General features: G+C 40.6%; 8 protein-coding genes across 11 annotated transcripts in view; 4 read left to right on the top strand and 4 right to left on the bottom strand.

Annotated features, from left to right (window-relative positions):
* Positions 1-12,163: 12,163 nt before the first annotated feature.
* snap47 (synaptosome associated protein 47) lies at positions 12,164-18,599 on the bottom strand. 3 transcript variants are annotated; one of them, XR_013933954.1, is made up of 7 exons: positions 18,300-18,599; positions 17,692-18,207; positions 16,637-17,130; positions 16,015-16,139; positions 13,278-13,461; positions 12,792-12,827; positions 12,164-12,614 (listed from the first exon to the last, which is right to left on the bottom strand). XR_013933954.1 is itself a non-coding variant. In XM_080441177.1 (6 exons), exons 1-5 carry the CDS (start codon positions 18,311-18,313, stop codon positions 13,315-13,317), a joined length of 1,296 nt encoding a protein of 431 aa, XP_080297303.1. In that variant the 5' UTR covers positions 18,314-18,599; the 3' UTR covers positions 12,164-12,614; positions 13,278-13,314. The 3 variants fall into 3 exon arrangements, 1 of the variants encoding a protein (XP_080297303.1); XR_013933955.1 differs by having other exon boundaries at positions 18,316-18,599; XM_080441177.1 differs by lacking the exon at positions 12,792-12,827.
* A 68-nt stretch (positions 18,600-18,667) lies between these two features.
* On the top strand, positions 18,668-22,500 carry jmjd4 (jumonji domain containing 4). The gene is made up of 6 exons (XM_080439654.1): positions 18,668-19,194; positions 19,290-19,455; positions 19,719-19,844; positions 20,321-20,588; positions 21,690-21,836; positions 21,955-22,500. The coding sequence occupies exons 1-6, from the start codon at positions 18,912-18,914 to the stop codon at positions 22,288-22,290; spliced, it is 1,326 nt and encodes a 441-aa protein (XP_080295780.1). The 5' UTR covers positions 18,668-18,911; the 3' UTR covers positions 22,291-22,500.
* A 69-nt stretch (positions 22,501-22,569) lies between these two features.
* iba57 (iron-sulfur cluster assembly factor IBA57) lies at positions 22,570-25,349 on the bottom strand. 2 transcript variants are annotated; one of them, XM_080439655.1, is made up of 3 exons: positions 24,726-25,346; positions 23,492-23,841; positions 22,570-23,357 (listed from the first exon to the last, which is right to left on the bottom strand). In XM_080439655.1, exons 1-3 carry the CDS (start codon positions 25,100-25,102, stop codon positions 22,969-22,971), a joined length of 1,116 nt encoding a protein of 371 aa, XP_080295781.1. In that variant the 5' UTR covers positions 25,103-25,346; the 3' UTR covers positions 22,570-22,968. The 2 variants fall into 2 exon arrangements, with proteins under 2 accessions (XP_080295781.1, XP_080295782.1); XM_080439656.1 differs by having other exon boundaries at positions 22,573-23,357; positions 25,287-25,349.
* A 760-nt stretch (positions 25,350-26,109) lies between these two features.
* On the bottom strand, positions 26,110-31,208 carry gjc2 (gap junction protein gamma 2). The gene is made up of 2 exons (XM_080439653.1): positions 31,040-31,208; positions 26,110-28,601 (listed from the first exon to the last, which is right to left on the bottom strand). Exon 2 carries the CDS (start codon positions 28,570-28,572, stop codon positions 27,343-27,345), a length of 1,230 nt encoding a protein of 409 aa, XP_080295779.1. The 5' UTR covers positions 28,573-28,601; positions 31,040-31,208; the 3' UTR covers positions 26,110-27,342.
* A 10,702-nt stretch (positions 31,209-41,910) lies between these two features.
* LOC308093324 (5-beta-cholestane-3-alpha,7-alpha-diol 12-alpha-hydroxylase-like) lies at positions 41,911-43,843 on the bottom strand. Its single transcript, XM_080439657.1, has one exon. It carries the CDS (start codon positions 43,829-43,831, stop codon positions 42,296-42,298), a length of 1,536 nt encoding a protein of 511 aa, XP_080295783.1. The 5' UTR covers positions 43,832-43,843; the 3' UTR covers positions 41,911-42,295.
* Positions 43,844-51,840: 7,997 nt separating this feature from the next.
* LOC308093246 (late histone H2B.L4-like) lies at positions 51,841-53,593 on the top strand (the record flags this gene model as incomplete). The annotated part of the gene is made up of 2 exons (XM_080439517.1): positions 51,841-51,954; positions 53,357-53,593. The coding sequence occupies 2 exons, from the start codon at positions 51,841-51,843 to the stop codon at positions 53,591-53,593; spliced, it is 351 nt and encodes a 116-aa protein (XP_080295643.1).
* A 2,494-nt stretch (positions 53,594-56,087) lies between these two features.
* On the top strand, positions 56,088-60,839 carry higd1a (HIG1 hypoxia inducible domain family, member 1A). Its single transcript, XM_080440279.1, has 4 exons — positions 56,088-56,188; positions 56,814-56,886; positions 57,018-57,152; positions 59,751-60,839. Exons 2-4 carry the CDS (start codon positions 56,814-56,816, stop codon positions 59,828-59,830), a joined length of 288 nt encoding a protein of 95 aa, XP_080296405.1. The 5' UTR covers positions 56,088-56,188; the 3' UTR covers positions 59,831-60,839.
* A 2,088-nt stretch (positions 60,840-62,927) lies between these two features.
* The window catches only part of ccdc13 (coiled-coil domain containing 13), a 9,143-nt gene continuing 8,923 nt past the window's right edge, over positions 62,928-63,147 (top strand). The window contains exon 1 of the mRNA XM_080439807.1: positions 62,928-63,032. The gene's annotated coding sequence lies outside the window, so the exon portion shown is untranslated. The remainder of the gene's footprint in view (positions 63,033-63,147) is intronic.

The following is a 63,147-nucleotide window of genomic DNA, read 5'->3' as shown; positions in this document are numbered from 1 at the left end:
AATTACAGCTCAGTCACTGTAGAGAAATATTCCCAGATGTAGCTTCAGTTTGAGGAGTGAACCAGAGGGAAGGGCTGGATCCCCCCAAACTGTGTGTGTGTGTGTGTGTGTGTGTGTGTGTGTGTGTGTGTGTGTGTGTGTGTGTGTGTGTGTGTGTGTGTGTGTGTGTGTGTGTGTGTGTGTGTGTGTGTGTGTGTGTGTGTGTGTGTGTGCGCATGTGAGAGAGAGAGAGAGAGAGAGAGAGAGAGAGAGAGAGAGAGAGAGAGAGAGAGAGAGAGAGAGAGAGAGAGAGAGTGAGAGAGTGAGAGAGAGAGAGAGAGTGTGTGTTTTTTTGCATGTCCTTTTATTGTACAGGATGGAGAGAATCCATTGGCCACTGATGTGGAGAAAAGAGGGATTATTGGTAAAGCTGGCACTGGTTAGAGTGCTGGAAAGTGTATTTCCAGAGCCCATGTTGCACAATAGCTTGTTCAGCTGATCTAATGATGAAAAAAATAGCACGGCTTCAGTTATGAGTAAATAATGTGTGGTTATGATCTGTGAGTGTAATAATAACTCCAGACATAGTGTCATAGTAGAGAAAACTCATTTACTGCATCCATGGTTCTGAGTACCTTTTCAGTGGACTGTAAAAAAGCAGCATGTGTCCCATGAACTCTCATAATCGATGCTGGTTATTACCTCCCATAAGACCTCGAGGAGAAAGTATCAGCAGCAGGTGTGCACACATAAAAACTATTCCGAAATCACACATGACTTCTCAAAATGAAGAGACGAAATAACTTAATTCAACACCTGGAAGAAATCATAATAATACTGCACATTGGGTATATGAAACTAAAAAATCACCCAAGGAGGGTAATAGAGGTCTATGGCCATGAAGAGAAATATTATCGTAAAGCACTCCAAACCAGTTCAGATGTGGAGCATTGCCTACAACAAAGGAAGTAATTTTGTCAGGGAGGATCACATCCAAATTAAGCTTAAACAAAGCTGTGACATCTCTCTTGGCCCGATTGTCAGATAGACATGATGTAATTGTGATTAGGTGGTTCGTTTCACCTCAGAATAATGTTCTCATGCAGTCTCTCAGCAACGTGTTTGCGTGCTCATAGGACCATGGGCCCTACCGGGAGGAAGCTGCTTAATAGCCCTGTAACTGATCTAACAAGTCCAAAATTTATTTTTCATTTTCTCTCTCAAAGGTCAGACATATCTCTCCGGAAAACAAATTGTGAGGACCAAACTAATAAATTCTAGTTTTTATATATCGTGAAATGTTAGAGCCCTATAAATCAAGTTAAGAAACTTGTGACAATGGGTGTGAGCAAGTGACCCACTGAAAAACTCTGGTGTTTCACTTACTGGAGATCCAGCAAACACTGTGTTGCAGGTTCAGTGCATTTGTTGCACCATCATGTGCAAAAACTGGGTTCCAGTATTATTCCAATTCCCTTCCAATTTGTGTTAAATGGCTAATCCTTTGATTTTCTTCCACTTCTACGGTAGTTAATGTCCTAATTTCAACAAATACTTGACAGCAAGGTTGAAATACTGCACTAACTGGATGTGGAGTTTCCTTAGATGTGGTCTTATACTGACAAATCATGGCTGCAGAATCAGGGTCGGCAGCATAATAATCTAACAGGAGGGTACTCGGTTTCCCCCTATTTTGCAATCAGTACAGTACAGTACAGTACAGTACAGTACAGTACAGTACAGTACAGTACAGTACAGTACAGTACAGTACAGTACAGTACAGTACAGTACAGTACAGTACAGTACAGTACAGTACAGGGGGGCATGGTCAGAATACTGCCAGACTGTATTGTACAACATCATGAGGACACAAAATGACTTTGAATAAAGAACACAATAGACTAGTTCACTGCAGTCAATCAGAATTATTTTTATTCGCACATTGGTATAACTAACATGTCATGCATTATACTGAAAATAACAGCATAGAAACATTTCCAAACTAGAAAAAGTGCTCCTCGGAGCACAAGTCTCCGCCAGGTCAGGTAGGTTATTATGGCCTCCTGGTGGCGCTATGATAGGCCAATGTGAAAAGGGTGCCACAGCAATCGGACACTGCATGCATGATTTGAGAAATATTGTTCTAAAAATGTGTTTTGGTAATTTGACCTGCTGGTGGCGCTATAACAGGCCAATGTTAAAGGAGAAATCCGGACATTTTAAGTGTTATCTTTGATGTGTCGTTACTCACTCACCGAGGTAGGAAGTGGCGTTGAGTTTTTCCAGCGATTCCCCTGTCTGTGAGTCTGGTCGACCCCCACCATTGATTGGCATAGTGGGAGGCGCGTGTCTAAGTGAAAATCGCCTAATTCTACAACTCCAAACTTCTTTTTTTTTCCACAAATCCTCCTCATGGTGTCTCCTGATACTTTCACACGCACTGTTTATCACTCACGAGCTGGCGTTCATGGTCAGCGACGTGAATGTTTTCCTCTCGCGAGATTTCCTGAGGAGCGCAGTGAGCACTGCTCGGGAAATCTCACTATGCCTTTAAAAGGGTGGCATTTGTTCCTCAACGTAGTGCAAATGTGCATTCAAAGTTTCACCGCAATCGGACGCTGCGTTCATGATTTGCGGCATTTTGTTCAAAACGGGCCACTCCTGCAAACATTACATGTCAATGTTAGCCAATCAGGATGGAATATGAAAAATCAAACAGATCCGTCTTGATCACATGACTATAAAGATCATGTGTTCCGATTTGCGTGAAATTTGGATAAGATCTGAAGGCTTAATATCAAAAAATGTGTTTTACATAAGTCTGCCTCCTGGTGGCGCTATAAAAGGCAAATGTGAAAAATTCAGGGCAAATGTTTTTCCTTGGCCTCTAGAGAGTGTGCATACAAAGTTTTACACTTATCGGTGCAGTTATAGGTAAAAACACGAATCGGCCTGTTACAGCGCCACCATGAGGCTGATTTGAACATTTTCAAATGGCATTTCTTCCTCGGCCTAATGGGAATGTGTGTGCAAAATTTCACGGAAATTGCATGCTGTGTTCATGATTTGAGGCATTTTGTTCGAAACGAAGTACTCTTGCAAACTTTGAAAGACAATTTTTGCCAATCAGGATGGAATATGAAAAATCTGAAATGAGCCGTTTCTTTGAATGACTATAGAGATACTGTGTACCGATTTGGGGGATTTTTGGCCAAAATCTGTAGGAGTACTGTTCAGAAATGTGTTTTGCACAAATCGGCCTCCTGGTGGCGCTATAAAAGGCCCATGTGAAAAATTTGGAGCAGAGGTTCTGCTCTGGCATCCAGGGAGTGTGTGTGCACAGTTTCGCTGCGATCAAGCCAACGGTGCCAGAGATTAGCTGTCCACAAAATGACAGAATGACGGACGGACACACACACACACGGACGGACGGACAGGGGGTAAAACATACTCTCTCGCCATGCCTTTCGGCCTGGCGGAGACAATTATTTTGCTACTATTTACTCATAAGTATAAAGACGCTATGGGTGATGAGCGTCTTTCTGTGCAGTACGTGTCGTGTTTTTATCCGGTCGCCAAGAGTTTAAATATTTTCAACTCTGCCCGTTTGGACAAGAGCACTTTGTGTTTTCAGCTGGAGAAAAACGCCTTGGTGGACACACGGCCTTATGCACACAGTCTATTAGCACGGGAGCTTCCCTCTCCCCGGTCCAACAAGGAACACTCCCTGACACTCACAACGCACTGGGGCGGCAGTAGCTCTGGAGGTCAAGCGGCCAATTGGAAATTGGAAGGTTGCCGGTTCGATCCCTCCTGGCTCATTGTCGAAGTGTCCTTGAGCAAGACAATTACCTCCTAACTACTCCCAATGAGCAGGTTGGTGCCTTGCATGGTTTCCTCCAACATTCATAATAATGATAACAATAATAATAATAATAATAATAATAATGTAGACCTTATTTTTGGGGGGTAAATTCAGTTTCATCTTCACCTAGGTGGTGGCTGCTCAGGTGGTCATATTGAACACTTGGGGGGTGCAGTTAGGGGTTCAGTGTCTTACTCAGGGGCACCTCGACACATAGCCGGGGCCGGGAATCAAACCTGAGACTTTCTGTTTCCCAGGCAGCCTCTCTACCCATTGGCTGCCCCTACGATTCATGTGAATGTGTGTGTGTGTGAATGGATGAATGTAAAGGCGCTATATACAGAAAATGCACCATTTGTTCATCCACATGGATGCAGATTTCAAGTTCAAGCTCAAATGTATTCAAATGTAAGGCAATTGTGTTGCCCATCATGGGGATCAGCCTCAGGGGCTATAGCTCAACTTGACAGTATCTGCAAGTTGAGCCCCAGAAGATGGAACCGGGGAGCAAGGGCAGATATGCAAGGCCAAGGACTGCTCCACATCATGGTAACCACTAAAATATTGTGCCACAAGTTCTGGTCTGCTGACATCCAGGACGAGTGCATCATTGAATTGGATCTCGAACGAGTATAATGTCAATACTCAGCAGTGGTGGAAAAAGTACTCAAATCACTTAAGTAAAGGTGTCAATACTACAATGTAGAAAAACTCTCTTACAAGTAAAAGTCCGGTAATCAAAATTTACTTGAGTAAATGTACAAACGTATTGGCATCAAAATATACTTAAAGTACGAAAAGTAAAAGTACTCATTATGCAGAATGTTTAAAAAAAAAGTTTTTAAAAAAAATCTACAAAATCTACAAGCTCAGATCTGCTATTTTCAAATGGACAATATATATATATGGCTGAAGTGGTCAATGTATGTTTTGTGATAATAATCTAAATCTGCAAAGTAACTAGTAACTAAAGCTGTCAAATAATTGTAGTGGAGGAAAAGTACAATATTTGCCTCTGAGATAGCGGAGTAGAAGTAAAAGTATTGAAAATGGGAAATACTCCATTAAAGTAAGAAAAAGTGTACTTAAGTACAGTACTTGAGAAAATGTACTACTGATACTCAGGCACCTCAGGCACAGCATGAATGCTTGCCCAGAACAGCAGCCAGACAAGACATTGTTTCACAAGCCCAGCCACCTGCCCACAGTGGGATGGAGGTGAACGGTGGGTTTCGAACACCATAGACAATCAGTCATTCACCAGCACTTGTACCATCGGTATAGGGCCCCTCACTGGAGACTTGTGCAGCAGTGGTTGAGCTCTTTGAGCGGGGCAACAAGGACCTCTCACCAGCCAGCCAAAAACACTGTGCAGTAAAACACATTTCTATTGCACCTGCAAATGTGAGAATAGTGGCTATGGCTATGGAGGAAGCAGGTGCAGGTGAATATCGTAACTGAATTCAAAACATCCAAAGCATTTGTATCTAATAATATTATGATTATAAAATACTATCATGTATTATTCTTATTATTTATTAATATTACCGTTGCTTCTTGACAGGGTAAAGATCCAATGCTCTGATAGTCCAGTCTACAGTCACTTCACAGCCAGTGGGCAATTGAAAGGGAAACCCTCATCACTGTCATCCTGTTTGCAGTTGCAAGCGATATTTAATGATTTACCCCTCTAATTTTGAGATTAAAGCTCACCACTAATGATAGAACACCGCAGTAACTTTGACTTAGAATATAGATCTCTCCAGTCCAGTAAACCACAGGGGAGGAGAGAAGGGCGGAGAGTGACGCACTTTGTCATATATATAGACAGGGTGATTCCACCTCTCTTTCGCCAGAGTGGAAAGAATGTCTTGATAGGTCCACCCCATCAGGCACACACGTACAAACATTATATATAAAAAAAATCAACAGCAAAAGAAAACAGTAACAACGTCAGTATTGGATCACAAATTAATGTGCAGCTGTTTTAGTAGGCTAAATGTAAAGGTTATTAGTCATATTGATTACAAAGTAATTACCCACCAATCAAATGAAGATGTGTTAAACAAAGAGGAAAACATTTGTCACTGCAATGCTTGTACAAACTGACATAGTATGTTTGTTCAGCATCTGTTCATGCGACTACGATATTGCTGCATAATTGTGAGTTATGCTATGACATAATACAGAATGCGTAAAAAAAAAGGTTGTTGTGGGCTGTGAAAACAATGACATAATATCCTTCCGCAATCTGCTAACTTTCAGTTCTGACATGGGATGATCTAATCAACGCACTTGGCATTTTCATTAATTATTACCACAATATGTAGCTGTGTGACGTTTGGCATTCAGTGACATCGACATTGGCACTGCCGGCCTTCCAAAGATGCTGATGATTTCCAACCCCAGTCTCCAAATTGTGTTTTATGTTTAAAAATCCATTGAAGAAGGTGGAAATTGCAGCACTCCAAAAAATACAAATGCAAGAACTTAACTGCAACAACTTTCTTTAGAGCATAGTGTTTGTATGTAGTATGCAAGCTTAATCAGGGGTGTTCAAAACTCATGTAAAAACTGATCCCCAAAGATACATTTTTACACTCCGAGTTAAGGTTAACACAGATTTGGCTGGATAGGATCATGCTGGTTTGTCATAATAATGAAGTTGAAACATTGTTAAATGGGTAATGATGAAGCACAAACTGGGAGAATGAGACCTTAAGGCCTCACATCTGAGTACAAACCCTATGCCATTGTCCCAGTCAACCTTATATGGTCAGATGCAGTTTGAAATTGTTTTGGGATAAAGTTGGATTCCTCCTCCTCAAAAGAAGACGAAAAAAACACAAATATTCACTGTTTCTGACTCTCAAAACATTGGTCTACCACAGGTGCAAGTTTTCCATACCAATTAGCAAGTGCTCCACCCACAAATTTTCCATCAAAATAAACTGGGAAACACATAAAAAAATGCACATTAAAATGGGAGTGATTGTCTTTGATATTCAATGCTTTAATTGAAACCAGGCAGCAGAATTATAGAGCTCTTGTTTTGACGGCTCCATGGTTTCCATCAGTAAAGGGGATTCCTGACTGATATCCTGAGGAACGCTACATTTCCTTCAGAGGAAAGCCAACCGACATAGCACGTCATTGTTTTCCATTAGCTTCATGGTCAATAGGCATTATATTTTTTCTATCTGTAATAGACACTGGGTCAAAGGTTCAGACTCTCCCTCTCTCTGCCACTCACACATTTTGCACACAAATTTCAGCAACCACCTCACATATGGCAGGGCTGGGTAAACATCTGGTAATCTTTGTTTCAGCTTCTCAATAGCTCACCAGGCTATGGTCTCTATGTGTACTCAATCTTCTCCAATTACATAGTTGCTGGCTGCTCCCCTGAGGTTACGTGGACAAACCATTTGGGATTGCGGAAGGAGTTTCCACAAAATAGGTGTTGTCCAAAAATTCCTTGCAGTTATGGAAATAAACCCACAGTAAAGAGAAAGAGATATGGAGACTTGGAGAAAAGGGGGCCGTGTGCATGGCAAATGTTAGCGTGCTCCTTCTTTTGCATATACATTTATCATGGAATTGTTTGTTTTTTTCTATTTCAGTCTTCAACTCTTTTTTGAAGTAAGACTACTGTAGTGACAGAATCTTTCAACAGACGTCCAAATACAAAAGGCCAACACAAGACACTGCTTGGGAAAAGTAGAGAATTATGTGAACGCACGTCAAGAAGCATCTCTGTATGAGACCTGATGAACGGAACCTTTAACAATGCTGTTTTGTTTGTGACCGTGCCAAGGGCGAGAGCACAGACGAAATGATGCACTTTGAAAACCTTCGGATCGCAGACATTTTACTCCATTCCGAAATTAAATCCATTCTCAGCCCAAGGATGGTTATAATTATTCTTTCCGTTTATGGTTGTGTTCAACTGAAAGCTCACAGCCAACAGTATTAGGCTGGCGGCTTCCTTTTGGAACTTCTTAAAAGACCATGTCACAATTATTCCAACCTGACCTTGTTGGTCCACACCCTCCTTATAGGCAAAACCTTTTGTCCTGGCACAGAATGTAACTTTGTCAAACCTTCTCCCTGCATTCTGCTGTTGCAATCCTGTCTACAGGTCTCTTTTTTTTTAATTAATTTGCATTTAAGAAGCGCTGCATCTGGACAGTGACTTCACAGGTCCCACTGTCAGGGCTGTTCTTACCATGCTGGCAGGAAGCCAGACAATGGCTGCTGGCCCGGGCTCCTTTTCCTAAGTCCCACCCAGACGCTGCGTGCGCCGTCATCCAGCTGAAATGTAAACCCCAGATTCAGCTGTGTTTGTTATGGTTGCGCCGGGCCCTCTGTGAACACACAACGTTGTCACAACGTAGCTATAACAGCGGGGCGATATTTCAACAACAATCTATTTGGTCAGCTGCAATTACATCACTAGGTGGTCAAGCACACAAGTTTGCAAGAATGATAATTAGGATTATTTTGCGGGCAACCTTAGCAAGGGAACTACATGCCGTTGTAACGCACCTGGACATTTAATACAGAAGTTCAAGTCAAGTACTTTCAAGCATGTTGTCACAGCCTTTGAAATTGACCCCAATGGACTGTGTTCACAGAAGCACCATCATTACTTTGCTTGGTGGGGGCATTCAATTTGACAGCAGAGGCCTACAATGCAGCATTGCATCTTTTAATCATACAAGTATAAACAATACTTTGGATCAGAGGGTGGTATTGCCCCTAAGATCAATGGCCTGTCACGCTAATGACTATTTACTCTCCAGAGAAAATGAATAGCTTAAACGCTCATTTCTATCCCAAAATGACCCTTGTCTCAACCCCAAGGAGGTTGGTACACACACACACACACACACACACACACACACACACACACACACCCACACACACACACGCGGTCAACTTTAATCAGATTGCTGTCCCTGCAGACTGCACATCAGTGCAACAACCCTTGGGTCATAAAATGTCTTTGCTGTCCCCTTACTCAAAAGACTCTCAGTGTCACCATGATGGGACTATTTAGAGAAAAACCTATCTGAATATGCACAACCCCATAGCCTGTTGTCTGTGACTAGGCGAGTGGCTGAGCTGGGGGTCTACGCAGTGTGGCATCACTCGGGTGGGTAATTTATTGTGGGAGCTAAGTGTTTCCATTTGCAGCAAGAGCCACTAAAAACAGTCTCGCTGAAGGTTTCTGGGGGGCCCACTCGTAAAAGTACTGATGCGGTGTGAGCTGGCTTCTGGCCTGACAACCTGTTTGGGGGAACTGTATAGATGGGATTTTAATGAATACATAATCCAGTCATCACAAAAAAGGACTCCTCACACTTGCCAAAGGTACACTCCTGACCATTGTGTTTTTATTCACCCGATGCAGAAGAGGAGTGTGATGCATTTTTAGTAGAGGTTTCAGAGAGAAAACAAGACCTGCAAAGAAACGTGGGTTGGTGGTTTCCATTACTGCGTTCACTGTAAATGTCCAAAAGAAAGGATTAAAGTGGGGGGTGCAAGCCTTAATTTGAAATTATGACTAAGGCACAAATGAACTTGCAATGGAATTGAAATTATAGAGGGAAAAAATGATTGGTGGCTGCCTGGCTGGTAGCAATATAGGTGACAGTCATTCATTGTCCAATATACATACTGTATGTAATATTAATACTATATTAATCCAATTGATCTATCACAGTAGCAGGAGGACAACAGAAATGAATGCTGTCCTTACCAGCAGCAGAACATTCTGAGTGAGCGTTTCAGTTTTGGTGATCATCAATTAAATGTCATCATCAACTCACTGCTGCCCCCTACTGAATCTAATAACAAGTGACAAAATCATTACATTATAACAGTGGGTTATAACCTCAATAACATCCACTGAACCAAATCAGTCAATCAGGAATCTTTTAGAATAAACTTCTAGTCCACCACAAACAGGTGCAGCACAACTTCTACACAAGTGATGTGGTATGTTGTTATAAGTCAGATATTTTCAAACTTTTCTTTGGAATACCACCAACATAAGTTGCTAGAATTGCAGGTAGAACCCAGTGTTCTAAGCTGACATTTCAGTTGGATCTCATTTAACTTCTGAGAAATAATTAAAATGTGATACACATTTAGCTTGGCTGCCTATAAACCTGTTTAAACAAATGTGTGACTCTGATTAGGAATGTTTGTGGATCAAAAGATGGACAAAATAGATAAATAAAGTGCACAGCCAGGACCAAAGAAAACAATATATCGACACGGCACAAATGAAATCATCATGTTGCTCAACATCTGGGAAAGTACCATATCAGCCTTACAGAGGGCATCTTTAGGTTGACCGACCACAAAAGAAAAATTAATCCAGGCGTGCAAATCTGACCAAGATGCATGCAACAAATGGATAATCTATTAAATAAAAACTGGCAAAATGTAAATGTGCAATACAAGCTTGACAAATAATGAATATGTTTAATGTACAGTAAATGTTACTACAAACAGAATGGTATTATGATTTTTTCTTATGTCCCGCCTTATGGTGATGTAGTGTGTCATATCTCTTTCTTTTGGAGACTGGATCCAGCCCCCTTGGTTGGACTCAGGCACCTTCCTTCCAGGAACTTTTTCTCCCAGTTCTAACATTAACCAACAGGCCTTATTTCCTGAAACTAGAAACTCCCTCAGCAAAAGGAAACGCAGCAACACCTGCACCAGTGAGAGGCCAGCCAGGACATGAGTCAAAAATGAGGCCATTACAGTCAGACATGCTTTAAAAGCCTCATTTATACTTCGTAGCATGACGGTGTCACTCTTTTCTGTACAAACTATGTACAAACTATAAATCATTATTGGTGTGCTGAAAGTTAAAATATGCATTTCTGATTAATCATTAAACTGTTTTAAGTCAACAGCCTATATGTGACACTGTTAATTAAATACTGATACTGCATGCAGCCAAATATAATGTATAATCTAAACAACGTGAGGATCACAAACAATTGTATTACATATTCTGTTAAAAAATGCATTCTAAATTCATTACAAACATAAAAACAAAAGGCTTGTCAAGCAATGGAAACCAAAGAGTTTACCAGGATATTGCAGGAGAATATGTCAAAACATCTCTGAATTCAAGAGGATATTTTCCTTATAGACGAAAAACAACTTTTGACTCCCGATGGGAAATGAGATGACGACTCTAACTTAGTTTGTATCACAATCACAAAAACTCCTTATTTTGGAGCAGAGTGCAAGCCACATGTGCCCTCACAGAATCCCACAAGCCCAGGCTGCCGTTTCCCAGCGAGAGTTGATTGATTGGCCATCAATTGAGACACGCTCCTTGTATGAGAGCACCCTTCACCACAGGACTATCAAGTAAACAGACTTGGAAGTCAAGGCCAGCAGAATCCCTTGTGTCTCCATACCATCCGTTAGGAAGGCAAAGCCGGATCTCATGTATCTGTGGTCAGACAAGACCGCCACCACTTCCTCGTATTGCAAGGCTGCTTCTAAACCACGCCAGTATGTGCTCTATTTCCCTAACCTTTTTTAGGGGTTGGAATTCACATAACCATGTGGTATGCTTCTGGAGTTTGGGACTTCCAAAATCTGACTGTTTATCACTCAAATCAACAAAAATAAATGGTCTACAGTGAAAACATATTCCCTCCGAGTGAAACAAAAAGAAAAAAACATCTCAGCACTGCCATGTCCGGTCATTCCTTTGTGTCATCCTGTGCTTAAATGTTATGGGTCTCTTTCACATCTATAATGGTGGGCTGTGTTTAACTGAAGTGATAAGTTCATAATGACTGGGTTGAGAGCTGTTGAGCGAGGCTGTTGGTCCTCTTTCACTCCCTTTTAAAGTAAGGCTTCTTCCCGAGTCATAATTGAAAGTGCCAACTGCTTGCCAAATCAAATGAATCTGGGCTCTTAACTTGCGGTGGTCCCCCTTTCTCGTGAAAATTGCCCAACAGAGGTGGTGAACAGAATGCCAATCATCTGGAGCCAGAAGAGTGTTATAATAGCAGGCAGGTTTACAAAGGGAGTCATATCCATGAAACAGTACTCATGGCACTAAGAAACAGTAAATAACTTCCCAAATAACTTCCTTTTCCATTTAGCATGTGTTTGACATTCTCCATGCCACTTTTTCATATGGCAGCCCCGTTATGATGGGTGTTACCTAACCAGGAATATTTTGAGGCTTCAAAACTTTTTCCATATCAGTTCCAGCTAAATAGGAGTAATTGCCATTCGAATGACCTAAAGTACGTAGACCTAAAGTACCGATAATTATATCTTTCATCCATTTTATTACCAGGGCAGTCAAAAATGACACAGTTAAAGCTCTTACAGATATATAAAGAATAAATAACAGATTGTTACGAATTAAATTAGCACAACAATAAAATGACAAAAGGAAATCACAGAATTACAGTATTATAGCATGTCATTTACACATAGATTTATAATAATAAATATTAATCTACATTATGTTGCTGTAGACTTCCCCTACCCAACATCATTTTATATTTAAATTAAAATATACAGTAGAGATGTGTTTTGTATTGTTTTTCAAGACCTCCTGGACATATCTGCACATTTATAGTCTGCTTTTTTTACACTGATAATGATATAATATTTCCCTTTGATGCAAAACACAACAGTAACACTGGGACATGCAAGACGTGAAGCCAGGGTGACACTGTGTCCACAGAGAATGAGCCTGGAACCCAAGGACCTGGATAGGAGGGGCATTGGCAGACAAACAATTACCAGTTAAAATGGAAAGATCAAAGTTATGGATCACAAAATGGAACACTAACGCCATTGACAATGTTATCTGCTATTGGACTACTCATTTCACATTAATGTTTTATATAGAACACATGCCCAAGTTTCTGGGAATGTTACAGACCTTTTCCATTGGTGCAAGTATAATCTCATGCACTTTCTGCCAAAAGCATATAGAGGAGCAGCATGAAGATGATGTGGCAGGATAACAGTCACCCATTACCTCATGAAAAGGATTAGATCAGGTCTGTCATGCACTTTTACAACTGGATGTGTCACTTCAAATACATGTGTTTGTCTAGTTTTGGAGCAACGCATATTGAAGAGTCTGTTAAAACTGGACTCAAACATAATGCTGAAAATATCACTGCTTTTGTATTTCAATGTGTAACCCAGTGGAAAATTTAGGATTAATAATTACATTATTAAAGAAAGTATCAAAATATCATTTGAGCAAAGTCCCACATTGAGTTAAGGGTTTGTGTGACTGAGGGTTTTGGCATGTTTGCTCTGAGAAGCGCAGAGCACACGAGAATTCACTGTATTGTACGTAAATCGTAAATAGATTGTATTAGATTCATAACAGCATTAACAACGATAAGAAACTTACGGTGTATTTCTCAGCTATGACTGGTTCGTTGTGTCAACTACAGCAATCTTTTCATGCGCGAGGTGTGCTTGTCAACGTGCATGGTGGCCCGGTCTGTGGAGCTGGTCAGCACATCCAAGACCTCGTCCTGGCGCTCCAGCTCCGTCTCAGCTTCCAGAGCCAGGTTCTTCAGCTGCATGAAAACCTACAACCCCCCCATACACACAAACACACACACAGACACACATGCATATAAAAATGTTTAAAAACACACACACACACACACACACACACACACACACACACACACACACACACACACACACACACACACACACACACACACACACACACACACACACACACACACACACACACACACACACACACACACACACACACACACACACGAGAAAGAAAGACAAAGTACATGTCATTAGTTTGAGAAATCACACTCCAGCCCCCACTGAACTTGGACGAGCATGGAGGGGGCCACAAATAAAGGAAGGGGAGATACAACACAGAAATGCGGGGGGAGATGGAGGAAGCTAGGGGAGTGATGAAACTTAGACCATATGTAGAGATAGACCATATAAAGATGGGGTCAGCGAGTTAGAAAGGTACTATCTCAGTGGAATATAGAGAGCGAGTAGAAAAAGGGGTGACAGATAGGCAACTTTTTCACCCTTTTTTCAGAATTCTCCCTTCTTTCCCTGGCCACACAGAAAATGGGAAGCTAATAAAAATGGCTGCAGACGAAATGTCAGCATTACAATCTGACACCAGCTGTGATACAATTATAGCTACCAACATGATAGCTATAGCTAGGTATATGATAGCTATGGTGTCATGTAATAGTATACAGTATGTGATCATTAAAAGACACCGGCTGGTCTCCTGGGGTCACTGATATCTGACGGACAATAACATTTGTTGTCTTCATTTTAGTGCGTTCAGTGAATTATACAACTACATCTCCACGGTCTAACAACTGTGTATGTTATGGTCGATGGAACAACTTAAATAAACCATGATGTGTGCCAAGCAAAACCTAATAAACACTCACTCCAAACCCCACCACCATGGTTTCTAAACTAATATTATGTTCTCCTACTCACGCTCACACACACCCATTAACATTATGTCAGTTTTCACTGGCCAGCAAACGTGGACATTGCAGCAGTGCACAGGAACTGGTCCAGACAGGAGTTAGAAAACAGATAGTATTTCTGTACACACCAAAGGACAACTGCATTCCATCTCTCAGGTCGGACAACTATGTTGGATTGTGATGGAAATACTTTATAAGTTAAACTAGGCTAATATGACCTAATCATGCCATATACCCTTACATTTGCAGGAGTTCTGGTGCGTCATTGAATAAACATAGAAATGTACTATTTTTAGCATCTGCTTATATCATGGCTAAAAGAAGTAAGTCATGTAGAAACCCCCAAATGTAAACATTTAGTCTAATGTGCTATTACAAAAATAAAATAAAAACTCTTGTCATGCTTTTGAAATAGTTAATTTCAAGGGCATTTTCAATTTCAAACAATATTCAGAGTGATATGCATGGACAAAGAGGGGTATTTGCTAAAGCACTTTAGCAAAAAAAAAAGCACAGAATATTAGACGCTCTTTACCCACTGAAGGTTGTTATATTGACATGAATTACATTAACAGTAGGGTGTGTCCAAAAGTGTAGCATTATGTCAAAATTGGTAGCCTTTGAAGTCTCAGCTATTATAACTTATCAGCTGTAGACAATAAGCCATTGATACAGAGACTATAGACAACCAAAACTTTAACACCGAACTAGTTCTAATTGTTACTGCCATGATGAATTTGTTTGAATAATGATTATATAGACAAGAATGATAGCGAGTTACACTAAGATAATAAAAAAAACTTTTGTTGTCCCTGTTATAATGTATAATAGTTAACTAGATAGCCGTTGTGAAGTGCTCACAAAGCCTCATTCAAGATATGTTTTATTGGCTATGATATGGAAATGTTCCCATTTAGTCCTAGAAAGAAACTATTGGCATAAGCTAATGCTGACTATATTGAGACCAAATGCATAATGGAAACTGTTTATGAAAGTAATTATGTATGGGTTAGCAAAAACAAATGTGCACTGAAGTTTTACACAAACCTTCTCATTCTAAGCAACCTGTAATAATGTCGCTAAATGAAAAATAATTGTCCTGAATTTGCGTCACTGTTTGGGTTCTGTCATCACAGACCGTGCATCTAAACCCAACTCAATGTTATATGGTCCTGAATGGAAAGACTTTCTGCAGTCTGACCAAATAACTGACCATGTCTCTTTCCCTCTCTTAAACCCAATACAGACTTTGGTTTGTGGTCTCACCAACTAGCATTTAAAACATACAGGATGAAAAATAAAAATCATTATGCTGAATCGTGGTTTGGACTGGAAATAACATTTGTACTCTATAACATTCCCCTGTTCTTCATTTTCACGTGGAGGGCAGCTTATTTTCTCAAACTTATTGTCGTGACATCAGTTTTACATACCATAAAGCGAACGCTCATCATAATATGCTTTACCGAAACTCGAGGCTGGTTTACAGTAACAGTAGCCATTATTTGAGGCAAAGTGTATAATTTTCTGCCCATAGACATAACATTTGTATGACCCTGCCCTGTGCCGTCATTATGAGTATGACCGCGTCTTAAAAGGTAACAACGGTGCAAGTCATATATCTATAGAGGCTGTGGGAGACCTCACCTGTCTCAATTCCTGGGCCTCAGCCTGGCTGACAGCTGGCCGGAGCACATGCACCTGCACCTGGGAGAGCTCCCCAGCTGGGATCTCCATGGGGACCTCTGTCTCCTGGCACATTTGCAGCAAACCTGACTCCATGGGTGGAGGAGATGGAAAAGAAACAAACATAGCCCACCTTGAAGTGCAAGTGTCTGTATGTGTGTGCAAGTGTGGAAGCCAAAGAGTAAACTGGTGGTGTAGCAGTATAGGGCACCAGAAATGAGGCGATATATTCATAAAAATACATTTCTGTAAAGGAAAGACACCCAGAGCCATATACAGTAATAATGTGTATTATGTGTTGCAGCTTACAGTTGTCATTTTGTCATATTGAGACTGCTGCGGTGCTTGAAATAACATTGTAGGACTATTCCTTGCAAGCATCTTCATTACAGCGGGCTGCAGTTGAAAATGCAGACCTTTAGTGCCACATGGTGGTCAAACTTTGCAGTACATTAAATACACAGTAAGGAAACCAAACAAACATCCTCCATACAGCAAAATCCGGAGTGGTGATTTAACTCTATTTTTATACCTTCAGAGTTAGATACTTCAGATTTCACTGTGCACTGTGATGTCAACTCACCTTCATTCCACACTGAACCCTCCGTGTCAATCGGAGAAATGGCAGGACTTGTCTTGAAGGCAGTATATTCGCAGGTGTACTCCACCTTCTTTTTGTACTGCATCTCCAGCACTGCCATTGCCTCTGGCATCTTGGCAGACAGGAGCCGGTAGCAAATATCTGGTTTACCGATGAAGCGCTGCCTGATGCTGATCTCATAGGGGTTGTGTACCCTGATGTCATCAACCTCGCTCCTTTCAAAGCGGTGAAGGAGATGGTGATTTGTATCTCGCACCTCCAGAGAGGACACAAACACTAACAGACACCCTGGCTTCAGGTCCGACTCCCCACCCCTGGACACCACGGCAGGGATGCTACTGATCACCTTGTGCATACTGGAGCCCTTCCCAGCAGCAGCAGCTCTCTCAGCGTACGCGGCCTTGGCTTCCTGCTGAGCCCTCCAGGGCAGTTTACCAAATGGCCACCAGGGAGGAGACTCAAGTTCTGTCAGCAGCCTGCAGCGAGAAAAGACAGAGATTAGAGGAATCCTACTCACGGAATGACAGTTCACATTCAAATTAGGCCTGGGTTAACCCTAACAAAGCATCCAACCACAACAGCATGGTGGAACATATTGTAGGTGTAACAATACAAGACGTTTAAAGGACCGCATACAACTAGGTCTGGTACTGTATGTTTAGCCTATTAGACTATGACACACAATATACTTACTATCGACCATTTTCCAAAGCATACCATGGTTTGTTTGAGTTTCATGTAAGTACGGTATGAAAATCAACTTGCAGATATGAAAGATTGGTTTAATAAGTCCATAGCTTATTAACCGCACAATGACTTTTAGTCAACACTAGCATTGACTCAATGATGCAGGTAAGTTCAGTATATAAATTACTTTAAATACAAACACAAAATCTGAAAATAAAGTACTGTAGGAAAATGGTCTATGTGTAATGTGTATGTATGGCCTAAGCTGTGAATAAACAATGACATGTCATGTATTGACAACTGCTTTGATCATTAAGTGATACAAAGCCAGAGAGTATTTAGGCAATTACTTGTCCGCAACACCCAAGTCAGAGTCAATCTTTTCCAGTCCTTCCATCATGTTGTCAAACTGCTCTCCCTGGTGGTGTAGGACCATGCCTGTGTCCTCCAGTCTCCTCTGGGCCCCTGTCATTAGGCTGATGAGCTCTCTGCCTTTGGAGGGCCGAGCCTCAGCCCCCTGGACCTCTGTTGAGGGAGACAGGAGACGCTCTCTCCAGAAATGCTCCAGGACATTGTAAATGACCACCCTGTTGGGCTTCAGAGAACCAAACCAGTGCTTCACGTTGCCCTGCTCAAGGACCGTGAGGGTGCTGAAGACGTAGCTGGACGATTCCATCTTGATCTCCATGATGCAGGAGAGACGAAAGCTGGCCAAAGTCTCCTTTGTCTGGTCAGAAGTGAAACGGACCGTGGTTCGGGTGAGGGACAGGGTACCATTTTCCCACCGTTTCTCACAGTTGATGTAATAGGCACCCTGCCAGCTGTGGATGGGAATGTCTCGGCTCATTTTGGTTAGGGTTGCATTCCTAGCATGAAAGAGGCACAAAATCAGTTCAATGGTTAAATATGAATCAAGCACATGTCACACAATCAATAATATGCTGATTAATATATCGACCTGTTGTTGAGCATACGTTTTAAACACCGTGATCCGAATAGAGCCCGGGGAGGGGAGGGAAAGGGTCCTGGAAAATACTGGACCAGGACTGAGAGACGATTAACACTAACTTTTAATGGTAACGTAGGCTAACGTTAGCGAGCTGGCTATCAGAGTGATTTAAACACGACATTACCGTCATTATAATGCTATAATAAACGTCTCTGAGTCTGAGCAGAGCACTTATTCGCGTTCACGCCCAATGACACACTAAACCCAGTAGATCACCTCTATACGTGACGCTAGAAAATCACAACAACGCTGTTGTTTATTACGGAAGTGACGTATGGTGCATGTACAGTAGCCTTTACTATCCGACTAGAAAACAATATCGCAGAAATTTTAATTCCACGACGTGAGAAAGTAATTAGGAAACAAAGACACGTCTTGAAAAAAAATATTATTAGACAAAAAAAACAGAAAAGGTGTCGTTATATCACGGCCATTTAGATTGTATGGACATATTGAAGAGCAACAGTGAAACAGAGAGGACGTTGTCATTTCAAATCATGTAGCAACTAGCAAGCTATATAGCTTTAGCCTATTCTTACCTACCGTACCGTGACACAACATATGGACACAACCGAGGTTTTGTTTACAACCATGGACAGGGAGTCGTACCATAACTGCTGCAGTCTGGTCAAAATACCAAGGCAGTCTTATGAGCAGTTCTGGTCTTCACACTTTGTGGATTATATTGACAGGGACTTGAGCTATTCAAAATTCTTCAAAAAGTGCTTGCTTCCTAATCACCCATGCATGTTTTCAAGAAGATTTACTGAGGACTGGAAATGTAGAAAACAATGGGTGACTGAAGAGGGAAAACCTGATTTTCAGAAACTGCTACAAGAGTTTGGTAAGTACAATTTATTGCCATTGTAATAACTAATACACACGTTGTCAATGCATGTAGTTGCTGCTTGTAAATGCTTTCTTTATTTTTCCTTACAGATGAGACCCCAGTTCCTGTGGCAAACTGTAATGCAAAGGAGTACAATGCAAACCCCAAGCAAATTATGCCTTTTAAAGAATTCATACACTACTGGAAGGAATATATCCAGAATGGACACTCATCACCCAAAGGATGCCTTTACTTGAAAGACTGGCATATGTCAAGGTCTTACATTGATACTGATTGCATTTTTATACAATACTATATTGTACTTTATATATACCAATGATGAACATGAATCCTGACAATGATTGATAATAGCAGAGGACCATTAACCACTTTAACCTGGTGTCTCAAAAGAAAAACAAATATTCTAAACTTTTCAATCTACAGGCTCACATCTCGAAATGATGTGAGTTTGTAGATCAGCAATTGTTGCTATTTTTTAAATAGGGCTTGAGTAGTTAATGTTTGGTATGTTTTGACAGGGAGTTTCCAGAGCATGGTGTTTACACCACACCAGTGTTTTTTTCCTCTGACTGGCTCAACGAATATTGGGATGCACTTGAAGTGGATGACTATCGGTTTGTCTACATGGGGCCCAAAGGTTCATGGTATGAAAAATGCATTAATTCATTCATCTAGAGCCGCGATTCTCAAACTCTATGTGGCGTGTGTGTGTGTGTGTGTGTGTGTGTGTGTGTGTGTGTGTGTGTGTGTGTGTGTGTGTGTGTGTGTGTGTGTGTGTGTGTGTGTGTGTGTGTGTGTGTGTGTGTGTGTGTGTGTCTGTTTGATGTTTGTTCAGTCTGTTCAAATGGAATACACAGACGGAGAGTGTACAAATGGAACAAAAGGGACCTGTACAGTTCCATTTGTACACTCTCAGAGTTAAAGACCTGTAAGCGTCCATTTGGTTCCTAACTATAAATAATTTAGCTGGGGACGTCCTGGAACCCGCACAAGGACCCCTGGGGGGTCACTGGACCCCATGTTGAGAACCACTGATCTAGACTAGAGCATTAAAGAGATGTTCACAGACGGCTGTACAATCTTCCTCAGAATGACTTGCATGTATAATATGTCTTCCTAGGACTCCATTCCACGCTGATGTGTTCAGATCCTATAGTTGGTCTGCAAACATCTGTGGGAGGAAGAAATGGCTCCTCTATCCACCAGGTCAGGAGGAGTATTTACGAGACAGCCACGGCAACCTCGCTTATGATGTAACTTCACCCGATCTTCAAGATAAAGGGCTTTTCCCACACTTTGATGAAGCCTGTCAACCTCTTGAAATCATTCAAGAGGCCGGGGAAATTATATTTGTTCCCAGTGGTTGGCATCATCAGGTTTATAATCTGGTAAGAACTGTAAAGATAATGTTCTCTACTCACATTCTCATCGGTTTTGTTGAGCTGGGGCAGAATTCTATAGCTTGATGCTCCTCTACAACACTGCAGAACATTTCTCATGACTTGTTTTCATTCAACATTCAGTATATGTGTGGGAAACAGGATAGGTGGGCACCAGGGAAGAGTAGGCACCTCGTGTTAAATTGGCAATTTTTCCCAAAATGTTAAAAAGGTTAAACTAAGTAAAGTATAGTGTACATGATTAGAACATTCTGCAATATTAATATTTCTACAATTGCTACAAATTGTTACAAAACCTGTATTTCCAGTAATTTTGGGGCATACCGTAAACAAGAAGTTGAAGGATAAAATTAAGTCTGATGATGATGTACCGTGCATGTTCACATCATGTATACTATTCATTACTTAAGACCATTTTTAAAATATTTTATTATTATCATTAACATTTTGGACAAAATGGCCTATTTTACATCGAGGTGCCCTGATGTCCTTAGTGCCCACCTATCCTGTATCCTATGTGTGTGCTCATAGAACTGTAAATCAGTGTCACATAATTTATGTCATGTTTCGTGTCCTAAAATATGTATTATTAAGAAAAAGGTACAACATTAGACTGTTTTTACGGCTTGGCTCTCTAGGAGGCAGAGCCGTCTAGAAGATGTCTGTCTGTGTCTGGAGCTAATCACATACCATCGCCGGACCACCAACTTTCTTGTGCACAATGTAGAAGGCCACAGAAATACCTCCACCAATTTTCCACGTATGCTTTATACTTGAAATATGAAATATTTGGAGTCAAATGTCATAGATATATCATAGAAAGATGACTGACATCACAGATGAAGTCGGTGATCCACATTAGAGCCACGGTCCCATGTGGATCTCGAGATCCACGATTCAATTTATATTATGGATTTTGGTCCTTTATTTCTTTTTAGAGTAGCCAATTCGTTTTTACCCTCCTAATTTATTTGTTACGCCAATTCATCATCCCCACATACATGGATTTGGTCTTTAGGAGTAAAACAGGTGTATATTGGTGTGACATGTGTTAACCTCGATTGTGACTTTCATCTACCCGTCTTGCAGGAAGACACTATCTCCATCAATCATAATTGGCTGAATGGCTGCAACGTTGACATAATGTGGCAGTTCCTTCAAAACGAGTTGTCTGCTGTCCAAAGAGAGATAGAGGAATGGAGAAACACCATGGATTCGTGGCACCAGCACTGCCAGGTACTTAATGAAAACAATTTTTTATCAGTCTACAGTATGTGCTGTTATGTACTGTATATACTGTACTGTATTGTATTGATGTTTGTCTATTGATTGATATGTTCCTTTACTTTCCCAGGTCATCATGAAGTCTTGCTCTGGTATTGATTATGTGGAATTTGCCTCGTTCCTTAAAATAATTGCTGACAACCGCATGTCCTTCTTGAGCTCTAGCACCTCTGGCAACTCCTCCGATTACCCAAAGCATTTGTCAGAGACCCTTGCCACACTTGGACCTCACCATGCTGCCTTTGATCTACAAAGAGTGGCTCATATTCTTGAATGTCTACTTTGCAATGAGGACTTTAAGCGACTGGATCCTACAGCGCTGAGCTCACAACCTGAAAGCCTGTTGCAGCAAATTCGAGAGACCATACACTCCACAAGAGGGCAGCATCCTCCTTACCAAGAATAGGTTGCATTAATTACTGCCCATCTGTGGCCCATGACAACAGCTTCAACTGGTGTCATGAATAAACAATATTACAATATGTCGAAGTGGTGAAACTATGCTTTTGGCACATCTCATCCTATGTTTTGTATGCACATTCTGGGAGGTATTCAATTTTAAATGTGGCTGTGAATGTTCATATTTGCACTGAAAGGCAAATGTATAAAAAGGAAAATGAATAAAACATTAGTTAGTGTCTGAATATTTATTAAACATTAGTTTCATAAAGTATATACTGCTTAAACAATTCTGTGGTACTACTGTTTAATCACTTTCAACCTGGCATCCCTATTTTGGGCATGTCATAGAATCATTTTAAAATAAAAAAGCTAAACATATCAGATCTATAAACTCACAATGCATTGTGACGTGAGCTAGTAGATGAGCTTGTTATTTTTGCAACCCCATCGTACAACAAAGTATCGTACCATAGGTCTTAAGTGGCAATATTATTTTGTAACTGGTTTTGAATTTGTACTAAAAGGTGAATAGAATTTATTTGCAAAAATAGAATATCTGAAGTGGATGAATGCCACACAGGTGGTGAAGGTGAAACAACCATGTAAGATTCTTTGGAGTATCCACTATCATCAAGCCTTTACTTAATATGCACACCACACTTGAAGCAATAAAACATTTTTGTCACTTGATTTTGGAGTCTTTTGGCCACCATTCTGGCACACTGGCCTCAGCAGTCACTTTGGTGCCCTCAGAAGATGTGACTGATAGCACCTCTTTGGCATGAGCAAGGCGGATTAGGCTCAGACCGAGATCTCCGACCCCTGCCCTATGTTTCCCAGCAGGCTTGCCAGACTGTGTCTGTAGTGTTCCTTCCTCGAGGCCTTCGACTGAGGCTGACAGGCGCACTGGCATCAGGCGTTTCCGTACCACACCAGTGTGATGAGTCCTGGCCGTGAGCTCCTGGCCAATGTAACAGCCTTTACTGAAGCTGACGCCCTGCATGTACACTAGATTGGATTCCAGGGGGAGTGCCACGCCTGGAGGAAGGTCCTTAACTCCTTCAGGAAGTCCTGGAGAAGAACGATTAAAAAAAAAACACAAAAAAAACATTAATTATACAATGTTTTAGGAGCATGTGCAAGGAATGAAAACCCACACATTTCCCTCTCATTACCTTTTGCAATAAAAATCAACTTGGCCTTACCTATTGCATAGCGATGTCTATGATAGTCTTCTGTGTCACCTTGTTTGCACGATGCAATGATATTCAAAGGGTCAATTTGATTGTCCACCACCAGTCTCCAGCCCATGGCCTCGGTCCGTGCGTCAGCCTCCCACACCAGAGCTTTTTCTGGGGAGGAGATATCTGGCTTAGCCAACGTTTGACTTGTTTCTTTCCCCCAAGGGAGCACTGCCCACACAGAGAGTTCTGGACAGGGGTTCAGGTTCACCTTCCGCCGAATCTTGTACACCTTCAAGTGCCTCAACATCAAGTCTTTTACAGCGCTGTCACACTCGAGGAGAAAGCTGCAACCTGCCTCTGCTTCTTGTATACTGAAAGACAATAAAAGTGAGAGCCTTAATTAGGTGCTGGTGAGGAAACAGTTTATTCATTTAGATTATTATGCATAAATGTTTGCTACTGGGAGCCATTTCAGAGCCAAAACGCATGAAACTTGCTTTACAGATAAGCGGTGGTCACGCCCACCTGTTAACTAATTTGGCTGATAAGTAAGTAACGTTACTGCTATCACATGACCATTGCTGGGGTCAAAAACAATTAACATTAACCACTTAAACCTCAGCATCTGTATTGAGGGGAGAACTTTTGCTGAAAATAGCAGATCCACAATGCAACACATTGCATTGTTAGCCCTAGAATGTCTGTGATCTTACATACATTTCAAGTATTCCAAATACACAGTCATAGATCGCTCTCGGAGCCCCACTGTGTAGTGGCGATCTGCGCGGCCATAAAAGTGCTATAAACTCCGTCTGTACTCACCCAATAATTAATTCCTAAGAGTTGGAGTCATATTTTGTCCTCTAGTTTCATATCCATTTGAAAGTTCTGCCAGAAAACGTGTGTTTAGTCAAATATCTCCACTTTTTCACGAGTTGCACACGGACGACTTTCTGTAGGGAGCTAGGGGGGGCGACTTGAGTGATGGACCGTTTGGGTACATTCGGTTCGCATTCGCAGATCGCCACTACACAGTGGGGCTCCGAGAGCGATCTATGACTGTGTATTTGGAATACTTGAAATGTATGTAAGATCACAGACATTCTAGGGCTATTGCATTGTGAGCTTGTCGATCGGCTATTTTCAGCGAAATCTTTCGCCACAATGACAGAAAATACACTTGTATTAAGCCCTGAGGGCCTCCGGTTACCCATATGGGATTTAAGTGTTTTTTAAATGGCATCAGATATATTACCTGTACAACATGATGTCATATAGTGTCCTTCCCTGTACATTCAGCATGTGTGCATACATAGCTCTCTGTTGTTCCTCTTCTTCAAAGAGCCCCATGTCATTGGTTATAATTCCTTGGAGAAACGCCCCAGTATCTTGTCCTTGGATCTTGATCAAGGTCCTATGATGAAGGTTGTAACACACATATCGTGGCTGTACAAGAACAGGATCACGTGCACTCGCTTCTTGACTGTACTTCTTGGTGGGGATCCACCCTTTATTTGTTGTCACACATCGATACCATCCGTGGAGTGTTCGGGAAGGACACAGGCAACCACGAAGCAAGCTGCTGGACCCAAACGTGGCTTTAGCCAAATAACATATCGCCACTGTATTCATTGTGAAGAGTGTTCTATTGTCAGCTAGCAAATCTCCATGTCAATCTCTGCGTGTATGACTAGTATCTGGCCTTCGGACGTCATATTTAATGACGCGAGCTTCGACGCCGCTTTAAATATTACGTCAGTCTTGCCGAATAATGTTGTTAGTTAACGAGCACTGCACTACTTGTGGTAAAACGTACCCTCGTTACGACACTGTCTGTAGGGGAGTCGAGTTCCTCAGCACACCCTCCATCTTGAACTCCCACAATGCATTGCTTCATAATAAGAACACGTGAGTGATAGCGGTGTATTTTGTTTGGTCAGTGTTCTGCTTTGCAATGTGCAAAGTTTTATTGGTGCCCAGATTTCCTCAATGCGAACTCTTTTCCGAGGCCTATTAGTGCCCATTCTGTTTTGGTGCCCACATTTCCCTAGTACCCATACCCCTCTTCATAGGTGCACGTCAAATCATTTAAAGTGTTTACATATTTAGTTATATAGTTAGTTTTGTATTTGTGTGATTGCTGTCTCCGCCAGGCCGAAAGGCATGGCCGATACTGTCCGTCCGCCCGTCCGTCATTCCGTCTGTGAACAGCTATCTCCGGCACCGTTTGCTTAATCGCAGCGAAACTGTGCACACCCGTTATATTATACCTCTATGGTGCACACACACTCCCTGGATAACAGAGCAGAACCTCTGCCCCAAATTTTTCACATGGGCCTGTTATAGCGCCACCAGGAGGCCACTGATGGCGCTATAAAAGGCAGATGTGAAAAATGCAGGGCAAAGGTTTTTCTCTGATCTCTAGGGTGTGCGCATACAAAAGATCTGTGCAGTTATAGGTAAAAACACGAATCGGCCGGTTATAGCGCCACCATGAGGCTGATTTGTGTGTGTGTGTGTGTGTGTGTGTGTGTGTGTGTGTGTGTGTGTGTGTGTGTGTGTGTGTGCGCGTGTGTGTGTGTGTGAGAGAGAGAGAGGAAACAGTCTATGTGATAAAGCAGGATTGAAATTGTTTTATTTTTATGAATATAACATTTCAACAATCTTTAACATTTGAGGCACTTAGGACTAGGAGTAGGCTATGACGATAGTGAAGGCAGAATTAGCTATTACTGAAACCACTTTGAAACATTGATTCAAAAACAGAAAACATTGAATGCTCATCAGACGTACTGTAGCATGCCTAAATATGAGTTAAATGGGATGGGTGTTCTACTGTTGTCTATGTGGGTACTGTATGTGCACATTTGCAAAGCATGCATTATCTGCTTCAAATTGCAGAAATCAAATCATCAGTATTTATTCAACAAATAAGTATTATTGTCAATATAGTTAACTTACCTTTCCCCTTTCAAAGGACCCTGCAAGTCTTTGTAAAGTATAGGTGGTATTTTGCAGTCTAACCAATGCAGTGCAGGGCAAACCTTTCATAGCTTCTACGGTACCTTATTTCAATTTTAGTTTTCTCTGAATATTGTATGTATCTCCTTCCAGTGACAGTCATACATACTACATCCCATATTAATTCTTCAAGTACATGCATCTTTACAAAATATCTTAATAAATCTATTGAACTGAGGCGGGTCCATTTGGCAAACAATCATTTCATCAATTTGTTACGAATAAGTCTTTGCAACTATGCAGCATTTTTGTTTCGCACTGCATTGCTTAAAATTTTTATTTAGGCCACAATTCAAGAGACAAACTAAGTAAAATTTCGAATCCAGTTCGACAGCAGATCAAATAAATAGTTTGAAGCAATAAAAAAACATCACTTTACCTTATGAAGTTACAGCAGAAATTAGAGATGTTATACTAAGCATAGATACATTAACCATGTCAAAAAGCAGTGATATGTGAAAATGACACACTACAGTAACAAAGAAGATTCATAGCACGGTATCTGATAATGTGTTGCGGATTGAGAGATGCATATGGGAACAATGAATCTCAATGTCATGTACGTCACGTGTATGTGATCATAAAAAACATGAACTTGAACTTGTGTTCATGTTTGTTTTTCTTATTCCCTCATTTCCCCAATACACTGTTTACTGTTTGTCACTTGAAAAATGGTATGCCCATCATCGTCCAAACCCCACCATTGTGTGGGCTTTATCAAGCCATGTGATTGATAATATAATATATTCCACCCTTATTATTGTCTAAAGTCTCTTCCAACATGTACGACTTCTCCAGTTGTCTCAGTGTCATACAGGAGTTTGAAGTGATTTGCAGTGTGACAGTTGTTTCTAGATCCAGACAGAGGACTTTCCATTTTTAACAATGGTCCCACCTTTCTCAGTGGCTGATTTTGGCCTGGCTCCTTGTTTTTCCTGGACTGCGTTGACCCTATTTTGTTCTGCTATGGTGCCTCCAGACACAGGGCTACTGGTTCTGGAGGTTGGCTGGTTGTTTTTTGTACTATATGTTTGAAATGCCATGTCAAGCTGCTCCTGTGCAACTCGTAAATGACGGTGTAGGCTCGCAAGATCAGACGGGATGTTCTCATCTGGACTGATGCACTGCTGCTCCTGGGCAACATTGGCCATGTTCTGCTCGTGAGTAATGAGGCTGTTTGGAATTTTGTTTGGCTTTTCCTTCATGACAAGGTTGTACCCTGGAGGGGAAGCTGGAATGTTACGGGAGAATGGGTAGCCCTGAAACGACGTCCTCGTGCTTCTCTTCCTCTGAAGGGCGTCCCGAAAGTTTCCAATTCCTATGTGCAACATTTCAAACAAATTTAGGAGTAGACAGAGGCAGCTTACCACGTACATTATGAGGAGGAAGATGGTTTTCTCTGTGGGCCTCGAGATGAAACAGTCCACTCTATGAGGACAGGGGCTCCTGTTGCACACATATGAAGGGTTCACCCGAAAGCCATAGAGAAGATATTGGCCTGCCAGGAACGCAACTTCAAAGATTGCCCGAGACATGAGCTGAAGGACATAGATCCGCATCAGGCCCTCTTGCATGATCTTTCGGCGGCCATCATGTCTCACCTCTAGGCCGACGGCGACAGGCTCTTTTGCTAACATGGTGTCCTCATAGATCATGGGCTCAGCATCATCATCCTCTCCCTCCTCCACCACATCCTCCAGAACATGGTTCTCTCTCCACCTGGTGTGCGGCGGCTTCCTGCGTATCCTGTGGTGTTTCCTCTGCTCCTCATCCTTGATGCGGGCTATTCTGTGGATGGCGTAGCCCAGGTACATGATGGAGGGGGTGGAGATCATGATGATCTGGAAGACCCAGAAACGGACATGCGAGAGAGGAGCGAAGGCGTCATAGCAGACATTGTCACAGCCCGGCTGCTTGGTGTTGCAGGTGAACTTGGACTGCTCGTCCGAGTAGATGGACTCCCCTCCAACCGCCGTGAGCACGATGCGGAAAATGATGAGCACCGTCAGCCATACTTTGCCCACAAAGGTGGAGTGGTTGTGGATCTCTTCGAGGAGACGAGTGAGGAAGCTCCAGCTCATGTTGGTCTTACAAGCTTTTTAACTAGAATCTGTGGAGAGAAAACATAAAAGTATATTGATGAGAATTTGACTGCAAAGTAAAGCATGAAATGATGTGCCACATAGGCAGGGTTCGATTTGTGAAAAACTCAAACAAAACAAAAAACAGAGGGGGACATTTTACACTTAAACCTTATATACTTATTCGTACGACAAATAGCGATAATACCAGATGTAGTGTTATAGAAGAAGAATGTAATAGAAGCTCACAACATGGCTCATCGTGGCACGTTGTGAGCTTTTAGATCTGCTATTTCCACTAATTTGGAAAAAATACAAATAAAAGATACAAATTTTGATTTAAATTTCTCATTGGAAGAGTAGGGACACCACCTCCAACCACTGCAGATGTGCTCGTTATACCATACAGATTGGTTAAAATAACGTTTTATTCATTAAAATCAGTTCGAGATTGCAGCTTTCAAAACCAGATGTACACATCACACTGCTTGTTAATGTTCACAGCTTCTATTTTCATTGTATTTCAAAGACCAAGACTACACAGCACAATCTGATCAGTGTCACTCTTGGACTCACAAATGGTTAAATTAACACTAAGGATTTGACTGTGAAAACAATATGGCCTATGTTCTTAATGCATGTCAGCACCCAGAATGATGTCAGCCAGTCCTCACTGCCAATCCCACAATGCATCATGCAGCATGCTGTGTTTCTAGTGAAGTCATGTTCGGTGTACTTGTGACTAATCTGATCCTCCATTTACTCCATAACAGAGACTAGCCTGATTCCAATGACAAGTATTTGTGTTTGTCGCCTGGTTTAAATTGCACATACAACTAATAGAAAAGTGTGAACTAAATATAAATGTTAAAAGCTAAAGTTTATGCCCATAAATTGCTGGCAAAATTACTGATTTTGGCTTCTAATCTAAATATTTGAACATTATGCTGTACCTGCCATGTCAGAGTGTCCTGAACAGTCCAAGAAGGTGACAAATTGAATTATAAAAAAATATTCTCAGCATGTCACCACTGAGTCAGTTCAAGATGTTTTACTATGAACAATCATAATGGTGTAAGGGTAAAACATTTAGCTGTTTAAAGTCAAATAACAGTACTACTGCAGATTATACTCCCAAAGTATATTCGCCAAAAGAAGGACACACACACACACACGCACGCACGCACGCACGCACGTGCACATGCACGTGCTCACACACACGGGCGCAAATATTACATTCAGTCTAAATCGGTAGAGATGCTATCATAGGTTTTCTACAAATAAACGTAGTCTCACTATTCTGCATTAAAGTTAATGTGTTCCTTAATGTTAGAGAAAATCAGTCAAGTAATATTTAACAAGCTAGAAATGTTAACTCCTCACATCCACTAGTTGTGCTCAGACACAAGTTAATCTAGTGTACACTGAGGAGATAGTAAAGTGCTTCTGACTCCTCGTCCTTCATGTGTTGATCTCATGACTGTGGCACTGTGTTCACTGGTGTGGGAAGTGCCATGTCACCTGTCATCTGAGTGAACAGACGAGGCTTGTTGGACTGCCACAAGGCCTCCCCTCCAGGCCCAGCACTAATGACACTAGGGAGGGGCACAGTCAAGACCGATGGCATCTATGATGGGCAACCCAGATACCATATGCCCCAGGATGGCAAGATAGGACGGTTGCTTCACTAAAGATCTAACACATTTTGCAATGTCTACAATGTGTCATGGAACGTAACTGACAGACATTTTTGAGTGGGGTTTAGAATTTCCACAAATGTTAGTGGTGCCCAGGTTTTTCTTTAATCAATTATATTTCACGTTGGGTGCATTGTTATGTTAGAATTACTGTAGTGCTCTTACTATACATACATTTTTTTTTTAATGAATAATTGCAACAGTTATTCACAACTTTCATCTAATGGTCAGAACAAGGATTCCGCAGTTCAGACAAATTGAACAAGCAACTCTTTAATTTCATCCAGTGTGTCAAGTAAAAATGTTAACTATAAACTGAAAAGCGAAAAATCTTTATGTTTTGACTTCATTAGTCACTTTGTTAATATTGATTGTTAGTGTTTAAGTTTGATCTGCTTTAAATAACAAATTTGTATTTGCTAATGCAAAAGAACCATTCATGTGTGTGACCATAAACTAAACTAAACTGTATATTTTGGTGGTGCTGCTAATCAACATTTTTGCTGATTAAATGTATCCATATTTTGGATTACAAAATGTCTTAGAGCTGTAAACCGTTTATGCTGACATTTAAAAGCTGAATGATTATAGGAATTTTATTTTGTAATGGCATACCTTTTTTAACAATCTATTTCAACAGGCATACTGTAAATCAGAAATGAGTTGACACTGGCAAGCAGTCACCAATCCAGTTTTCCCATACACAATTTTCCTGATGCATCTCTGACAGAATAAATTGCAACATAAAACTTAAAACCTGATAAACCCACCTGGAAAAGTTGCACATGCCTTGCCCATCCTGAAGGTTGTCCATATCTCCTCTGCTCTCCTTAAATCTCCCATGCAAAGTCTGATACACCGAATAGACGATCCATGATCCTAATGCCTTGGCACCTGCCCTCTAAATAATTGCTTGCTTTCAAAATCGCAAAATGGTATACTCTCTCAACTTTTTAGAGCAAGTTACTTAACTTGAACTGATCCTGTTTTCCGTACGCTATGAACAAGTAAGTTCTTGCTGAAGTGAATGCCTCACATTCTGACTCATGTCTGGTTTCTATTACACCAGCCTTCTGCCCAAGAAGGTATTAAAACAAAGGCAGGAAAAAAAATCCTCCTCTGGCAAATGACCCTCTTCCAAGGGGTCAGACATGAGGATATCTTACTGCAGATTGAAATGAACACCCAACCGGGATGGAGCTTGTTAATCGCAATGCAGTCGACCTCCCCCATACCCACATGTTCACCACTTGTAACACAGACCATGATAGTTTATTTGTTCCTCTCTCTCTCTCTCTCTCTCTCTCTCTCTCTCTCTCTCTCTCTCTCTCTCTCTCTCATATACACACTCACACTCTCTCTCTCTCTCTCTCTCTCTCTCTCACTCACTCTCTCTCTCTCACCGTCTGATTTCTCTCTCGCTCTCATTCTCTTGGTTACTCTCCATCTCTGCACGCACGCACAGCTGCATAGTCTGAGCTCCTTGCTCGCCTCCCGACCACCTATATAGCAACAACTATAGCTAGCAAAAATGGTGATATATATTCGAGGTATACGTCACACACATGTGTAGAAGTGCAACAGGGATATGCCCTCTGACCTCTCTGTCTCTCTCTCTCTCTCTCTCACACGCACACACACACACACACACACACACACACACACACACACACACACACACACACACACACACACACACACACACACACACACACAGGGGTGCACTATATTCTAGATCAACAGCTTCTATATAATCTTTCAGTTATAAGCAGGTGGCAGTAACATTGGGGAGAGAAAGACTGGGGGTTTTGAGGACATTAAGTGTCAAAGGGACATGAGCCACATTGCCTCAGTAGATCCGCTAGAATGTATCCAACAGGTATGCTCAGTCATATCAAGTGTCATAATATTTAGACCTTCCATCCAGGCAAATGGCCAGATATTAGACCAGTTGACAGCTTGTACTGTTCTCCACTCCATGTCTTTTCCGACTTGGTGTTTATACTTGAAGCTCTCACCTCTCGGTCTGTGGAATGCAGTAGCACACAATGGGATTTTTTCACATGAATAATCAAGAATAATGCCTACATGTGTACAGAAATGCTGAGAATCGAAAGATTATGTAATCTGCATCTGTACCGACATGTGCATGTACATGTGCACACTTCCTCACTGGGTTCTGTCTTTTTTTCCTAGATTTTCCCAATTTCAATCAGAAAGGACAAGAGAAAGCACAGCAGGGGAGAAATGATTCATGTGAGATTAAAATCGGAAAGGAATTCCTCCATGTCTGTACTTTGTGCCAGCCATCGCTCTGAAGTTTGGGAAGTCATCTAAACGCAACTACTTTTAATAGACAACAGATAAACGGTTTAGTGTCTGGCTTGCATTAATGAAATGTATCTGGTCACTGTCATAATGGTCATATTACCATCTTATTTGTACTAGCCCTGCAATAACCCTTAATTATATCCTGCAAAATACTAATACAAAACGTTGCACAGCACATTGATTGCCAATTTAATATGAACGGTCTTCATTTATTTAATAAAATTGATATACATTCATTGACTATTATTTTATATTTTATATTATATTAATATTTATTTTTGTGATATAAAATTATTGTGAGTGTCACAAAGAGTTATAAACTACGCCAACTTTTGCAAGTTTGTTTGATTTGAGCGGTGTGCCGACACTGAAGCCTGACCTTACACTGTACGCATGGAAAATAGTAGATCTACAAGCTTGCGACGCATTGTCAGCTTGTAGATCGGCCATTTTCGGTGCACGCCACCTGCATGCAACTAAGTATAACTCAGGCTTTAAAACAAGCCAGCTGGGCCTGCAGGACTCGTCTTCCAGAGGCCTTGCCTCCAAACATTCCCTCCTCGTCTGACTGAAGAGATGTGGCGTTGCATGCACCCATGGTGCAGAATGGAGGAGAAGATGCTGCTGGAGAGACTGGAGCATTTGGGATTCAGCAAGCCAGACATGTGCTGTCCCTAAGGGGTCATACGGTCACGTGTTGATTCATTGCATTGCTCGGCCCTCCAAAATATTACCATATTGCCACCCAAAAGACAGATGGTCCTGCTTTGAATATTACCATGTTTGAAAATTCTGTATGTAGTCTATTCAACTGTATGAGAGAGACAAAATACAGTCTGTCCAAGGCCAGGAGAATATCTTATATGTTTTTCCCCAGAAAAGACATTAAGATGTTGTTTGACATTCATCTTGATACAAGAACTGGAATTATGTAGCAGCTATTGTAAGTTTGAGTTTTCAATACTAAATGTGTAAATGGCATGACTTGTGTGCTTTTAAAAGAGTGAAATAGATACCTACTGTACATTTTGATTTTGATATACTGTAGGATAACATCTAAATTATGTTTATGTGTCACATCTACAAAAGAAATACTGTATTATCAAACTAACAAGGAAGAAATCTATCTATCTATACGAATTGAACAATTTAACACAATAAATGTTGATTCTTGTTGAAATACAATAAAATGGGGTCCTAGACAAAGGAGCAGACTGTCACCCCTGATTCAATTATTCTCTCTATAAAATGATTTGTTTGTACCAGAATCACACCACATAGAGAACTAGGTTAAAAAGAATTGTGTGCATACATTTAGAGTGAGATTTGAAATACTGTGACAGGATCAACGCTTCCCAGTCTGTGTCACCTTCAGGAGGTCAATCATGTGGGTTTTGCGGCGCTAGTGAGTGTCGAAGCGATGCAACAGTCACAGACAACATGGAGAAGTGAACATCTTGACATATCTCCTTGGCCCCACCAATGTCAGCACAAGAGTTTTAGCAACACATAATAACTGAACAAAGTTGATGTGAGCCGACCGAGGTCTCTTTATGTAATAGATCAAGTCTGATCATGTGACTTGGATGTCCCCCCTAGAGAAAAGAGTGACACAAGACACCAGAGCACAAAGCATGCAGCTCAGTGCTGGGCTCCTCTTTTCTCCACCACATCCAACTGCTCTTAACCAGGCTGTGCAGGGCTATCCCATAGGCTGCCTGAGAGTGGTGGCAGTCCTATCTCATTTGTTCATCTGTTTTCTCCCTGTTTTTCCAGTCAAGCCTATTCTACCCGCTGGGTGAGAACGTCTCTTGCCAGTTTAGACTAAGGCTGGACTCCACTGAAGCAACTGAGATGAAAAGCCTTGAGGTCGATGGCAACAACACCCCAGAAGAACATCTTCCCTCAGCTTGGACTGTTTGTCTGTCTTCTACAAGTGAGACAAGCAGCAGGCAGCTGATTTGTATATATTAGTGTTGTGGTACAAAAAGCAACAGAACATTTTCAGGGTAGATTTGAATACGAATTGACTATTGTCTATTACAACTCAGCTGATCCTATAGAGTGCTTGTGTGTTCGGAGTGATGACGTGTAATGTCTGTAGTTTAATTTAGCTACTTGTTAGCAACTGCCTTTTTAAGACGCAAAAGCCTCAAAATTAATGAATGGGGTGTTTTCTAGCCTGTTTTTGTTGTAAAACAAAATATGAAAATCCCTATAAAGCCTGTGTTGTTAACCACAGATCTTATTTCTGGCATTTAACCAAAAACCCATTCAAAGAACCCATAGACTTTGAGAGAGAGAGAACCAAGGCAATATGGTTTTGGGAATACAAACTATGGGCCACTCTATGGGCGACAGAACTAGGAACGCCATAAAAACGTGATAGACGCACCACCCGGTGTCCAAACATAAATAAAAAAAGGAAAGAAGAAACAATATTCTATGATGGCTAATTAAAAGGGCAAATTGCACTTCATTAAACAAGATATTTCCGTGCTGTCAGACTGGTAGGGCCTACTGTAGGTGTATTTTCTATTGTGAAACCTGCAGTATGAAGTGCAGGGGTACAATAGCAAACATGTGGAGTGATACTAGTCTCTTCATTTATTGCTTTAATGCTTTGATTTAGCCATTAAATGTTTGTTTTATGTAACCACGTTTTGACGATGGATTATACGTTGGTGGAACAATATGTGGAAAAAATAGGCAGTATAAAACAGGATGCTACAGCATGTGTCATCACTTAAAACAGTACACAAGAAGCGAGGAGTAAAATGTCTTCTCTAATAAAACTGATAAGGTTCCGCTAGAAAAGGCCTGTTATCTCTTTCTACAGGAGGTTTTGGCTTTACTGCCCTGCAATATTCTAAACATGCTGGCTATGAATGTGGCTCAGAATATCCTCTCTCCATATGTATCCGAATAGATGTTGTATTGAAGACATAAACACAGCTGAAGACTGATGTTCCCTCTAGTGCACATTATGAGCTGGAGCATAATATATATATATTTCATTTACAGTTATGTAATGTTGTAGCTAAGCTGGTTGAAATGTAATAAAAACCATATGCTATAACCTATCTGTTCTGGGTTTGGAATTAATGTACTGCATAAGCGCTGTATCAGACTAAAATGGATTCATAATGCAATGGTAAAATAGCAAAGGCACAATTGATAATTAACCTAAAGTAAAACGTTCTTATTATTCACAATAACCTTCTGCTACTCAATATTATGATATAAATATATAAAGCCTTTATTTTACCAGTCCTATTTACATTTAACCTATCACAAAATAAATATATTGAAAAGTTTCAAATTTAAATGTTTTATTTTCACCTGTAATGACATGCCCAAAATTGGGACGCCACTCCAGGGTTAAAGTGGTTAACAGCACTGAGGTGCACTGAGTCTTTTCAGTTTGGCATGGCCCCTGTCGCTCATATCAAAGACACTCAAAAGAGCTTCATGTAAAAATGCATGAAACATGCCAGCAATGAACCCAGTTTTCCATTCACCAGGGCCAGGAGTGAAACCTTCTATCAAAGAAAAACATCTGCAACTTGAATGAAGAAGAGGGAGAGAAAGTGATATGTGCAGCTAATTACTCTGGAAATATGTATCCAAGAAATACAAGTCGGAAGTTAGTAGCCTACAGTTAGTAACTTCTGCAAGTTAGTGTAATTGTTCTTACTGTACAGTAGATTAAAAGGACTTAAATCTACTGTTCATTTGAATCATCTCATCTCATTTCAATCTCTTTTTTCTTCTTCTTTTCTTTATTTATTTTTTACATGCATTTAACACAAACAACTACAGTATACACACAATCATCTTTGTCGCGGTCATTATTTTCACACTCAGTGGGTCCTTTTCAGGACAGCTCCAACCATTCTCCTTAAACAACAAAACAACAAAGCTTTTGCTTAGGGAGCTGGGGGGTCTTAACTATTTGACATGATCTTGTCATAACTGCCCATGTCATGGGCTGATCTGGGGCAAGCCCCTAGGAGCAGCAGACATAGTCAGGGTCATTTGGACTATAAGAGATACATGCTAACTGAAACTCCTTCCAGACGCCTCACTGACATATCCGTTCTCCAGTGCAAGAGCAGATCCACCAACTCAGTGCACTTCAGACACTGACAGCAATGCTGCAGGCTAACTCATAACAGCAGCACTCTCTCTCTCTCTCTCTCTCTCTCTCTCTCTTTCTCTCTCTCTCTCTCTCTCTCTCTCCCCCCCCCCCCCTCTCTCTCTCTCTCTCTCTCTGTGCTGATGTCTTATGCAACAGTCTCACGCTACAATCATGCTTGTGCAGTATAATTCTATAATGTTTAAGAAGCATGGTATGTAAAGCACAAATATGGCACTTGTGATAACAGTGATGGCCACCGCCCAACATTTGCCTGGTCTGATTTCTGCAACAACAAAACAATCAAATTATCCTTGGATGGCATACCCTGTGGTGAAATTATGCCATAATAAATTTCAGGAAAGAAACAACAGTAGGCTATATGTGTTATTATGAACATTTTGAAAAATTTGGAGAAAAGCCTGGAATGAGAATCTAAGCCTATAAATCTTCAGGCACTCTTGCTTAGAGTGCCTCATTCTGTAGGCTTTTTTGTGCACTTCATGAGGATCTTGATCTCATCTGGAGTTGTTGATCGTGTGTGCGCGCGCGTGTGTGTGCGCGTGTGCATGCGCGTGTGCGTGTACGTGTGTGTGTGTGTGTTTCCACAGAAAATGTTATGTTGGATTTATTAATTTATTTACAGAATATAATCATTGGATGTGTTTTAGCCACAAGATGGCAGTAAAATCGCAGATTTTCAAGAAGAGCGCAAACCACTATTGGTTAGACCTGATGTCTGTCTGTCTGTCTGTCTGTCTGTCTGTCTGTCTGTCTGTCTGTCTGTCTGTCTGTCTGTCTGTCTGTCTGTCTGTCTGTCTGTCTGTCTGCCTGTCTGTCTGTCTGTCTGTCTGTCTTTCTATACACAGATGATATTAGGATAACGCTAGAATCCAAATGTGAATTATAATCATGACGTTTATTAACAAATCAATCTAATGATTTTCAGCCACCCAACACCACATTAAAGGTCCTTGCACACTGGTGCGTCTTTTCGTTGCGTTTTTTTTTTTTCATTGTTTTTTCAATTTTTTTCATTGTTGTAAAAAAAACGCAACGAAAAGACGCACCAGTGTGCAAGGACCTTTAGTATTATTTTTATGGATGCAGGGTAGCTTTAAGAATAAAATGTAATTTAGTCCAATCTGTATGGGGTGGTTGTATTTTGTCACCCTGCTCTTCTATTGAGACATTTAGAGTCAAATAGTCATGTCTCCCTAAAGACACACGATCTGACATGAATTTTGACCTGACGATTCAACCCTGAGCAAGCAGGCAGGCTCTATTAGCTAAATGGTAAAAATGTCAGCACTGGAAACCGGGTTCAATTCCGGGGTAGAAGAGGAAAGTTACATGCAGCTTAATGCAGCTTTAACACGTCACATTTTCTGGACCATTCAACATACTTGAAAAAAGATATTTGAATAATTTCATTGTTAGAAATGATTTTTCATAATTTTGTGGTTCTTGCTTAAAACCAAAATAGAATTCCTTGAAAGGAAACTTCCTAATATATTAATAGTTAGCCTATAATTTCTAGGACATTATTAGGGAACTACGGGAACAAGAGATTAAAGCATTAACTTCCTTCTAATAAAGCCCTCTGCAAGAGTGCATATCTTTTTCTTTCTTTCTTTCTTTCTTTCTTTCTTTCTTTCTTTCTTTCTTTCTTTCTTTCTTTCTTTCTTTTGTATAAAATGAACAAGCAAGCAACACTCCTGCACAATTAATCGCACCACTTTGATAATAGAGAGCAAAAGGTTGAACCTACCTTCCATGATCGCTATAGAATACCCAGAATACCCTGGGCTAGGATCCAGAGGCATGGTTTCACTGTTCAGGCTCGGAAGCCGGATGAGAGAGACAATGGGTCATTTTTCTTCAAAACCCCTCACCACCAAGTACAGGCAGGACACTCCAGCATCCTCCCAATGGGCCCATTGTTCTCTGGTTGGTTCGCCTCCATCACTAGAGCTCAACTATAGTTGTTTATTTCATTCAGGATGACTTCTGTCACAGCCTTATTCATTCACCCAGAAGCTAACACTGATACTTCTTTGGACCTTGAGAACCCTGCATGTACAGTATGTGTGCGTGTGTGTGTGTGTGTGTGTGTGTGTGTGTGTGTGCGTGCGTGCGTGCGTGTGTGTGTGTGCGTGCGTGCGTGCGTGCCTGTGTGCGTGCCTGCGTGCGTGCCTGCGCGTGCATGTATGTGTACAGATCTATAGATTTTTTATTCTTCTGGATTCCCACAGTAAAATAAGTGTAGCCTGCAGTAAGACTCAAAAGTGATATGGGTTTTCATTGTCTTCTTGGCTAATGAAATTATCTCTCCAGCCTTGGAAAAGGGCTAGGAATCTTGTACAATCTGTTTTGAAAGTAGTGTACTGTAAGTGATAGTCATAACAAAACATTTTTCAGGAGGTATCCATTTATCAGCTTCAATTGTATAGTGTTCCAGTTTAAATTTTGTCAGGGTACTTCTTTGTGTCATCTATTCCAATTTCATTTGCTTGTCCTGTTCTCTCTCCTGATTGGATAAAATTGGTATCCCGACCTGAAAATGTATTTTCTGTTTACTAAAGAGCTGGGGCAACAGGGAGACCCCCTGTTATTGAACACTCTATAGAAATTACTTACTATTACTATCATAATATAGAGTTATTTAACTCTTATTTTAACTAAAATAATTACTTACTGCACTTTAAAGTCAGAAAACACAGCTAAAACTTGATCCTATTATGTATCTTTTTTATTAGTTTTATTGGTTTTTTCGCAATCTTGAATATCATGTACAGTACATTTGCTACAGTATATATTATTTTTCCAGCTATTGAATTCAATAAACAGCAAAAGGCAGTTTTCCAGCTTAGAGCTAGAAGCACATTTTCATTGTTGCTCTTGTTGCCTCATGCTCAAGTTTGACCTCTTTCATAAAAGAGGGACAGATGCTTGTCATTATCACCAGACCACATCTGTTGACCGTATATGCGCGTGTGTGTGTGTGTGTGTGTGTGTGTGTGTGTGTGTGTGTGTGTGTGTGTGTGTGTGTGTGTGTGTGTGTGTGTGTGTGTGTGTGTGTGTGTGTGTGTGTGTGTGTGTGTGTGTGTGTGCACAAGAGCACATGCAGGATTTGTTGTTGTGGATTTTTCCATTCGTTTTCCAGCTAATTCGAGGTTTCTTCCCGTAAAAGGTTTTTCTTTTTCTTGCCACCGTTGCCAAGCGCTTGGGGGAATGTTGGGTCTCGGTAGAGATCTGGACCTGCTCTGCGTGTAAAGTGTCTTGAGACAACTTATTGTGATTTGGTCAGCACTATATCAATAAAATGTATTGATTACTTGATTGATTTAATTCCAGTCTTGTGTCAGATGATGGATTATTTTAAATCGCCTTCACTGTGCAACATTCAAAGCATAGTTTGTGCACTATTGCAGGAGATAACAATGCCTTTCCTATTATTTCTAAAGAATAAACTTGAGCAAATCTGCAATGGATACTGAGCATACATATATTTATATGTATTTTAACAAATACAACTGAGTCCAGAAGAGTCTTTCCATGCTGTTTATTATTAAAATACTATGTTTAGAGTTCATTCTCTTCAGAAAGTCAAATATTGTAAGCTAGGGGTTAAAGTCCGAGACAGTGGGCCTGAGTCAAGGTTCAGAAAGTGTTTGTTCATCTGTGCATAACTCAGTGTTTCTCACGCTTTTTCATGTCAAGGACTCCCAAATGCATTTGTATTTGGCTGCGGACTCCCAGCTGAAAGTGTTTTGTGCCAGGGACCACATACAAAACTAGTGATGTTAAAATGTTTCAAAACCATTCCAGATTTTTTTAAATAACAGATTTCTCATTTCAAATATGTGATGTGACCTGTACATCGGTTTATAATGGTTGAACTGACTGTTTTGTACAAACTGATTTTGATGCAATATTAACTATAACTAATTTAGCTGGGGACCTCCTGGAACCCCCTCAAAGACTCCAGGCTCTAACTGTATTACTAAAGCATAATTTATATTAAATTGCATGACGTTTGCCAGAAAGAATACACAATCATGTGATCTATGAATTGATCACTAGAATACTATTTGTACTACTACACTCTTGATGAAGGTGCAGAGGGACCGAAACATCAATACTTGAATAAAATGGATGCTGCTGAGCAAGAGCAGTGTGCAGGATTTTTCTTCATGAATATTTCTTCATGGACTTATTCTGTTGTCTTACTTTATCCAAACTTCTATATTAAACTCATGTTAACTTATATACTGATTTGTAACGTATGTATAAGCGAGCAGACAAATGTGATTATATGGGCACATTTGTTTCTAATAATGATGACTCAACCAGGAAATCCGGCACACTTCCCCTTTTCTTGAGATTCTAGACATTGACGTATCATCTTAGGTCACCAGGTCTTTTAGTGCACTGTTTCTCAACTAGTGGTCAATTGCATGATTACTGGTGGTCCATGTCTGTCTCCTCGTGGCTATGGTGGATAGGGACAGAGTCTTGCGTCATTTTCTGGCTCCAACCTGGCCCTGTAAACATTCTTCAGGTATGCCAGCATGAATATCACTCTCACAGTGATATGTAATAGTTACAAAAGGTAAAATACATTTAGCTTTTACCGTAAGCTCTGGGAATTCTGCCTGCCAACTCATCCAGAACTTCACAAGGTACTGTGTTTCATACATGTGCCTCTTGATAGAGTCTGGACATGACCATGAGCTGACAATGAGATGAACCTCTTTTGTATAGTTAGGCTTGAAGTGCTTTTGGAATTGAAGCATAAGCTTCCTCAAATGACCACTGACAATGATGATGTCTGTAATTCCCCTGTCCTCAAATACCAAGTTACTAAGCTTCTCCATGAAATAAAGAAATATGAAAAGAGGGGGGAAAAAAGGGGGGGGGGGTCGTCGTCACTTTCCTACATTACTGAATAGTCAGGGACCACATGCAATATCTTCACGGACCACCAGTGGTCAGTACAGTATCTTGGATCTAACCTGGATTCTCAAGCTTAATTTATACTGTTTTATATGATGGCTTAATTGCTCAAAAAGAACAGATTTTCAAGCTAACAACAATCCCCTGAATTTACCTTGCTCCACTGCATAGAATGTTATACTTTCAATATGTTATTATGATGTCCATAGCATGACACAAAACCTTGAATGATTACTGTTGCAGATTTACACATTTTATTATTTAGGAATCATACACAAACATAATAAAGGAAACAGCATGATAACTATTATGATCACAGCATGATATCCTATTTCTGTACCATTTACAGCATTGTATGATTTGCAATAAAGTGAAGTATAATAACTGTGAAAACAAATGATTATAATATTGGCAATGAGAAAAATGCTAAACAAAAAGAACAAGGGAGGTTTATTAATATTAAAATGTACAATGTTGTGTTTTCATCAAAAGACAGATTACAGTTATAAGAACAGTCAGTACGGCAATCAATCTGGCATGATTAATTTTATCAAGCAAAAGTGGACAATGAGAGATGGCACTTTTGTGATTTCTAGGATTAGAATCTGAGCCTGTACCTGAACTGAATGTCGCTGCTAGGCTGCATGGATCCAAAACCCCATCGTTTGATGTCAATATCAGGCATCTCCTGATCTGGATTTTTCAGCTCAAAGTCAAAGTATATCAACATGAGGAAAATGAACTGCTTTAGCTCGTTGGTGGCAAAGAATCGCCCAGGACACATGGTGACCCCAGCTCCCCACGGCATGTTATAATACTTCAGCTTCTTCCCTGCTTTGTAAAAATCTGTTTTCTTGCTCCCATCTGGTTTTAGAAAGCGGTCGTATTTGAATGAAAGGGGATCGGGGTAGACCTCTGGGTCTGTCTGAACAGCAGTGTAAGGGAAAAGAGCCACTCTGTCGCCCTCACGAACGGCGTACTCGCGTCCATCGGCCATCTTGAGGGTCATGTCCTGAAGCACAGCTCTGGTGAGGACCGGTGCGGCAGTCAGGCGGAGGGTCTCCTCCACGGCACTGTCCAGGACTGGTGTTCTCATCAGCATGTCTCGGGTCAGGTCGATGAGAGGGCCACTGCGCTTTACTTCTTGCCCGGTTTCCCGCAGAACCTCCTCTACCTCTCCCTTGACGGCCTTCATGGCCTCGGGGTGCTTCATGAGGTAGAGGAGCAGCCAAAAGGCACTAGGTCCTGTGTTGCCCTGGGACGCCCACAGGAGGAGGAACATGAACCGGTTTTGCATAGACTCCTTCATTCCATGCTCCTCCCTCAACTGTTGCTGGTCGATCACCCAGCCGCTGATATTGTCCTTAGTCTTGACCTTCTGCACCGACAGAGTACTCCAGAACAGTTTCAACAGCCTATCAGCCTCCCTCTTCTCACCAGGTGGCAGCACGCCGTAAGCCAGTTTGGGAAAGAGCTGGTCATATTTGCGAAACTCATAAAACAGGTCATTGGATTCGAGTCTGTCTATCTCTTTGGCTTTCTCCAAGCCCCCTGACCTCTGGGGTGTCTCATTGCCAAACAGAGCAAGGTATCCGGCCCTAAAGACGATGTTATAGCTGTACATAAATAGTCCTTCCTCCACCCAGTCCTTTTGATCATCTCCTGAACCCACGCTGTGCAGCATTAGGTTCTGCAAATTACTCATCATGGCTTGTGTCATTACAGACAATCCATCCCCCATTAGGTGCTTGTTGTTAGTCACTTGGAGATGGTTGCCCTCGTATTCAGATGATTCATATCCGAACACTCTGGCTACCAGATGTACTGCGAATTTTTTAAAGTCTAGTTTTGTGCGGGCCTCCTTAGTAACAGCCCCAAAGGACAGGGGGTCCATGAGAAACGTGAAGTAAAACCCTCCCAGCTGTACCGTGAAAATGTCTCCATACTCTCGCTTCATCCTCTCCAGAAACTTTGCTGTGTCCCTGCGAAACTCTAGGACATGGCCCAACCAGGGGATAGGTCCCCTATCCAAAGGTGGCTCTCGGGGGCGCCGCTGACGGAATGCCCCTAGATAATACAACCCTCCGAGTAGACATGCCAGCAAAGCAAACAGGATCGGCAGCAAGAGGCCCATGACTCTCTCCTCTTGCAGGCACAACACTATCTGAGGTCAGGCTCAAATTTCGTCTGGGAAAAAACCAACTGTGCTCCTCCCCCTTGTCATTTCCAAGAACTATGAACCAGCCAGCTTTCAAAGGCCTGTATTCTTACACAAGTGCTTTCAATACTCTGCTGATTAGTGATTACACCTCTAGTCAGGTTGAAGTTGGGTGGAGCTATACTGACAATTTTATGATGTCACCATAACCATGAGCCAAAAAGAATGATAACATGTTCTGATCTTGTACTTTTACTCTGACCTTGTACTACAAGTGCAAGGTCAGATTAATTACAAATTCACTCTGGATGAGAGCGTCTGCCAGTGTTGCATTGCTCATTGCACGCATACCATGGGGTCCAGCCAAAGATTTTTCAGGAGCACGTGCACGTACATGCATCGATTAAGAATTCAATGGTCCATTGTGTGACCTGCTAAATCCTATAGTGTGTAGGTATTAAGCGACATGCGAGTGACGTGATTAAAATAGCATCCCACCAAAGATAAAATCCCCAATGCAACACTGGCGTCTGCTAAATGAGAAAAATATTACAATGTAATTGTAAACTGGCCTGCCCTTTGGTTAAGCTAAATTAACCGGAGTATGGTGGATCTGTCGCTCAAACCTAGTTTGTGCACGCCCACACAGTGCTGAGAAGAGATGTGTTCAGCCAGTGTAACTGAATCCACCTGTACGAGTATTGAGGGCCATTAAATAATTAATAGTTGAGAGTTTGAACTAAAAACAAAAAAGGAAGAAAGAAAATGATGATGCATATGCCAAAAAAATGCTTATTGTCCAGCTGCTTGTTTTGTACTGCAATTATGAAAGTGTCAGAGTGATTCTATAACTTCTTAGACTTTAAATTGTCCGCACCTACTCTGTGCAATTATACATTGCATACACTAACCATTGGGAAAATACATGGCTCGGCAGGAATAACACTGTTGCTGTTGTAACCATATGGTCTGCACACTGACTATTCACCGGTGTGCCACATAGATAATATTTGATGTGAATTGAATCAACAGGTACAGCTGATGGTGATAAAAGCAATAATTATTAGCCTAATAGTAGATTCACTGAAAATCCAAGGCTCTCTGATGCAAGATCTATGACAGTAAAAAGCATTCATCATTTCTGTACAGGAAACAATGCATTTGAGTCATGAAACTCTTGAGTCAGGGCGCGCTCACATACCACATCATGGTATAAAAAAGGCTTTTTAACAGATCTCGCATAAGAATGCCTCAGATTTATATTTTACCTGCTGCTATTGCCTTGTACATTGTACTTGCATATGGGTTGAAGGTACATTTGAAGGCACATTTTTATGTGGTTAATAATTTTTATTCATAAGGACAATGCAGCATTATGTTCTGTGCTGTGGGGTTATGATAAAGGAACATTACCCCCACATACCTGTACAGTAAGCAGTCATAATATTATAAACAGAACAATATACTGTAAGATAAGATAAGAGAAGGCTACAGCCATGCAGTTGAAGATAAGCTATAGTAGAAACAAGAAATGACAAAGTCATAATATACCAGCTTGCGGCAGGCTTTTTTTTTGCCCCAATCTGCAGCACAAAATGTAAAAGTTGTCTTTAAAATAAAATCTCAGCCATTCCAATGCAACAAAAATAACTCCACAGTAGAGAGGTTCATTGGTTGGCTACCAATATAAAGTGTGTGTGTGTGTGTGTGTGTGTGTGTGTGTGTGTGTATGTGTGTGTGTGTGTGTGTGTGTGTGTGTGTGTGTGTGTGTGTGTGTGTGTGTGTGTGTGTGTGTGTGTGTGTGTGTGTTTGTGTGTTTGTGTGCGTGCGTGCGTGCGTACGTGCGTGCGTGCGTGCGTGCGTGCGTGCGTGCGTGCGTGCGTGCGTGCTTGCGTGTGCACACTGGTGTCTGTCTGGTTGTAAAGTACTCAAATGTTTTATTTAAGTAAAAGTATAAATACTGCAATGTAGAAGTACTCTGTTACGAGTAAATGTCCGGAATTTAAAATGTACTTGAGTAAGAGTACAAAAGTATTGGTATCAAAATGTACTTAAAGTACCAAAAGTAAAAGTACTAAAATGTTTGAAAATAGCAGATCTACAAGCTCACAACACGTTTGCTTGTAGGTATACAAGATCTAACTATTGACAATCTATTATAATAATCTTTATTTGTATAGCACCTTTAAAAAACAAGTTTACAAAGTGCTTCACAACACAAACCACAGAAAACAGTGTAAAAAAATAATAATAATCAAAACAAAAAACAAGACACAGACATCCAATTAAAATACCAACAACAAAAAAAGCAAAAACTAGAAAAAGTGCTACTCGGAGCACAGGTCTCCGCCAGGTCAGGTAGGTTATTGTGGCCTCCAGGTGGCGCTATAACAGGCCAATGTTAAAAGGGTGGCATTTGTTCCTCAACATAGTGTGAATGTTCATGATTTGCGGAATTTTGTGAAAAACAAGCCACTACTGCAAACTTTAGATGTCAATCTTAGCCAATGAGGATGGAATATGAAAAATCAAACACATCCGTCTTGATCACATGACTATGGAGATCATGTGTATCGATTTGCGTGAAATTTGGATAAAATCGGAAGGAGTAATATAAAGAAATGTGTTTTACATAAGTCGGCCTCCTGGTGGCGCTATAAAAGGCAGATGGGAAAAATGCAGGGCAAAGGTTTTTCCTTGACCTCTATGGAGTGCGCATACAAAGTTTTACACAGATCGGTGCAGTTATAGGTAAAAACATGAATCGGCCTGTTATAGCGCCACCATGAGGCTGATTTGAAATTTTCCAAGTGGCATTTCTTCCTCGGCATAGTGGAAATATGCGTGCAAAATTTCACCGAAATTGCATGCTGTGTTCACGATTTGAGGCATTTTGTTGAAAATGGAGCACTCCTGCAAACTTTGGAAGCCATTTTAGCCAATCAGGATGGAATATGAAAAATCTGAAAGAAAAGTTTTGTTTAATGACTATAGAGATACTGTGTACCGATTTGCGAGATTTTTGGACAAAATCTGTAGGAGTACTGTCAAAAAATATGTTTTGCACAAATCGGCCTCCTGGTGGCGCTATAAAAGGCCCATGTGAAAAATTTGGGGCAGAAGTTCGGAATTGGCATCCAGGGAGTGTGTGTGCACAGTTTCGCTGCAATCAAGCCAACGGTGGCGGAGATTAGCTGGTGACAGACGGACAGACGGACACACGGACACACGGACACACGAACGGACGGACGGAGGGTAAAACATACTCTCTCGCCATGCCTTTCGGCCTGGCGGAGACAATAAAACCTCATAATGTAATAATATGCTCCTAATGTAATAAAACCATGAGCGCATAGCGTAATAACGGATTTTTGTATAATGTAAAATCAGTATCTGTATCATGTTAGTATAATGTCCAGTATCATGGTCAGTATGATGGTCAGTAGCATTGTCAGTATCATGTTAGTATCATGGTCAGTGTCATGGTCAGTATTATTGTCAGAATCATGGTCAGTTTAATGTCAGTATCATGGTCAGTATCATGTCAGTATCATGGTCAGTATCATGGTCAGTATCATGTCCAGTATCATGCCAGTATCATGACAGTATCATGCCAGTATCATGGTCAGTATCATGGTCAGTAGTATCATGTCCAGTATCATGTCCAGTATCATGGTCAGTATCATGGTCAGTATTATGGTAAGTATTATGGTCAGTATCATGGTCAATATCATGTCAGTATCATATCAGTACCATGGTAAGTATTATGGTCAGTATCATGGTCAGTATCATGGTCAGTATCATGTCAGTATCATGTCAGTATTATGGCCAGTATCATGTCAGTGTCACGGTCAGTATGATGGTCAGTATCAGGTTGTTATCATGGTCAGTATCATGTTGGTATAATTGTCAATCATGTCAGTATCATGATGAGTATCATGATGAGTAACATGTCAGTATCATGGTCAGTATCATGTCAGTATCATACCTTATGGCTGCACCCCAAGACTGACACAGCCCTGGGTAGGCAACCCGGCCTGGCGGAGATAGGTCTACACATTCAAAGGAGGAGTGCAATTTTCTACCGTAGTTTGTCCCTGGTGGTATTTTCTTTTAAATGACACTGTGTAATGTCTATGTTTCTTGTGTAGGCCTACTTTGTGTGTGTGTTGATGGTGGTTGTATCTACTGTTGGCTGTGCAACAAATTGGATAATAAACCTTGACCGTGACGTATATTGGCAGGAGCAGGTTCAGTGATCAAATAGATGATGAAGAAATTAGACTCAAAGGGCAAAGCACACTGACAGCCCTTTTATTTTAAACAGTCCTATTCACTACATCAAGGGTTCCCAAACAAATCATATTTGAACTGGGGACCCTCCACCCTGAAAAGGACTTGGAATTGTATCAAATTTAGTTTGACTCGGTTCCATAAATATTGTGAAAATAGCTGAACTACAAGCTCACAACAAGCTCTGCTCTTGCACATTAAGATAATCATCTGGGGACCCCCCAAAATAATTTTATTAGGAACCTCGGCATCCACATACTGATGCTGAGAGGGTATCCTTTTGTGTACTATGTTGGCAACGACGTTATGTGAACCATGCCGACTCCATTTGGAAACAAACCAGGTGCAATTTCCAACGGATTATTGCCGTATCGCTATAGAACTCAGACGTCGCTCGACGTGGACACTCGCTCAGCTAATGTCACACTCAGTGCGCCACAGGGGGCTCCAGCCTGCTTCTGTCGGCACCCCTTGTTTTCAATAGCAGCATTTTTATTGAGTTGACATGGCAGCAGGGGTGCATTCCTTCGGCGTCAACAACATGGTACACAAAGGGTTTTGAGCAGTTGTGTTCCGCAGGTCCGCATTCCTTTGGTGCCACGGTATGCAAAAGACTGGCTCTGATGCTGAGGGAACATAGGCTGAGGGAACATATAGGACCTAAACTGACCTCACTGTGTTTATGCCCACTTATTCACGCAACAGAGGTTGTGATGTTAATCACCAGGGGTTTTCAACTGATTGTGAATCAGGGACCACCACCCTGACTAAGAATCAACCTGGGGACCACTGTTGTGTTGGGTTGGGATATGGACTAAGATTAGTGCTTTGGTAACACTTGCTATGCATCCCATGTCTGCATCCCACTGTTTCTCAACCAATAGTCCACGGACTAATAGTGGTCCATGGCATAATTAGGCCTGCAGGTGGTCCATGGGAAAATGTTTTTTTTTGCCGAGTTTGAAGTCGGTCGGTCCCATATATGTGAATGACCATATATGGGCATAGCGGTCGGAATCACATGTCGCAGGGCGCTCTATCACCTCCAAAACTGTTTTCACTTCTGCCCATACGGGGCTCCACAAACGCAAACAGTTGTACCGTCTGTCGTGAAAACTATATTCCCCCACAGCTTCCTCATGTCCTAATGTGATGGCTGCACCCCACGACTGTACAACCCTGGTAGTCGTAGACAACCCGGTCAGGGGGAGATAGGCATATGCATTTAGAGGAGGAGCACACTTTTCTTGTTTGTCCCTGCTGCTATTTTCCTTTTAAATAACACCATGTAATTCTATGTTTTTTGTGTGCATTGACTGTGTGTTGATTACATTACAGTCATTTAGCAGTCGCTTTTATCCAAAGCGACTTACAATAAGTGCATTCAACATAGGTAAGGAAGGAAACTACTAATCTTCAGGAGTCTTAAGTGCATTCTTTTCTAAAACAAGCAACTAAGAGTAGGCCTATAGCTAGCGCTAAGGTAAAAGTGCAATATATCAGCTACTTTCTTAAACAGATGAGACAAATAGGAAAATCAAATGAGCAGGAGCTAAAACAAATAAGTGTATCGAATAAACAAAATCCAATAAAACAAGAGCTCATACAACTAGTTAACAACAAGTAGGCAAGGCAAAGAGGAAGGATAGTGTTTCCTGAAGAGGTGGGTTTTCTGTGATTGGTGTGTGTTGATTGTTGATGGTGGTTGTATACATACTGCTGGCTGGGCAACACATTTGATAATAAACCTTGACCTTGACTGATACTGGCATTGAGCAGGTTCCGTGATAAAATAGATGATGAAGAAATGAGACTCAAAGGGCAAACCACACTGACAGCCCTATTAAGGGGGGCGCATGCTACCATTTTCGGTGGTCACCTTATCACCTTATCACCGCGGTGGTGATGAGGTGGTAAGGTGATAGAGAGCGCTCTCTCTATCACCTTACCACCTCATTTGGTAGCATGCGGGCCTTTAACGTACATGATGTGAGAGCAATTGACCTTTTGAATTTAGGTTAAAGTTTGATAGAATTACCATTTTAATTGTTGAACAGAACTGCTAAAATAGAAAGCTTTTAATCTATGAAGATTATATATAGATTAGGCCAACTTTATTAGGCTTTCAACTCCATTAAACCGTCTTTGTTTTGGTGCAGAGTAGCGAACGTGTACTTTTTATTTTGACTAAACACGAGAGGCTGCGCACTCGCAGCCTGTGGTGCGAGCGCAAAGGCTCGAAAGTCCCATAGCATAGCGTTAAAGTAATACTAGGTAACTTTTTCAATAAAACTAAAGTTAAATTGTATATCTTTTGTGAGTGGCAAATGTTTCACAACACCCACTCCATGAATTTCACCCCCGAAAGCCTTTTATTTATATGTTTTCTATTGAACGGTGTCGGGGGAGACTCTCCCGCAAAAATGACGTCATCTGGCCGGAAAACGGAAGCGGAAATGCACCGGTTTCCTGTTTGGCCAGGAACTACCGCACCGGTTTCCTGTTTGGCCAGGAACTACCGCGCTAATAACAAAAAGGAAACTCACGCTGATTTTAAGAGATTGTATGATTTGAAGATCGAAAAACAACAGAAAAAGAAAACACGGCTCACGGTAACTAAAGCTCCACTGGCTAAGAGAAACGATCCACAGATCGTATAAAACAATTAAAAGAACGCTTTTTGAAACGCTTCCGTCTTCCGGTGAAAACAAATGGAATTCTGGGTAACAGAGGAATAAACGAACGGCCTGTAGTGACGGTAATGACCAGCAGAGGCTGCTAAAAATCGTTATTTGTGGACCTGCATTGTATAACTTTAAGGAGAACTCCTTCTAAAGCTATGGACCAGAGCTAGGCTACATACGTCTACGAGAGTTGTATTCTACAGCTAACGTACACTCTACTGACAGACTGGACTAGACAGTAGACAGTCGAAAGAAATAAAGAGTTTCTGAGTTTGGCACTTCAAAATAGGACCTTTGAGACTTGTAGCAAAGCAAAAGGCTATTTAAAAATATATATATATATATTTTTTACTTTTACTATTATTTTTATGATGATGACTGCAACTTGACTAGGCACATTATATACAGTAGGAGTAGCCTACATATCTATCTTGTAACTGTTAGATGCAGAGACTAAACTCGCTCTATTTCATTACAAAGTAGTCAACTACAGCAGACTTGTGACCTACGTTTACAATCAACTAGTTTATCAACAGCGACATCCAGTGGACTGAAGCAGTAGGTGACATATGGATGAAAAGAAAATACAGGACCTCTGTCTACGGTCTATGGAGGGCAGTGGTGGAAAGTAACTTTACTCAAGTAGCCTACTGTACTCAAGTACATTTTGAATACTGGTACTTTAAACAGAGTATTTCTACATTGCAGTATTGATACTTTTACAGTTTTACTTAAGTAAAATATGTGAGTACTTTTACCACCACTGATGGAGGGCTGTCTCACATTCTTGTATTTCACCATATTAACTGGAATGTGTGGTTGTAGCGGCTTCGACAGCCGCCCCACGCACGTGAATTGAATTCGACTAATTGAATTAGTCGCACATATAAAAGCAGTCTCCCTGCTACCTGTAAAATTGGGATTATCATTCCTAAACGTATACGTCATATTGTGACTATAGTTGACACACAAATATAATAACGCTCAATTTTGCCTCTATTTTGGAAAATGACAAACGATATAGCCAAAAAGAGGGGAAAGGGTTCTACTGATAAAAAACCGAGAAGAAAGGTTAAGAGAAGAGAGACGTATGCAATGTACATCTACAAAGTTTTGAAACAGGTGAGTGGAAGTGTCTGATGTTTGCTGAACGGTATCCAAAGTAGCTATTAGGCTACACTTTGTTTGTAGATGATGATGTTTGGTATCTGTAGCAGCCTACTTAAGCATACTTGTTTTACTTCAAATACAAATATTGTAGACAACTTATGTCTATGAAGGTTGTTATTTAAGCATAGCTTTGAAGTCAGTTGAATTTTGAATAGATTGACCAGGCTGGTCTGATTGGCCTGTCACCTGTCTCATCTGTCACCATTTTTGACAAGTGTAAGTTTTTGACATTTTTGACAAGTGTTAGTGTTCTAAGGCAGGTGTCTTCAACGTTTTTCAGGCCAAGGACCCCTTAGCTGAGAGAGAGAGATGATGAAGCAGGGACCCCCACTAGTACTACATATTGTATAACATTGTTGCAGATTAAACCTTTTCATATATTTCATAGATGGCTTCATAGACGTGTTTGACAGCACTATCATCAGTGTTGGATTCATGTTGCTGTGTATTTTCACAGTTAACCACTTAAACCCCAATACTTAAAATTGTACTTGAGCCCCCCCCCCCCCCCCCCCCACATCAAACCTCATTGTTCCGCTCAGAAAAGGAATTCTAGGGTTCAAGTGGTTAATGTAAAAAAATAAAACCGTTCCTATCACACAAACATTTGGTGTGTCCCCTGTAGTTACTCTGAGGAACCTTAGGGGTCCCGGACCCCTGTTGAAGACCCCTGTTCTAAGGCATTAGTTATCTAATCATCTTTGTGCTGAAAACAGTGTGGTTGGGGCAATTTTAAAACTAGTAGTAGTGTAAGTGGGATTAGGTTGATGGCCATGATGTGGTGTTTTGTGAGGAAAATGCATTTACAGCAATTCCACTGGCTAATACACTACTATACAAACCACACCTTTTTGAATAGGCTAGTTTGATTGAATACTTTATTACAGTTGCAAATAGTATAGTGGTACGATATTACAATGATTGCTAAAACTGGATAACACAAAAAGCCCCAGGGGCTTGTTTCCATTGTGGTCCTGTGTATTCAATTCATCAAGACATTTAAAGACGTACAATAATAAACAAGACATCAACACTAACAGGAATACACGTATATGGGGGGGGGGGGGGTGTTAAGCTTAGAGGACTTTTCACTGTTATAGTATTTTTACAAGCAAGTTCTGAAGTAGGCTACTTAACTCTCACTCTACACAGTTATGAGGCTCTGTAGATGCATTGTGAAAATGATACAGCAAGCAGTGCATTGATATTAAAAGAATATATATTTACAGTATCTTTGAAATCAAGTACTCTTGACTGACTTGACAGTGTTTTTGATTGAGCAACTTTCACTTGTAGTGGTGTTGCCTAATATTTGAGGAGGCTGTATACTTAATTTCAACTCCTTTGCTTAAAGGTCCATCCAGACACGGGCATCTCCAGCAAAGCCATGAGCATTATGAACTCCTTTGTCAATGACCTTTTCGAGAGAATTGCTACTGAAGCGTCCAGACTGGCCCAGTACAGCAAACGCTCGACCATCACCAGCCGAGAGATCCAAACGGCTGTGCGACTGCTCCTACCCGGGGAACTGGCAAAGCATGCCGTATCGGAGGGAACCAAAGCTGTCACCAAATACACCAGCTCCAAATGAACCCTAGGCTAAAAGGGTTTAAATCTGGGGCATGTACAGATCTGCAAGACTGCAACTTGCATCAGTTGTATGCTGAACAAAACCTTAATTTTTATTTCCTCCCCTTTTTTTGTTTTTTTAAATAAATGCAAAATGTGATCCAGTCTGTGTTTGTTGTCTTGAACGATACACACAAGTCATCAGGTTGTCTTCATTAATAAGAGCGAGACTGTCAAATGTAATGTTCAAATTTGAAACTCGATAGTTTTCAGTTCACCACTGAATTTTAATATCAATTAACTGGTTACTCGGCATGCACTGTGATTCACTTATTATTGTGGAAGAACAAAAGGCTAAACTGGTTGTTTGGTATTCTCAAGGCCAGCATGGCCAGGTCAAGGAGACGAGACTGCCAGGATGTCACATTGTAACCGTAAAATGATTTTATTTTTTTGTACCAGTTAGAGGTCTTAGAATTTAAAACATGTTTATCTAGCATTCACATAGTGTGCAATATTATGGAACGTATGTGAAGTGATAAAGGTAAATGCACTGAATTTCTCCTCCCTTTAGCATGATGGTAATGTCCAAGCAAATCCATGCCCCAGTCATTTGTTACATGTACATTGATGTATTTTTTTTTGTAATGAACTGACATGGGTCTATATATATTTTTTCCCCTAGTAGACCTATGGCACTGCATATGGAGGGAGCGCTAATCTTTCAACAAGAGCTGCAATCCTTGTATAACAAAGTGCCACAGATCAACAGACTAAGCCTATATATATATATATATATATATATATATATACACACACACACACACACACACACACACACACACACACACACACACACACACACACACATACACTAGTTTCCTGGGAAAGATGAGAGTTGTTGTGCTAGTGAGGTAACAAACCCTAGGGGGGCTTCTAAGAGAACCTCACCGTTATTTTTTTAAATGACTAAGGAAAATAAATCAACAAATACAAAAGCACAATCAACAAATACAAAAGCACATACTCAGAAGAAACATTGACAAAGCTAAGATTCATTGGATGATGGATACATGATGGATACATTTGATATCCTTGTTTTATTGCTGTTCAAAGCCTTAAAGGTTTATGCCTAGGTTAAAAGTGGGAGTTGAATCATTTTGAGTGCAGCTGTATATTCTGATAGTATTACTGTGTTCAGCAACAGTGGTTTTCCTGTCTCTCCAGCTCTTGAATGAACAGAAACTAAATGTTCATGTCAGGAGATAAACTAATAGCATACAGGATGAGGAAGTGATGAAAAATAATACAATAAAATGAGCAGACAAATGTAGAACTAAGCAGATAAATTGGATCTTTCTCCTAATTGGATGAAATTGGTGTTCTATATACCTGCAAATGTATATTCTGTTTATTAAAGAGCTGGAGAGACAGAAACCCCCCTGAACACTATAGAAAGTCTACAGCAATGATCGCTATCAGAATATAGAGCTTTAAATAAATAAATTAAAACACACTTTGTTTTAACAAACAAAAAAACTATCACAGCTCCTGCAGTGAGGGAATCGAGATTTGAATTCCCACAAAGCAAAGCAGAATCCCAGCTGCTATGAACTACAGCCACAGGGTGATATTTCTTATTATCACCCTGGCTCCCTTGTTTAGAATTGTATACTTTTTGCCTTAATACTCATAGGCTATGCGAAATCACCACTATCTGCATTCTGCAAAGTTGCAAACATTTATAAATATGCTACATGTAGGCCTACATCAGAACTCCAGGTACGAATATTATTTTGCTGAGTGGTCTTAAACCCCAAATTGAATAGAATTGAATAGATTCACTGTTCAGTCTATACTTCACTACAGTACACAGTTATCGAGGCTGTTCCTCGCCCCAGCGTTTGTATGCAAGAGCTGGCGAAAACTTCTGGGAACTCAGATAACATCGAGGCACGTGGATGAAACCATGCCAAGCGCCCAAGCCAAGTGCATAGTCTACTCTACGCATTACGCAATATCAATATGACGCCTCCCGTGACGTATGTAGGCTACTATTGAATTATGGGCAATTGTGTTTTAATGTAAATGGAACTGGAAAGATAATTCAACTCAGCAATACTATATTTCAAAAAGAATGCTCTTTCATATAGTGCAGTTTAATTTATGCTCAGTGGCTTAGCTTTGGTCGTTAGGTTTTCAGACATGTACATAAAAAAAGAAAAATCCTACTGGCTTGCTTCCATGCTTTTATATTTTCTCTAATCTACTTCCGCCATCAACTATCGCATTTTCTGTAAATATGCTGTTAAATGCCTGTGGCTATAATGGAAAGAACGAGATTATGAATGATTTATCAAAGAAATGCAACACGGTCTCTGTCTGCGTACAAAATGACCAGATTCAGTAGGCGGGCTCTACACAGGAAATGAGAGAGAAGTGACCTATGGCAGTGGCTGTGGGCTGTGGCAACGGTTACGTCATACGTGCGTGTGGATGTTACATCACATGAGAAATTTCAGCCGGCGAGGTTGCTGTTTCCTTCCAGTAACTACTGTATCTGACCACATCTTATAGTTTCTTCAGAGGCAGTGTGAACACCATAGTCTTTACAAAGGTAAGAGTATGTATTTGTATCCTGTTAATTCACAAGTATTGTTTTTAAACTACGGTGGAAGTAGAAGTACTCTTTCCATGTATTTTATCCCTGTGAGTGCATGCATGGGTGCCATTGTTCGACCTTCGGTATGTTCGGGCTTATCTCGTGTGCTATCTAGGAAAGTTACTGTATGGAAGTAATTGGGTTCAGCATTTCACAAGAATCATGACGTTATGCTGGCCTTGATACAAGGCTGGTCATGTCATTATGGGTTTATGACCGATGACCGTCTTGATCCAAGGCTAGAGCAGAATGTATGAAGGCAAATGTGTATATCGGGCCAAAGTTACTGCATGTACCCTTGATGTCTAACCTTTGTTCCATCAGGTCATATGTTACATAAATATATATAAACTGCACAAATGCTTGCTTTAGATTACATGACTTGGATCAAACTGCGTGTTTATTTGGATTTTGTTGAGCCCTATGTAGACCATAAAGGTGGGTGTGTCTGGGCTAATGAGATGCATCACGACAAGTGACACACGTATTGATTCCTATTATTTCTATTATATTAACACCATAACGTTCTGTTTTAGATCACCTATAACTATTATTATTTATTTGTTTTTTTTTTGTCAAGATGTCTTCCCCCTATGATGAAAATGAGTCCAAGTTCATGCGAAAGGCAAAGGAGAATCCATTTGTTCCTATTGGTGAGTACATTAAGTACCCACATGTTACATCATCACATACATTTTACAAAGTTTAAAAAAAGATTACTTTGATAGTTCTGCTGGTTTATATTATGTATTGTTTTAATTAAAATGTGTCTGTCTTATTCAAGGCATGGCTGGGTTCTTTGCCATTGTTGGATGGAGACTTATGAAAATGAGGAGTCGAGGGGAGACAAAGATGTCTGTTCACCTGATACACATGCGTGTTATGGCTCAAGGCTTTGTAGTGGGAGCCATGACAATAGGTATGTATAATGTCGGACACATTTGAATCACAGAATTGGATGTATTCAAATTGCATTATCACCAGAGTATGTTTGCTCAACTGGGCTGGGTTGCACCAGCTGAACATAATTCCAAGTTAGGGCGTAAAGTAATAGTAGCAGCAACTACATTTTGTAACTAGTGACCTAGTACGAACAATTTTCTACACAAGGTGAAAACATGCATTTATTTCTTGAAGAAAAAAAATTACAGCATAGTCATTGTCTGTCAGAGTTCCTCTCTGTTCAAATTACAGCATAGTCATTGTCTGTCAGAGTTCCTCTCTGTTCCCCAGCTGCCCTCCTCACACTCCCTCGAAATTCAAAGGTGCCTTATTGGCATGAGAATACACATTTACATGACATGACAAAGCAAGTGTCAAAATAAAACCCCTCTCTCTCACACATGGCTTAAATGCATCTCCCCAGCCCAGGGACCATCCAGACCCCCCTAGGCTGTGTAAATAAGCATGTCACACAGATGGTCAACACACCTTCTGGCCTCAGGGTTATCATAATGTCTAATCAGCTGTTCAATCTGGTTACCTGTGCAGGGTGTCTGCGGGTCCTTAAAAAGTATTAATTGTATTACATGTGTTTTTGAAAGGTCTTAAATATTATTTGAGGTGATGTATTCACAATCTGACTGAGTTTTTTCAAGTGATTAATCAGATTGATCATGAATACATTTCTTTCAATCTGCAAAGACCTTGGTCAAAAGAAAATAGCCTACGGCTTTTTCCCTTCTACTTCGGATTCAGTCCATAGAGGTCACACTCTGCATTCTATTAAAAACGTCATGGATCAATGCAAGTCGAATGATAAATGCCTTAAGAAAAACTAATTCATTACCTGGTTAAAATCAGTGCCCGGTAATGTCTCTGAAGCCTGATACAGTATATGTTGCATTTCATTCATTTTAAACTTGATATAATGGGATTAAGGGTGGTAGAATTCCATATAAGTGAGAAGGACAAACAGTATGAAAGAGCACGCAGCAGACTCCTGTTACTGGAGTGTTATGTTACTGGTGATGTTCCAACACAATCACCGACATTTGCACCCAACACATAGCTGAAGTGATTTGGATAGGGACAATTCCCTCTTATCACGGGAATTGACGATGTCTTTCACTAAAACAATGTTTCCAGTCTCAGCTTGTGTAGAGTCAGACATTCACATGTGGAAAAGGCCAGGCCAGAAGAGTTGAATGACCCAAGAACAGCCAGCACATTGGAGTAAGATCCTGATAATAGTGCCCATTTTCTTCTTCATTTAGGCATACTGCTCTGTTTCTAGAGCATCAGTGGTTCTGGAACACTAGAACCACTCCTGCTAACTTCATTCTTGAGAATATTGCATACTCGGTTGAGAGAGGAAAAGTGATACCTGTACTAGACACCCCTTTTAAGGTGCAGAGTGGAAGAGCGGTGAGGGGACAGATTGAATATTCTCCACCCATCTAAATAGCTCCCATAAACACAGTAGTCTAGAAGCCAGACCAGATGGCAAAACAAAATAATTCAGTAACATACACATTTGGCATTTAAATATTTTGATGATAGTTGCACCACAACGAATTATATGATATTACTTTATCATCTCACACTGAAATTTGTCTTGCGACCCAGCAGCCATGTATGCAACACATACTGTAATACACACATTTGACATGACACAGAAACAAAATAAATAAATAACATGCATAAAAACACGAAGACAAGAGCAATGTCTACTGCTCACTACCCCTGGCCAGACTCTAGATTAAGATTCAAAGTCGACTTATTGTCAAAGGAATTCTTCAGTCTAACCTTATTGTATATTGGAACACCGCATCTCCTTCCTGAAGGCAGCAACCTATATTCCCCATACAAAACATGGCTAGTGTTTGAAGTGATATTCCTTGCCAACCTTAGCATACTGTTGGTTAAACGTAGATGTAGTCTCTCAAGTGGTTGTCCAACAATCTTTGAACAAATGTTCAGTTGTTGCAGCAGTTGTGAGTTTAAAGCAACAGACAAACATCCATACCATCTGGTACTACTGAAGAACACTCATAATAACAGAAGTGAAAAACTAAAGAAGAATCTGTGTACTTGCACCACAAGGATCATAATTATATAGATACATTTAATACATTCTTTGCAATACAAATTTGATCAATTTAGATCTTGGTGTATTTCTAGTGGTGCACCAAAAACAATCTGTTAATGAGGAGAGCGTCTTTACTTTGTGTTGGTGCAGACCAGGATCACAGACCAGGATCACTGGAACTATCTACCGGTAATAGAGAAATCAAAACTGTATCATCAGAGTACTTGAGAATGTATTGGTCTTGTGTGTCAGTGCGACATTGAGACAGATATTTGTCAGTACAACAGCTGTCAGTATAAAGGTAGTACAGCTGAGCTTACAGAACCCTGGGGAGCACCCACATTTGTAGTTAATGCTGAGGAAAGGGTTCTGTTCACTTTCACCCTCTGTACTCTGTTAGTCAGGTCATAGATATATGTGGACGAGTTAGAATTTATACTCTGTGCTTTAAACTAACCCCTTCTCTTTCTCTGTTATGTTTTTCAGGTGTCATCTATTCAATGTATAAAGATTACATTGTGAAACCCAGAGAACTAGCAGCCCAGAAAGCATTGGATCATAAATGAGCATGGACTCTTTTCGGACTTATATTAACAGTATATCCCTTAATATTGCCTCATATTAAGGTGTTGTAGAACATTTGTTTTTGCAGATGTGTACATTTTCTATTCACATCCTTCACAACACCCCACCACTGTAAATAGTTCTAAGTTATAGGTAAAGATATTTGGTACATTAATTTGAAGCTTAAAGATTCTCTTCAGTGTTCTAGTGATGTCTTTTTCATCAGATAAACCTTTACTGATCCCTGGGGGGGAATCAGGAAACCCAGAAGTTATTTCCGTCATGGGCTCCCACCACAGATAGCAAATGGAATTTATGCGTCAGGGTTTGGATGAAGCCTTATGGTATTCTTATGTTTTGTTCAAGATCCACAAATCAATACATACAAATATGTAGAAAGCTTACATTAGTACTGCAATCGGTCTCATGCCACCAACGTCGTACTGAAGTTTCATTCTAGCTCACCTGTAATGATGTGTATTCATTGTGTAATGTTTCTGACAACTGTTAATAGAGCAACTTGTTAGCAACTTATGGTCTTGAAGCATATAATGGCTTAAAGATGTATCGTTGACTACGACAGGTTTGATTTATGTTGTAGAAGAAAACATGAAACTCCTAGGCTTATGTTAACCACAGACATTATTTTCTGCATAAATCACAATTGTGAGGGGGGTCTTTGGAAATCTGTTAAAGAAACCCATGGCTCAAACACAAACTAACTTCTGGGTTTTAAGACTAAACTGACACTACATAAGAGGATAAGAGCTACTACTCCTGTGAATGGAGCTGTGATAATGTGAATTTGTTTTTAAGATTCAGTGATATAGTGATAACACTTTTGTGCAGGAGAGATGTACAATTGTAAGAATCTTTGCATTGTTAATGTGTGGAGACATGAATTGAATTGGGCAATTTCATTTTCTTAATGAGTGATGTCAAAATGAGAATCTAATTATTTGAGCATTGCAAATATTTAGATTTGGCTTGGTGTGCATCATTTGGTTACAACTATGAATGAATGTTTTTTGATTGAATACTTAATTAACAAGTTTGTTCACAGTATGGCAGTACAGTCAATTCCACAGTGCAGTATCCAGGATAATACCACAGTATACATTATTTTGCTGTATTTATTAACCCCCACTTTTAATTACATACTATGACCCATAGGAAAAAATACATGGTTGCTTGATACTGCAGTATAACTTAAAAACATTATACCGTTACACTTACTGTCACGGTACCTACTGGTATCTTGAAACTTTTTTGTTACTTTTGTTGCACAGACTGTTTTTCTTTTGTTTGTTTTCCCTCAGATTTATTGTTTTCTTTAATTAGCTCTATAGATTTTTGCCAAATGCAAATTGTATGCACCTTAGCCTACTTTTCTGAAATGGGCACACGATGGGATACTCTGTAAAGATGCCTACGCTCAAATGGCCAAAACAAAGTAGTACAAAAATTGTGTTGATTCAGCTTCACATCATCTCTAATTTTTTAAGGAGCCATAATTCGGCACCAAAAGGGAATTTATTGTCTGGAAAGAACCCTGTAATCATCTTTGGGATTTGACTACATTACTACAAATTGGCCTATGTCTGAGGTACAGTATTTGAACTCTGGCTATGGATTGTCAAAAGGCCCAATTTATCATTCGCAATATTTTTCAGTCCAGTGTTTCAATGTCAACATTCTAACTGAAGTCACAATCACGACAAATGGAACTGCGGCAATGATGACTTATCAATAAGTACAGTATATACATTTTGTGATTTGCTTGAAGACTTGTTAAAATTGAGTTGCATGTCCGTGCGCTGATTGTAAAATTCAATTAAAATAATTAAAAAAGATACATAGGTAAATTCTATCGTCTGTATTTTTCACCTTAAAAGTAGTATTTAGACCATTAGCAGAGGGATTACATGCATGCCAAGTGTGATTGATATAAGGATAATTTTAACAGGTCCGTTCATGAAAGTCCTTACGGTCTTGTTTCCAATGAAGGCCTGTGAGCAATTGGGGGTTAAGAGTCTTGCTCAGGGACAAATTTCATTTCATCGACACATTTGCTGGCCTGGCCTGGAATCGTACCTGGGGCAACCAGGGCCTCTGGCTTCCTAGGCGGGCTCACTAACCACTCGGCTATGGCTCAACCTTATTTTTGACTCTTATGTTCGCAACGTTTTCTGGCCGCAACCCCAGTTGAGGCATTGCATTTAGTTTCACAGTGAGCTTGTAGATGAGCTATTTTCATTTTTTTTTTCTCTTTCTTATAATCATTTGACAATTTGGCCAATGTTTAATCAACAAACTATACTATAAAAACTGGTCACTCTTGATGAAGTAATGGTCTTTTTTTTTCTTTGTTTTTCTTCAAAATTGTAACGTTACTGTCATCTGGAGACACCCCCCCCCCCAATCATGTGGGGACCACTGCTCCAGGGGTTTGTTTATTTAGGGTTTGTAAACATTGATCTTGGCAACAGAGCATATATTTATGCCCCTGGGTCCCCCTCCTCCCCTCCTCCCCTCCCTCGCACATTGTTGCATTCTCCCGCGAGACTTGGTGGCCCTGATGCAGTGTTGCCAGATTCTGCGAGAGAAACAAGCAACCAGGTCTATGAAAACAAGCCAAAAAGAAGCGACTAGGCTACGGCTACTCCGAGGTGGAAAGCCTGATGACGCATGGCTAGGTTACGGCTATTTAAAAATGCATCGAAGTTGTGAACTTGTAGATCTGCTATTTTCAAAACTATTTTTAGGAATTTGGGAATATGTTTGAAACTTTTTTTAACAACACAAATCTGATACGGGCGTCCCGGACATTTTAACTATGGGACAAATACATATGAATCTAGGGTCCTCGCCATGAAAATGTTTGAAAACCACTTGTTTAAACAACGTTAGGAAACAAGCAAATACACTTTAGAAACAAGCCCAAATAACAGCAACCCGCAAGCTGCAACTACCAATATTTACAAGCAACTTTACATAAAGACAAGCCCAAGGTCGCTTATAATAAGCGGACATGGCAACACTGTCCTGATGTGTCTCGTAAACAGGTTGCTGTCAATGGTTGCTATGGCTACGATAGGCTATACATCATGGTGCGGTCAGCGTCAGAGGAGATGAAGTCCTGATAGGAGGCTACTGAACAGCTCTCAACACAACAGTAGCGTAATCGAGTAGTTTAATTAACAGGTGAGTTATTTTGTACGATGTATGCCTAACGTTTGCAAGTTATGGGTTGCATCGATTGACATCTAACATACATGCAACGCTTTAACATTAAACTTTCTACAGTGTTGAGGAGGCA

This window comes from Gymnoscopelus braueri (genome assembly GCF_963280865.1).
Source record: "Gymnoscopelus braueri genome assembly, chromosome: 10".
Classification (NCBI taxonomy): Eukaryota; Metazoa; Chordata; class Actinopteri; order Myctophiformes; family Myctophidae; genus Gymnoscopelus; species Gymnoscopelus braueri.
Note: the sequence above shows the minus strand (reverse complement) of the source record. Positions and strands in the feature narration are given on the sequence as shown.

Excerpts from the sequence above, each read along its gene's own strand:
- higd1a (XM_080440279.1), top strand. The coding sequence starts at position 56,814 with ATGTCTTCCCCCTATGATGAAAATGAGTCCAAGTTCATGCGAAAGGCA. Across the intron at positions 56,887-57,017 it reads GAATCCATTTGTTCCTATTG|GCATGGCTGGGTTCTTTGCC; the intron begins GTGAGTACATTA and ends GTCTTATTCAAG. Across the intron at positions 57,153-59,750 it reads AGTGGGAGCCATGACAATAG|GTGTCATCTATTCAATGTAT; the intron begins GTATGTATAATG and ends TATGTTTTTCAG.
- iba57 (XM_080439655.1), bottom strand. The coding sequence starts at position 25,102 with ATGAATACAGTGGCGATATGTTATTTGGCTAAAGCCACGTTTGGGTCC. Across the intron at positions 23,842-24,725 it reads TATGACATCATGTTGTACAG|TATACAAGAAGCAGAGGCAG; the intron begins GTAATATATCTG and ends ATTGTCTTTCAG. Across the intron at positions 23,358-23,491 it reads TAGACATCGCTATGCAATAG|GACTTCCTGAAGGAGTTAAG; the intron begins GTAAGGCCAAGT and ends GTTCTTCTCCAG.
- jmjd4 (XM_080439654.1), top strand. The coding sequence starts at position 18,912 with ATGGACACAACCGAGGTTTTGTTTACAACCATGGACAGGGAGTCGTAC. Across the intron at positions 19,845-20,320 it reads ATGGGGCCCAAAGGTTCATG|GACTCCATTCCACGCTGATG; the intron begins GTATGAAAAATG and ends ATGTCTTCCTAG. Across the intron at positions 20,589-21,689 it reads ATCATCAGGTTTATAATCTG|GAAGACACTATCTCCATCAA; the intron begins GTAAGAACTGTA and ends CCCGTCTTGCAG.
- gjc2 (XM_080439653.1), bottom strand. The coding sequence starts at position 28,572 with ATGAGCTGGAGCTTCCTCACTCGTCTCCTCGAAGAGATCCACAACCAC.
- snap47 (XM_080441177.1), bottom strand. Across the intron at positions 16,140-16,636 it reads GGGTTCAGTGTGGAATGAAG|GTTTGCTGCAAATGTGCCAG; the intron begins GTGAGTTGACAT and ends CCATGGAGTCAG. Across the intron at positions 13,462-16,014 it reads AGGCCCAGGAATTGAGACAG|GTTTTCATGCAGCTGAAGAA; the intron begins GTGAGGTCTCCC and ends GGGGGGTTGTAG.
- LOC308093324 (XM_080439657.1), bottom strand. The coding sequence starts at position 43,831 with ATGGGCCTCTTGCTGCCGATCCTGTTTGCTTTGCTGGCATGTCTACTC.